The 71,745-nt window shown below is 43.4% G+C and overlaps 1 protein-coding gene and 1 long non-coding RNA gene across 4 annotated transcripts; both read left to right on the top strand.

The window, feature by feature from the left end:
* The first annotated feature begins 34,726 nt into the window (after nt 1-34,726).
* PITX2 (paired like homeodomain 2) lies at nt 34,727-40,079 on the top strand. Its single transcript, XM_027599244.2, has 3 exons — nt 34,727-35,221; nt 36,086-36,291; nt 38,825-40,079. The coding sequence occupies exons 1-3, from the start codon at nt 35,014-35,016 to the stop codon at nt 39,386-39,388; spliced, it is 978 nt and encodes a 325-aa protein (XP_027455045.1). The 5' UTR covers nt 34,727-35,013; the 3' UTR covers nt 39,389-40,079.
* A 1,134-nt stretch (nt 40,080-41,213) lies between these two features.
* On the top strand, nt 41,214-63,668 carry LOC113925149. Of its 3 annotated transcripts, none has more exons than XR_003520932.2 (4): nt 41,214-41,621; nt 42,063-42,205; nt 57,753-57,893; nt 63,420-63,668. It is a non-coding gene; the product is annotated as an uncharacterized LOC113925149 (long non-coding RNA). The 3 variants fall into 3 exon arrangements; XR_003520934.1 differs by lacking the exon at nt 41,214-41,621 and adding an exon at nt 41,714-41,857; XR_003520933.1 differs by lacking the exons at nt 41,214-41,621; nt 42,063-42,205 and adding an exon at nt 43,083-43,191.
* The last annotated feature ends 8,077 nt before the right edge of the window (nt 63,669-71,745 follow it).

Below are 71,745 nucleotides of genomic sequence, written 5' to 3'. Positions count from 1 at the left end.
TCTGAAGAGGATGAAACACTTCATTCATTTGCCCAGGAAAGGCAGTATCATTTTAAGCAAAATGTTGCTTTGATTTTCACTGATGAACATGAGGCAGTTGATAAATCTTCAAAGAGAAACTTATACCTACTTATAAGTATGGCTGATTTCTGATACGCTAATAGCGTAGGTCCTATGAAGAATCCCAGGGAGATAAACATACTCTGGGACCAGATGGCTTTTTTTCTAAATGATGGATTTATGGTTTTAATGACTTCTTCCAAGCCTTCCTTCCATAAATATGGTGCCCAAGAACAAATCACCAGGTGTGTGTTTAAATTGTCATTCTATGACTTAGATGAAGCTTCTATTTGTTCCTTTAAAAAAAAATGTGATCCTTCATATTAATTTCTTACGGCTGTCATAACAAATTCTACAAACTTGGTGGCTTACAGCAACAGGAATATATTTTCTCACAGTTCTGGAGGCCAAAGGCCAAAGTCGTTATGTTAGCGCACTTTGGAGGAAAATCCTTCCTTACCTCTTCTAGCTTCTGGTAGGTCCTGGCATTCCTTGACTTGTAGCAACATAACTCCAGTCTCTGTCTGTCTTTACATGGCCTTCTCTGCTGAGTCTTTCTGTGCCTCAAGTCTCCACCTTATAAGGACACATCACTGGATTTAGAACCCATCCAAAATCTAAAATGATCTCATCTCAAGATCCTTAATTGTATGTACAAAATCCTGTTTTCAAAAAAAAAAAAAAAGGGTCACATTCATAGGTACTGGGTGTAGGACTAGAATATATCTTTCTGGAGTGTACGGTTCAACCCACTCTACTCTTGTAAGCTCTGTATTTAATATTATGATTGGCTATAATTGAAAGAACTCTCAAAATAATAGCAGGTTGAACAAGAACAATTTATTTTTCTCTCAAGGTAAAGCTCAAGTAGGAGGACAATGTCGATATAGCTCATATATAGCCCATGCTGTCAGGGACTCAAACTGTTTCTGTCTTCTTTATAAGAGAATGGCCTCTATTCTTAAATTTGCCTCATGGACCAAGATAACTGCTCTATCTCTGCCCACTATTTCTGCATCCCAGATACACAGAAGGTAAAAAGGTAAAAAGAAGAATACTTTTTCTTTTAACAAAACTTACTGGACATTTTTCATAACACTAGTATTTACATCTCATTGGCCAGAATTTAGTCATATGGCAAACCTAGCTGCAAGGGAAGCTAGGAATTCTAGTTTTTATTCTGGGCTGGCATTTGCCCCACTAAAATTTAAGGATTCTATTACTGAAGAAGAAACAGAAAGTGCTATTGAAGAACACCTAAACACCTCTGCCCCAATGGTGAAATAACCCCCCAGGATTGTTCTTGAAGAACTAAACATCCTGAATCGCTATGTTCTGTAAAAAAAATCGATGCCTGCAGGGGCGCCTGGGTGGCTCAGTCATTAAGCGTCTGCCTTCGGCTTAGGTCCTGATCCCAGGGTCCTGGAACCAAGTCCCACATCGGGCTCCCTGCTCTGCAGGAAGCCTGCTTCTCCCTCTTCCACTCCCCCTGCTTGTGTTCCCTCTCTCACTGTATCTCTCTTTGTCAAATAAATAAATAAAATCTTTAAAAAAATAAAATAAAAAATAAAAAAGTCAATGCCTGAATAGAACCTGGATTTACTCTAATCTCTGAAATGATCACATTTTTATAATAGTTCCCCTTTATTTTGTATTTTTTTCCTTAATTACTATTTGCTTGTTTGATCTCCATAGAATACTGTGATGTCTCCACCAAATGTACCAGTTAAGAAGTTTCTACATTTATTGACCAGCACAACAGTCATTCCAATTCCCTTGATTGCTAATCCTTTATTGAGGTACTATCCCCTTATATCTTACCAGGGTAACTATCAAAAATGACATGAATGAAAGCAAAGGAGCATGATTCAAGTAACAGGGCATTGCATCCTAAAGAAGGAAACAAGTGGACTTAGGAAAAAAATAGAAGCAACAACGGCCTCCATACCAGCAGGAAATAAGCAGTTCATTCATTTCACCTCCAAAGGTGGCCAAAGAACAACTTTCCAACAATGGAAACTTAGGACCAGTATCGGGAATGGTAAGGGGGCATCTCATTTGAGCTGACAGAAAAAAAAAAATCCTTTAGGAGCTTCTAAAATGGTAACAATCAGAGTGAATCAGAGACCTTGGCACTAACTGGGGGAGTTAGCTTCATGTAATATAGAGGGGGTGGAGGAGGAAAATCTGCTCTACAAAATAGAATTTACTCGAATGAGATCAGGAAACAAGCCCCAATAAGCCAGCCAGGGTAGTGGGTTGCCCTAACTCCCTACTAAAGATCAAAAAGCTAAGACAAAGAAATCCAGAAATGAAAAAGAGCTGGGAAGTAGGGAGACAGACTGTCAAAAGGCTCTACCAAGGATAGATTCAGAAAACTCTTGTCCAGTATTGCCAACCACAACCACAGAATACAGTATCCTCTGGAACTTTGCCCTGAAGAACAAGCAAGCCGAGGATATTTGCTAAGTATAAGTGAGGAAAACATGTCTTAATACCTTGATAGGAGAAGTTCCAGCACAACCTGGTGGTGAAATCCATTTACCAATAGTGAGGACAAGTCCCAGCGAGATAAAAATTAAATACTACTTTCTCAAATACATGTACTTTTGTACTTAAAGTACCATGTTCCTTTCTTCATTGACCCATATCTGAGGGCTCTAGTGTTCATCCTAAAAATAGGATTGTTTTTGTAATAAAACTAAGAGTTAACTCATTTCAGGTCTTCAATTTTTCTGTTGCTAAGCATACAATTTCTCCACTTATCAATGAAACCATTTTTTTATTATTCCCTTAAGTCTAATTAGAGAGACAATCCTCTTATTCTGAATCACTATTAAAATGAGCAAATCCATATCTCCCATTTATAAACCTATGAAGGGAAATCCTCTGAATGCAGGCACTGATAGAAGAATTCATGTGTTTCCAAAATGGTAGAGAGTGAAAGATTTTTTTCAGTGTCATAATTTGGAAGGCAGATTTCATAGTCCCCAAGACATTAAAAGAGAAAAAGTAGCTCAAGTAACATTCCAACCATTACCCAAAGTGGTAAAAATGTTTGTGTGATTAAAGAGAAGCTCCATCTACTGTGGATCAGACACCCATCATCTGACCAGCTGTAGGTCAGATGATTTTTTCTTTCCTGAATGTCCTTTTTTTTTTTTTTTCACATCTATAATAAGGGGAGCAAATCCCTTCAAACACCACAGAGTTCACATAAAAATCATATAAGGAAACAGATGTGAGGGCATTTGGTGGAGTACAATGTAATATATAGATGCAAGATGTTCATATTTCTACAAGAATGAACACTTTCCTCTAGGAGTATTTTGCTCACTCTGACTCACCACAGGACCAGTGTAATTGCCAGAGTGTTGAGAGGATTTTGTTTTATGTTCATTGTTATATAGTTCATGTTCCCATTTCATCTTTTAGGTCTTTATCTTGATTCTTTGATTTGTTTGCTGAATTTTCATTTTGCTTGCTCAGGAATAAAAATCTTCTGTTTGTGATCCCTCCACTGCACAGTTTTCTCATTCCACAGCATGGAATTGTTGGTGTGTCTTTAAAGGCTTCTTTCAGGGGAGCACAATGACTTAAATAAGGAACGAGTTCAGTTGTTCTTTCGTTGCTGATTAACTTCGCAAGAGCACAAGTTAGTTCAGTGGATGCATTGGCAGAAGAGGGGAGCATGGATCCTCAGCCTTGCATGCTGCCTTCGAACACTGGGAAGCATTTGAAGCACATACTGAGACACGGAATTTTTTCCCTCAGACAAGACCCCATCCACCCTGGCCTAAGATTTTCCTGACACTGATAATCATGTTGTTTTTTCTGAGGGACCTCAACTTGAGCCCTAAACCAAGGAGTAAGACAAAAGAATCAGCTAATGAACAAAAATACCAACTTTATTACTGATACAGACTGAGTTAGAGGACTCAGCTTACTGTGAGAACAAAATGAGTTTGTTCGTTCCCAATGTTCAGCCTCGTTCTCAGAACAGCCCACCTGAAGGAAAGTGTGAGACCATGAGGCAGACACACTCACCCAGGTCACTGTCTCCACTTCTCCAAGTGGAAAGTGAAAAGAAAGACACCAACTCCCCTCACACTCAGAACTTTTGATAGAATAGTTCCCCACAATCAGGGAAATTTGAGTAATGGCTATCACTAGGCAAACACATCACCCGGAGGAGGAAGGAATCGGTCCAAAGGTTGGGAGTACATAGAGACCATAACTCCTCATAGAAACCAGGAATCAAAGGAGATATTTCTCTCTAAGAAATACTAATAGCTAACGTTTATTGAGTTATCACTATGTGCTAGGTACTACTCTAAAAGCTTTATGCGGATTAACTCATCTGATCCTCACAACAAGCTTTTCCAATAAGGAAAGTCCCATTGTTATCTCCATTCTACAGATGAGGAAACTGAGACACAGAAAGGTTAAGTAACTGAATGAGAGAAAAGAAAATCATGTCTAAGTTAGAAGGCTCGGAAGGCAAAGCAACATTATATCACCCATAGAAATTCATGGACAGTCCAGCCCAGATAGAAGAGTTTCTTTTCTTCTTCATTTAAGGTTTCTATTCCCAATACAGCCAGGGCTGTAAGGAAATCCAGACACACAGTGCTGCTCCTGAACTGGGCTGGCCTTGATGGGTATGACAGGAAGGACAAAGGGAAAGTTCTCTCTTCAAAATATCTCCCCCTTAGGCTGGTGTGGAACCTGCAGGAAGTCCCCACTGACTTCTCTGCTGGGGTTATGCATTCAAAATCGGTTGCAAAAAATAAGTGTGATTAAAACGACGTGAGGATGATTTATAATCAGCCTTTATCTCCTTACAACAAATTAATGTGAAGGTGGGGATTACCTCTAGAAAAAGAGCCCTGAGGAAATGAGACAGGTTGAAGAAGGGTAAGAAGAAGGAAAGAGAGTTCTCAGGCTGGGGAGCTCAGTGAGAAGGGTTCACAGGTGTCCAGGAGGCAATGGTGAGGGCACCAAGACTAAGAGCGTAAACACAAAACGGGGAATGGTCCGCCCCCCTCTCATGCCTTCATTTTATTCGACTTGATGTTCCCAAGCCTTTTGGAGGGGAGGTTTTCTTATAAAATCCCTATCATTTGCCAAAATCCCTATCATATTGCCTGTCTCTATTAGAACAAGAACACTCATCTGTCCCTGAAACTCTTCAACTGTCCACTGCCACCAACAGATACCCACTCACCCTGAGAGTCTGTGAAGTTAGAAATGATGGAAAAGACATCGGTTCCATGATGTGATATATATATTTTTTAAATATCTGTAAAATATATGTTATATATATATATGTATATATATAACATCAGTTCTTCCCTTCAATGTATTAGTTTCCTGTGGCTGCTATAACAAATTATCACAAACTGGGTGCCTTGAACAGAAATTTATTCTTTCACAGTTTTGGAAGCCAGAAGTCAGAAACCAAGGTGTTGGCAGGGCCATACTCCCTCCAGAGTCTCTAGGGGATAATCCTTCCTCGCCTCTTCCAGCTTCTGGTGGTTGTCTGCATTCCTTTGCTTCCTTGGCTTCTGGCCACATCACTTCCAATCTCTGTCTCCATGTTCACAGTGTCTTCACATCAAATTCTCAGCTATGTCTTCTCCTCTTCATTCAGTCTCAAATTTTTTCTGCCTTTCTGACAAAACCACTTTATTAGACTAGGGATCTACCCAGATAATCAAGGATGATTTCATGTTCTCAAGATTTTTTTTAACTTAATTACATCTGCAAAGACCATTTTTCCAAATAAATTGACATTCACAGGTTCCAGGGATTAAGATGTAGCCATATTTTTCGTGGCACTACCATTCGACCTACTATATTCCATCAGAAGAACAAGTGAAAAAAAGTGGGAAAATAAATGGAGGAGTACACTATTTTAGATCCTCACCCCACTCCACCTCATCAAGAAAAATACTAAAAAGAGAGATGGTATAGCGATGCCCCGAAGAGCATACCAGAAAAGAGCACTGGGAACCTGTCCCAACAATTTTGACAGCCAGGAGTGTGATCTTAGATGATTCATTTATGCTTTCAGGGCCTCAGTTTTCTAATCTGTAAAAGAGGGGTTGTTTGGATGTTCCTTGAGTATCATCCAATCTCAACATCTTATGATCCTACAGAAAATTCCGCACATATTGTAGAGCCCAGCATGCACACTGTTAGACCAGACAAAAGTAATGGGATCGTTCAGCAAACACTGCTGACCGCCTCCCCTTTGCCAGGAAAAGGAAGAGGCCTCGGTACATCCACATAAGCTATTGCCCTAACTAAAACCATCACCAGCGGCGCCTGGGTGGCTCATTCGTTGAGCATCTGCCTTCGGCTCAGGTCGTGATCCCAGGGTCCTGGGATCGAGCCCCGTATTGGGCTCCCTGCTTTACGGGAAGCCTGTTTCTCCCTCTCCCTCTGCCCCTGCTTGTGTTCCGTCTCTCTCTGTCAAATAAATAAATAAAATCTTAAAAAAGAAAAGAAAAGAAAAGAAAACAATCACCGGAATCTCCCCGGAATCTCTCAGTGATGCTAAAATCAACAAGGCCCCACAAAATTAAACTGTTTTATACAAAGTCTATCCTACCCAAAAGAGAAGAAGAAGGAGGAGGAGGAGGAAGAGGAAGGAGAAGAAGGGCAAGAAGAAAAACCTAGCATAACTAATCAGAAGCAAAGCAGCCTGGTTGCCACTGGGCATACCTGATTTTGTTCTGTGCTAGGGAGACACTGTGCTGGAAAAGAAAGTGTGTGCGTTCAGGAGATTTAGTTCAATCTGAAGTGGATCCCAATTTTATGAGATCTTGAAAAAGTCATTTAACCTTCCTGAATCTGTCTGCTGTTATGGAAAATGGGAAAACCACAAGAATGCCATGGGTAAATAGTGAGAAGGCCAAGTAAAGAAGGTATGGAAGTCATTCAGTGGTAGCTGCCTAGTATGTGCTGTTTGCTCCTGTTTGCCCTGCCCAGGAGAGAGTAAAGAGATCTGACCTTAAACAAAGCTGTAAAGTGGTTGAAGCTCACTTTCACCTGCTTTCCTGTACTTGTCTTTTCCTTCTTCGTGGTAACATTTCCAGGCAGGGAATTTGTCATTTTATCCACGTTTATTGGACAATCTGAAGTTACTCATACCAAAATGTTACCTGTAGCAGATTTCCAATTATTTTGTCTCTAACTGTGGAATATATGTCACAGAATATGTGGATGTGGGCAAGAAGGTGACCGAAGATCAGGATGTGGGAACAGAGAAGCGGATTCTAAAGTCCTCTGAAATGAAACTCGGCCCCTCCGCTGACCCAAAAGACCCAATGGAACACTCTATTCATAAGAAGAAAAAAAATTTTTCATAAATCCTGAATTTGTGGTATTTTCAATACAGTTTCAATAGAGTAGCATAATTAGCCAGCCCTTTTGACATTGAGTATTAAGATGAATGAAAAGAGATTATTTTTACCTTCCCAGGGCCAAAACAATCTAGTGATTAGAATTGGCACAGGATATGTCATCTAAAAATATTCCAATGCATCATTTTATGCTACTAAGACTATGTCACTTATTTTTTTTAATTGATCTGAGACAAGGAGGTTTTCATTAACTCTTACCAACATTATTCCAAGGAAGAGTCAGCTTCAGATAAAGCCATATACTTTTTTAATTATGTATAACGGTGCCAAGGTGTTCTTGCGGAGAAAAAATAAAAAGCTCCCTCATAACCCTTACTAAGAATCTTACCATGGGGACTTTGCTCTTATTTAAATTAAGAGTCAATCCTTTATTAAATATATTCTAACTAGCTATTACTATTATAGGAAAATCACCTCTATGAATGAGGAGATTAGGGGTAGGAGAGGCAGGGAGAGTCTTAACTGAATTGCTTGTTCTTTACAATTCATCAACACTTCAGAGGATGCTTTGTAAAAATATAAAGTGTTATTTTTACATTTGAAGTATTATCCTATAGCGAATGTAGTATGCTGTTAAACTTTGTGCCAGAGTTTAAGGACTTCCCAAACTCACTAGGGAATGAGAAAACATCTTTGGTAAATAAATTAGAAGTATTTAAAGGATTTATATTTCATTTGTCTAAATGAGTCGGAGAGTTTTTCCATTCTGGTTCTTATTTATCCTATTCTTTTTTTATTTTGGTTGTCAAAATTATAAGCAGATAGAACTTACAGGAAATGCTGATACATAGAATATGTAGATATGTGCATAAATATTTATTCACACATTTATACAGGGTTACCTATCTAAAATCGTAATGCTTTACATGCACCTCCTATTGGGAATATTTAAATATATATTAATTTCTCTATATCTGGAAAACAGAATACAGACAGAGAGAATATATTCATATTATGTGACTCTTTTAAATTGTCTTTCTTAATTAAAAAGTGTGAAAAATTAAATGAAACAAAACACTATCACAAAGTTTAATCATTTTACTTCTAAGTAGATAGTTCTGATATAGCTTATCATGAGTTACTTATTATAAGCTCTTTTTAGATAGGTATGAACTCAAACTTTTATTCTTTATAGAATAAAAATCTGGCCAGAATAAAAACCTCAAAAAAAAATCCATTGTTCGAAATAATAATGAAAACCACAACGACTTCCAAAACAATGAGATATTTTTCAGCTCAACGGTAATGTTTATCAACTAACACCTAATACTAAAAAAAAAAAAAAAAAGTGACTATTATAGCACAGTCCCCTTGGTTTTCAGTTAGTTGTTTTGAAGGTCTAGAGTCCCAACAATTTCATAGTTTTCAGATATCTGGTAGGAAATCAAACATAATAAATCAATTAAAATCAATTAATTTTATCCAGATTCATCGTATCTTAGAAATATTAAATTTTTTTCATTTCACCAAAAAAATGTTAATTTTTGTTGTTTCCTCCTTATTTCTCAACTCCACATATCATGTCTTTGTCTTTCACTACCTATAGGTCATAGCCAGGTTGGCAGAGGCCAATGACCCAGTAATAAACAGAATATAGAAGTAGGTTCCTAGGGGGCAGCCAGGACTCTTTCACATGGTAATAGAGGGATAATTTGAGGGTTCTGTTGCTTTTACCCCAGCGTTGTGGCTCAAGTCCCTCCGTCCCGGCAGACTTCTCATTCTATGTGGGCTGTATGACCACCAAACTTGGAACTTCTGGGATGTAGCCTCTTTTGAGGAACTCTCACAAATGTCCTTACCTGTGAGAGATTCCGGTTTGCTGGTTTGGTGGTAAAGCAAAGTGAGAGCCGCCTTAAATCCGATCTAAATTCTCATTCTTGCATTCCTTCAGATCCTGGGAGCCCTCTGTGGCCAGGACAAGCTCACGGATTGGCCGACAGCTTTTCAGTGAAATAATCCTTGGAAGGACCTGGAAATAATGTTCTTGCCCAGTTTTTCCAAACCTCCAAAAGATATATTTAAAGGAAAAAACTAAGATAGCAACATTTAAGGTAAATGACAGCATTTCTTACAATACAAATGATTATAACAAAATGATTGGGGAGGTGAGAAGTTAACTTCACCTGCAGTTAAAAGTAAATTTTCAATTTAAAAATATAATACTGTTTAAATTCAATATGGGAAACAAGAGCCTCAAAGAACAGTCTTCTAAAGTCAATCTGCAAACCATTCTACTCTCTACTCTCTCATCTCCCCCAACCCTGAATCCTACCACATCAGCGTAACCATCCCTCTTTTCTTTCCTTTTTCTGTGATCATTTGCATATAATTAAAAGATTTGGTTAGTCTTTTTTTTTTTAAACTCAGCTTATGCCCATTGAAGATCTAGAAATATCCAGAACTCAGCTTCACAAATTTCCACAAAGTGAATCTACTAAATTAACTGAATCATCGGGTTGAACCACAATTCTAGACCCTGAGTGTGCCTTTTTTTCTCATTTTAGTTCTGTCATTCCTTTTCCTTTCTTGATTTTTTTCCCCCTCTCTTCAGCACATTGTTGTTGCAAAGGTGGACAATGAGGGAAGCATAGACGATTTGTGTGTACCCTTTTAACACTTAAGAAGACAATAAATAAATATTGAAATAAATATTTCAAGATGAAAAGCATTACTTTCATTTTTATTGACTTTTGTAGATCCTACTTGATTTTTGTAAATCAGAAATCAGTAGAATGACATTAATGTTTTGGAAAAAGAGGGATGAGTTGTCAACTGTGGAATAAAGAATAAAGAACTACAAGGTTACACTTTTAACTCCTACATTTAGCAGCTGCTCTCCTATGGGAGAGGAAAAGAATACAAAATGTTGGGGCGCCTGGGCGGCTCAGTCCGTTAAGCATCTGCCTTCAGCTCAGGTCATGATCTCAGGGTCCTGGGATGGAACCTCAGGTCGGGCTCCCTGCTCCGCGGGGAATCTGCTTCTCCCTCTGCCTCTGCTGCTCCCCCTGCTTGTGCTCTCCCCACCTGTCATATAAATAAATTTTTTAAAAAAATTTTTAAAAAGAATACAAAACGTTCTCCGTAAATATATCCCTGAGAGAATAGAGTCAACACTTCAGGGGAGAATCCTATTGCTTCTGATTTGTACATTACATTCAGGAAAGAGAACTTTTTCACATAGCCCAGCAAAAAATGTTGGAATATGTTAATGTGAAAGAAGAAAGAACATTTACACGCAGATAAGGACAATGATGGAAAATCATATTTGTTCCAGGATTACTCCAACATTTTCTTTCAGGACATTTAAACATCTTTCAGTGAACCAGTGATTTCAGTCTCTTGAAGTCAGACTTGGGGAAACGTACTAAACACACCTGTGAGAAAACACACTTCTGAACAGAAAGGCAGTTTTTATAACCCCAAGAGTGATAGAGACAAAATGATCAGCATCCTCCCAAGAGACAGGGTAAATATCAAGAGTGCTAATAAGCGGAGGCGACGCCCTCGTGACAGAAGGTGTGGTATGTGTACAGGTTCCAAATTAGAATGAAATCATGGCACTTACACAGTAGCAGCCGTGTTAGTTACATGTAATGTTTGAAAAATATGACAACCATCTCAATCTCCTCAAGTAGCTCTCATGGTAAGGGTGAAATTTTATCAACATTGGCTAACTTATGGTGTATTAGAAAACTAGCAAGAAGACAAATTGATGGATTAAAAGAAAAACTACTCACAGGCAGACAAACAGAAGGACAGACAGAGTTACAATCAAACGTGTACTTTACTCAGACAGAAAGGTAATAACTAGCCCCAAGAAGTGACGGGTCTGCTAGGAAAGCCTTGAACATAGAATTCTCGGACTTTGTTTTTTAATTTAGTTCTCACAGTGTTATGCTGCATAACTGAGGATAAGTCTCTAAAAGTCTCTAGGATATTGTTTTCCATCTGTTAGATGAGGCTAATAATATTTTCATATAGTTTTTTAAGAGTAAAACACATATGAAATATTTGAAAGATTCTGGAAGAAATGCCCTCTATTAATTGGAGCTATTTGATATGACATCATTTCCTTCAGTAATTGGAGTTCAGTCAATAGACAGAGATGCAGTGTATATGTGAAATGATGAAGCATCCGAATGCATTATGAAGGGAACTTAGGGGGTTCTTTGCTAAAAAGGGTGACTGGCTATTTTTCTGGGAGTAATTTTAACATAAGCTGAGGGAGGAGGTCACCCTCTAGATCCTTTCCAATTCTTACTGTCTATGGATCCTAATTTCTCTTGCCCGTTTAGAAAAATGTTGAGTAAGAAACCCACAAGATAGAGAGGGAAAATAAGACTGTGCTTGCCCTCAAACTTTACTTTCAAAAATACCATAGAATTCGCAAGGGATAGTCTGGATTCCTGTAACAGCACAGGAGGAGATCCCCTTTAAAATAAAATCAACTACCAGTTTTCATTATATGAACCACTTCTCATGCTACCTTACTTTACACACAGCACAAAGGAATAAGAGAATTTTTGCCAGAAAACAGGAAACTGTATTCTTCTTCCATTTCTTTTTCTCCTGTGCTTCTTAAAATTGGGAAGCCCACACATACACTTACATTTTATCTATCCCTTCTGGAAAAGGTTAAAATGAGCCCATTTTAAATCATTTTTGATAATGGGACAAACTTGAATTGGGATCAACCTTTTGGACCAGTACGAGGTCTGCTGATGAAATGGACCTTTTAGATCGCTCACCAGCATTCTCTCCTGGCTCACGTTCTACCACACAACTAGAATATGGGCCTGCATTGGTACCCACAGGTGACTGTGTCCTTGAGATCATTATCTTTCCCCTTCATTTGTCTCCTGACACCCATCCCCCTAAGGTTTCTTCTTCAGCACAGGAAGTCAACTTCCTTAAAATTTCAAATAATTTTACTACAGTAATAAAGGCAGTAGGGTGCAAACTAGACAGGTGGGTAATGATAGGTAAAATCTCATTTCTCCTTTGAGTTTGGCATGGGTTAGCACCAATAACCAGATTCTTAACAGGTTTTTCTACATTTCCCTGCCCCATTCCATTTGCATGTTCTTGCAATGTGGATGTCCCCATTACTCAGTCCTTACTTGCATTTCTTTTTGGTTTTAGGATAAAACTACTCAAACCTCAATTTTGACATTTTTTTCTCCCTTGGAATATCCAGGAAAGAGTTCTTGTAAACTAGATTTCTGAGATCTTATACTAGGCTTAGGCCAACCTGACAATCTGAGCACTAATTTTCCTACTGTTCGGAAATATCCCTGAACTTATCTTTCTCTTTCCTAGAATGACCTGCCCAGGACAAATAGTAGAGATTGGTTTTTCTGTTCTCTTTAATTCAATCATTTCTCTTTTCCTCCTCTCTAGCACGTAAAACATTTCTGACTTTCTCCGTCCCCCATGTAATATATTTGCTTTTCTTATCTCTTCATTTTCCTTTTGTTTTTTCAAATGTTCCACATGGAAGTTCTATATTTCTTTCCCCCAGAGGATTCCAACCCTCCAGTTATGGTCACTATCAGTTCAGTGTACTAATTAACATTTGGGACTTTGGAGATAGACAAACCTAGATTCGAATTCCCACTGTGTCACTTAACACCTGTGTGATCCAAAGTAATTTCCCACTCACTCTGCACTCCAGTGGTTAAAATCTAGGTAACTGTGGGCCAGTGACATAATCACTCCAAACCTCACTGTCCCCCTTTGTAAAATGACAGTGCCTACCTTATAATGTTGGTGCAAGGAATAAATAGGATGATCAACACAAAACTGTTTAGAATGATGGCTAAACAAACTAAGCACCCTACAGATATTCGTTATTACCTTTATTACTAGTGTAGATCCATACGGTGTATACCAGGTTTCCTCTCTTCACTTTGTCCTCAATGCAAATGCTATTATTTCTTAAACCCAGACTTCATCATACCTCATTAGGTAGAGGCTTTCCCTCATGGTCCACATGAAGTTTAGAGTAGAAAGCTGGGGGCGCTCCAAGCACTGCCAGACTTTTTACACAGTCAGAGCCATTTAAACACATCTGAATCTGAGTTTTGATGAGTCCTCACTCGTCCCATCTCTTCTGTGTGCACGTTTCGCCTAAATACACCAAAACCTAAACACTGAGATTATGATAATAGTAAGAGAGCTGCAACTACAAAACATCATTGAACCAGAGACTTTCTATAAAACCACATGGTGAAGACCACAAGGGGGGGAGACTCGACATATACATCAAGTGCTTCAGGATCCCACAATGGGGGAGGCAGGCTCCAATTAAAGAGAGATGCAGGATGGGAGATCTGACCACTGCATCAGTCACTTCACTGACTCTGGCTTCTTTGAGCTGCAACTTCCAACGTCTCCTTTCTCCTTCCTTGCTCTAAAGTCCATTCCTCCACAAATGAGAGCCCGTCAAAGAGAATAGTTTCTGTGAGAGAAGCTGTTCCAGTTGCTGCAAACTCTTGCTAGAAATTCCAAGAAAGTTTACCAGGTACCTTTATAGGATGATGGGAAGTAAAGCATTTCAAGTACCAATTATGAGACGAGAAAGAACTTAGCTTTTCGACTTTGTTGTTTGAGGTAGTGGTGATGATGAAACCCAACTTGCTTCCCCCAAAAGTAAAGGGTATACATATAGCACTACAAATTATTACTTGAAACAATCAAAATGGAAGTTCTAAAGTGAAAACTGGGAGCTGTGTATATTAAACTAATTTTTTGGTTGTTATTTGAAAACCAAGATTATGGGGCAGAAAGACCATTTTGACATCAGCACAGAAAGTTGAACTTTCCTATAATGAATGTAGACAGTGATGTCAAGTCTGGTAAAGACTTGCAAACCCTCACGGCTTATCCAAAACAAAAACAGAACCAATACTACACTCCTGAACTTACAGAAACAGTCAACTTAAGGGGTTTACCCACCTCAAGGTGTCTCTGTGGCTTTACTTTCTGAAGTTGCCATCCGAAATTAAATTCTGTATAGCTACTTTGAATAGAAACTCAGATGAGTCAAAGTACATGAAATAGAGCAGTTTGTGTCTAATTCCCACTGTTATAAATGAAGTTAAACCACTGTAGACCTTGGGGGTCTTCTTTTCACTGATGATCCAAAGAATTTATCCTCCCTAATGCTGATAACCATGTTGACCTATCCTTTCCTGTCTAATTCTGTATGTACTAAAACTAGGTAGTTACAAACAAAACCCCGAGACATAATTTGCATTTGAATGAAATAATCCTGAAATTATTCTGCTTTTTACTGTGCCATTACCTGTGGGCCTCCCACTTGCAATGATTCAGTGCAGATGATGGCCAGAGCTGATTGAAGAATCCTGAAATTGGGGATTCTGATTCCTGATGCAGTCTATATTCCAGTCTTCTACATTAGTTTCTCTTTATTCACAGGTTGGTAAAGAATGCAGGTGGAGATGCTGTGGGCACATTTGCACACATGTTCAAACTGCTTTGAAAATGGAATGGGCAAGAGAGTGGGTATCCAAGTTAAAATCAGGCAGGCATTTCCGATTTCAAGAGACAACTGAAAAGGGAACATCTGTTAGATCCCCTGGGCTGGAGGGCAGTCTGTGTAAGTCTTCATATCTCTGAGTGTGTGCACATTGTGGAGAGGGTGGAGTCTTCCATCCTCAAATCTAAAAAGATTGAGAGATTTCGGAAGGCCCAGATGTGCCAAAGGTCAGAGGGATCAATACACAGACCTTACCACTGGAAGGGGTGGAGGGGGGGAGGGAAGATTCGACTAGAAAATCGCTACAAAAGGGAAGCCAATGAGAGGTAAGGAAGTTTCTGAATAATTAAAAAGTTAAGAATAAGCAAACTCAGCTGCCATGGGGGAAGGAGGTGGGGGATAAAAAAAGCAGTTGATGTGGTAATTAAGAATTTGGTGAGAGCCTGGGCAGGTCACCTCCTTTCTCAGATCAGAGCCCCATCAGAAATTCTTTCAAGTGTCCTTCTGCGTCGCCAAAGATGACAACAGCAAATCAATAAGTGCTTGAAATGAAAGGGTTGTTGGCGAGCCCCCAGGCTACAGATTTCCCGCCGCCTGCCTTTTCTGAACTCCTAGCGTGCCTTTGCACCGCCTCTCTTAAGAAGAGCTACCTTTTATTCCTATTCTCAGGACGAAGGTAAGTGCTCAGTTAGCATATCTATTAAATGTCCGCTCTAGTTCCAGCTCTGCGGGCGCGCCGAGAGAGCGCTAACGCAGTTCGCCAGCCGGACGGCGAGGCAGGAGGCAAGATTGGCCAGGCCGTCAGGGGGCCACACACCTCCGGGGCTGGCCCAGCTTCTCCCACGATTTAGCACTGCGGGGTTACAGCCGAACGGTCTCTGCCAGAGCAAAGGGCCTGAGCGCGACCGCGGCCACCAGAGCGCTCCTGCTACTTCATTTATTTACAAGCAAGCACAAAATCATTAACAACAGGAAAGAACCAATGCTCCAAAATTAACGCTCGGAATCACCGGAAACTCCGTTCTGAGTTCCAGACCGCTCTGCTACCCTTCCAATATTCTTCCCTCCCCTAGTATGTCTCGATTTAACAATCTTTCCAGAGCCCAACATCTCTGGGACGTTTTAATTAGGTAATTCATTAGTGAGTCAATACAGACATTTATATATTCTTTTAGCTCGAGTGGTTAAGTACTAATTTCGAAATGATTATAAAACACCGGAATAAGCAACGCATAATAATTTTAATTTATATGCAAATCAATTGGTTTACCTTAATGCCTCTAAAAAAAAATTATTGTATTGTAGCATCGGGGGTACGGATCAAAGCGACCGAATGGACAATTCGGAAACCGGACCTGGACTAGGGTGAAATTTTAGAACAGCCAACAAATCAATAATGTTTGAGGCAGTTAAACATCTCTAGCCATTGGTATTTACATACTCGCTTGTTGTCAGATAAGGAGCTGGGGAAATTGCTTGCCAGGGCTGAGATCATAATCCAGAGTGAAGAAAGTAAATGATAGCACGCACCCCGTCACAGCGGGCTCTAAAATAATACTGTACCTTTCCCGAATGCTGACTCTTGGGTGAGAGTGAGTTGGTGGAGGTCACCCCCCATTCTTCTTGGTTTTGCCCCAATTTGATCACAAAATTGTAGTCCTCCCCGAGCTTCACAATTTGATTCTTGTTCTAACAGTTGTCACCTGCTTCAAAATATTAGAGGGAGAAATATAACTCAGAATCTCACTAAAAATTCTCTGAACCCATTTAACCAGCACCGCTCTTCTCATGTTGATGGGGGTGGGAGGCTATGTTTAATTCCCTGTGTCCTCCCACACATTAAATTAGATAACCAAAAAGATGGGGGAGGAGGAAGGGACGGCTGTGGGAAATGATCCAGTGCACTGGCTTATTGGAAGGTTATTACCTTTAGACATAGCTTAAAATTTTGGAAAAGTAAAGAGAATGTATTCTTCCGGGGAAAACAAAAATTTGAGAGATTCTAGAACAGTGAGTCTCACTGGGGATTACCAGAAGATCCACCGGAGTTGTTTACGTAAAAGTGTAACATCCTTGAAATTCACAGATACATAAGGTCAGTGTCTCCCCACCCCCGGCTCCCAGCCCAGGCGATCTGGCCCTTAAGGAGCTGGTACCTTTGATGCTACAATCTTGTTTACATCTGCAGGGCAGGGAATTGCTTGCTTTGCTTGGACGCTCCCTCCACCCCCTTCTAATTTGAAGTAATAGGAATCTAAATACAATCGCCACGGCCCACTCTTCCATTTCTGCTCTGACGAGAGAAAAACCTGAAATCCATGTCTTAAATCAGCTCGGTGGTTTGTAGCCCCCCAGCACCCTGCCTCTCCGCTGCATGCCTAATGTATTCCCTAGTGGTTCTGGGCATTAATTAGTTGTTTAATAGGAGTATGACTAAAAATGTAAAAGAAGGATTAGGAGCGTGAAACGTATGTCCAGCTCCTTCCACACACTCGAGGAGGGAATGAGAATCATTCTGTATCTTCTATTTCTCCAGGAGCCATTAGCATTTCCCACCAGCTGCTCACTTCAGCTGCACTGGCGCTGGGCGAGGCGAAGACCCAAAAGCTCAGCGCGATGTCTGAGGCGGCCGGGACTGGGGTTAACCAGCCCCTGGCGGACGAGACTTCAGACAGAAGGTGGGGTGAGGGGAACGTGAGCTTCCAGGAGCCCCATCATCCCAGACCCGGTTTGCAAACCTCTGAATCTTGAAAGGGGGAGGGGGTTGCACACGCTTATCTGCGCGTCTCTCCAGCGCTGCCCCTTTCTCTTTCCCTTGTCTCTCCGCCAGTCTCTGAATCTTCCTGTCTCTGATTTTCTCACTCTTTTCCCACTTTTCCATGAGATTCCTCATCCTCGCCACCAGATGAAAGGAGGTCGTTCTGCTATGAGCGTCTCTTAATCTCTATAAAATGAAAAGAAAAAAAGGGGGGAGGACATTAACTCATTACTCAGGGGATGGGGAGACAGCAAAAATCGTTGATGGATAGAGATGAAAATATCTTTCTCTGACTACATTCTTTGGTTTGCTGTGACTTTAGATTTCAGTTGTGGGACTTGAAGAAATTTGATTTTCTTGATTCGGCAGGATTTCAAAACCCAGAAATAAAAATTATCGGGCACGGAGGGGAAATAAAAATAAAAACAGCACTTAGGCATTTCCCCTTCTTTTCTCTCCCCTTAAGTATGACTGTCTTGAATTTCCAATGGGTAAAGAGAGAAAGTTCTAGTTTTCATGGATGTTAGGTGGAGGTTAGAAATGGCTTTAAAACGTAGATCTCTCAGTCAGTTTTCTTCGTGGCTGAAGAGGCTAACCCTTTCCATAAAATGAGTCCATCTGTCGACTGTTAGCTATTTCAAAGTGAAGGGATTTAGCACTCAAAACAAATTGAGCAAGTTTGTTTGCCTGTTTTTACTGCTAACTCAAATGAATTCAAAACACGGAGTAATTCAAGAAAACACATAACATGTTCCAGACAGCCCCCCAATGTAGGGAAAGCCCAGCACCTTTGTGGTGACCTGGGTTATTTTAAACGCCATGCTTTTTGTAATGTATATATTTCACACATGTTGTCCCAACAAGTCATTATATTTTCCTAAAATTGAGAGAACTGGTATACTGATTCAGGAAGAACAATACAACTTTTAGAGGGAACTTTATTCTCTATTGAAGACCAAAGGAGAGGGCTCTTTAATGGCGGGCCTGGGAGAGTGTTGTTCCTATGCAGAAATTAATATTTTGATGGGAAAACCAAACCGGGGGCTATGATTGCTTTCCGCCGCTTTCCAAAAACATGCATTATTAACACGAGGCCCTTGAAATTGAAAGAACTTTGTCTAGTATGCCTGGCAGAAGCCTTCACACCTGGTCTTCCAGACGAATCATATTTATAGTCCTTACACCCAAAGGCAGGACAGGGCAAAAATATCCTGCTGGCTACCAAAATACACGCCCTTGCTCCAGTCAAGAAATCGGAAAATCAGCGTTTAGATGTTAAGGCACAATTTTCGAGTGAAAATGACTCCTCTAACTTCACGTGTTCTTCGATTTTTAGGAGCAAATGTGGATTTGAGGGTAGCTGCCCTTCCCACCCCCACCGCCATCCCTTGCAATTTAATACCATGCTCGCCAGGAACCTTAACCTCGTCATTTTAAAAAATGAGATATCCGTGACCCGGGGTGAACTTGTTGAGTGTAGGTACAGCAGAGGAAATTCTAGACTATGAACGCCCGAGCCTTGCCCAGCGCAATCCTTTTCCTGTACACTGGTCTGTGCCCGACCGTGCCCACCTGCGCACGGACACAGGGCGCAGCGTTCTTGGTCCACCCGCCTTGACCTCGGGCGCGGTGTCCCGGCCGGCAGCGCTGGGCCAAGCATCTCGCCCTTCCCCGGCTGACTAGTCTCGCTAGCTCCCGGCTGTCGCCCTCCCAACCCTCTTTCCCACCCTCCCCACCCCCGCTCGCCCCACTTTTCCTGATTTCTCTTCAGCCATCCTCTCTCACCCCCACTCCGCCTACTTTCACTCCAGCCTCCTGTGCGCCCCTCACTTCACTACCACCCCCACTCCTCAATCCCTCGTTTCCGTGACCTCTTCTCTCAACCCTGCAGGCCTGCAAAAAGGTCACATACAGGCACTCTCCTACTCACACCCCACATGCCTCGCCCCAGACAAACCCATGCGCTCTGTCCTTTGTTCCATTTCTTGGGCCACTTTCCCTGTCCCTTCCTCCGTCCTGGTTTGCTCCCCAGGAGTACGTTTCTGTCTCTCGGACGCCCTGGTCCTCCCCCTCTGATTTATGAGCGCTCCGGGTTCGGCGCAGATTCCTTTTTCTTCTCCTCCATCCCACCCTCCCCTCCTGTCCTCCTTTCCACAGTAGGCTTGCTTGCGCCAGCTGCTCGTCTGCTCCTGTCTCAGAACCCTGCCCGGCTCCCTGCCCCTCTTTCGCTCTCGGGGCTCTTCCTCCGGCTCCCAACTCTCTGGCCGGCCGGCCTCACCGCCCTGCCCTGCCTGGCTCCTCGTCGCCCCTGCCCGCTCCCCCCCGCGCTCGCCCGAACGCTTTGCTCGCTCCTTGAACGCCCGCCGCGCAGCCGGGCTCGGCTGCCCGCCCGCCCGCCACTGTGCAGTGGAGTTTGGTGGAATCTCTGCTGACGTCACGTCACTCCCCACACGGAGACCGAGCTGAGGGAAGAGAGAGGGATGAGAGCGAGGGAGGGGAGAGAGAGTGCGAGACAGAGCGAGAAAGCTGGAGAGGAGCAGAAAGAAACTGCCAGTGACGGCTAGATTCCCGCGGCCACCGCGCACCCGTGGACTCCCTCGGAACTTGGCACCCTCGGGAGCCCCGCAGTCCTCTCGGGCTCAGCTTTCAGGCGCTTGCGGTGCTGCCTGCGCCTCGGCTTGCTGGAAATCTCCCCGGGAAGCGGTGGGACGCGGAGACAGCAGCTCTCTCCCGGTAGCCGGTAAGTGGAGGCCGTCTCTTTCGCAGGGATGTGAGATAATGCGAGTTTGGAAATTTGTTCCACTTTGGAGAATCTTCACCGTAGGTGATTTGTGGTTCTTGGGGCTGCCTTTACCCCCCGAGGTAACTCAGTTGGCAAACAGACCTTGCAAAACCCTGTTCCTCTTGTCCGCAGTCGCTGACACTAGAGTCTATGGGGTTGCTGAAGTCGAGTGGGAAGCGAGACCATGGCTGGCATTTAAAACGAGGTATCTTCCCTTAAATCTCGGTGCCAACACTGCAGGGACAAATCCTCAGGCTGAGGATTAGCATTCTCAAGATAAAGGGCCGGGTACAAAGTTTCAGCTACTGGAAGATTAGCCCCCTTCCCATTGTTACCAATTGGAAAGAAGATTCCATCTTAACTGGCAGTTAGTGACCTCTCAGGCCCAAGCGAATTACCTGGGAGCCAGGCCTGGATGCCAAGCTCAGACAATTACTTTGGATTATAAATCCTTTAAATTGATCACCAGTCAACTCCAGTCTTGCACTTGAGGAGATACGTTTTTAAACGGTAAAGAGGAGAGGACTATTTTCCAAGTGTGGAGTAAGAAAAAAATTATGTTTCTAAATCTGGGACCTACGGTTCTCTTTTAATGCCAATTCAATGACTTTACTTTCCTAGGTAATTTAGAAATCATAAGGTCGTATGTTATTTACTCTTTTTGTGTGTGTATTATGTCTTACTAAACTAAATGAAAAAACTTTTACTATTATGAATTAAAATAATACAGGCAGTCAAACATTCTAAAGTATTTGTATGAAAAAATAATCTGATTTAAAGAGATTCCTTTGCATTTTTTGGCCATTAATAAGAATTAAACATGGTTTTAATATAATTTTGGAGGAAATTTATCTAAAATTCAGATATCAGTTAAGTCAAGGAAACAAAGCACGTAAGTAAAACAGATTGAGGATTTTTATTGGTGTGACATAAAATAAGCATACAAGGTTTCAATAATCAAACATTCCCTAAAAATTAAATAGCTACTTCATTTATGGCATGTTTTACTTTACCTCAGCAAAACTACACGTAAATTATTCAGGTGCTTTGTTCCTCAAGTTGAGCATGTTTGTCTTCAAGTGCTCCTAAAGCATCAGTATTAATTGGTTTAAAAGAAGGCTTAAACTGGTAAAATACAGAACTGTGTTAGGCAGTATTTTAATTTCCTTAAATGATTACCCACTGCAAATTAATTTACTGGCTAATCTCACCAATTTAGTTCATTTAAAACATATGTTCTTGTGCTGTTTATTTTTAAACTTTCCATTAAAGATTTTGTTATGGGTTAACAAAATAAATGGAAAGGGGAGAAATGTGAAAGGATTTGGAATTATTAGAACTATGTTTTGTCCTGCAATTTCCTCTTATCGCAATCATTAAAAATTATTTTTTTTTAAGAAAATTGTTTTATTTCTTACGGCTTTACTGCCTGCCTTGGCCAGTGTGGTTCAGTGTGCTTCATTAACTAAATGGTGCTTTTTAGCATACTCACAATAGAAAACGCAAGTTGGCCAGAACAAGATTGCCTGGCATATACATTCAAACCAGGACAGGAACTTTTGGGGGTGAGAACAACTTCCCATCAAAAAAAGTTGTGCATCTTAATTTGTGAGATTAGCGGTGGAAGCTAGTCCCTAAATCCTACAGCCAAATTTGTCCATTAAGACTTGTCTTCCTTGACAGGGCAAGTTTAAGGATCAGCAGGCAGGAATCGGAGGTTATTTTTAAAAAATTATCTTCCCTAGTTACTTAGATTCAATTCATCTAGTAGGCCTGGTAATTATATGAAGTAAAAAAAAAATAAATAAATAATGCAGGTCTCAGGTCTCATTTTGACTGCAAAATAAATCCCCAAGTCACAAGGACACTTAGGAGTGAGCTAAGAAACACGCCTTGACCTTCTTTTCATTCCTTAGAACAGAGTTCTTGAAGATTTGTTTTGTATTGCTTTGTTTGGTCTTCAGCACTGAAGCTTGGGAGTGGGGGGAGAATGTGTAATAATTGACTGACTTTACACTGAGCGACCCCATCTTTTTCTTTTGTATATTTCATTCCTTAAAAAAATAAAAACGATTTGCAGTTACCATCTGCAATGCTTCGGCTACCCGCTAATAATGCAGCCCCTTCAGATGTTAAAAAAAAAAAAAAAAAAAAAGATTATCGAATTGATGATGACATGCAAATTTCCCCTGAAATTATCATAAGTAAACATTTGAAGTCTGGACTAATAAAATCCCATCTGTGTTACTTCATATCGAGTTAGTAGAAAGCTGTGATAATGAATTTTGTAATATCTCACGAACAGACATCTCAATCAGGGACTAATCCTGTGATTTTACTGCAGAATCACTAAATCTGGAGCCGCCAAACTGCTACTTCTGGGCCCCCGGGCCTGCAAGGATCTGCAGAGCCCCCGCCCACGTCCCAGCTAACGGGTGGGGGGAACCCCTGGATCCCCACGCCGCCGCGCTGGGCAGCCCCTCCTCTAAGCAGCGACCTTGGCCAGAGGCCCCCGAGGCCCGACTAGTTCCAGGAGAGGCCGAGGAGCCGGGAAATACGACCCAGAGTCGAGCCAGACCCGCAGCTCCCTGCCCCGCCTCTGTTCTTGGGCCAAAGGGGCAACGCCCGCTCCTACCCTTAGCCCTGGGCCGGAGCGAAGTGGGCCCTCCCGCCGCCGGCGTACCCTGGTTAGCGTGAAGAGAGGCAGGCGCGGAGATCCGAAGGGCCTGGGGAGCCCGAGACCTTCTTTCTTTTCTTCTGTCTTTAAAGCAGCCGCGGCTCTTCTACCCACCCCGACAGCGTCTCTCGCCACCCACCTCCCCCGGTTTGCCTGTGGCGGAAAAGGGGGCGCGCGTTAAACGCTTGGCTCGCTGCGCTGTGGTTGGAAATTTGAAAAAGACTTGGTTTGCCAGGGACAATCGGGGGAGCCGTTCTCTACGAGTTATTTCTATGAGTCCTTGGTGGGAAGAAAACCCTCCGGACGTTTGCCCCGTTCCCCTCCGTCTCACTCAGTCCACCCCGTTTCGCTCCTCTGCGATCTTAAATCTTACTTTAGGGTAAATAAATGGCCGGGTGAGTATCTCCAGGGGAAAGTGTGGCTAAATATGGAAAAGTGGCTCCTGATGGATGAGAGGCCCGAAGCCAGCTCGCTCCTGGAGCACCCTAGGCCAAGAACCTTAGAGTCCCGTTCATTCCAGAATTACAGAAAATCGAGGACAACTACTGTATAGGACAGTTACGAGTTGACTCTGATTTTCTACAAAGGTTCACTGAGCTCCTACTCACGGAAAGCACTGTGCTTAAATGGGGGCCTTCCACACAACTTCCTCAAGAGACAGGTCCTCTTCACTCACCCCAAAATTTTGTATCTGCTAAGTTTGGCCCCGTGTTCAGACGGGCTCTTCAGCCCTGACACAAACATCTTGTGAGTAGCTCCACAGCCTAAGTCCCCCAGAACACGATGGATTTATCCGTCCAGAGCGCCTGGGCCCATTCACAGCAACTCCGCAGGGAGAGATCCCCTCAGGTCCATTCAGAAGTCCAGGACCAGGGGCTAGGGCGGGGCTGAGGCTGGGCGGCCAGAGGCTGTCAAGTCAGAGAAACACGCCGGAAACCCAGCACAGAGTGGGCGCTTAACAGCGAATCTGAAGTAGTCCGTCCGCCCCAACGGTAGCCTCCTCTGAGCCCCGCACTCTCGGGGACCGCCGATTCTCACAGCCCTCTTTCTCTTTTCTTTTGCAGATAACGGGGAATGGAGACCAACTGCCGCAAACTGGTGTCGGCGTGTGTGCAATTAGGTAAGGGTCGCTTCTCCCGCCCGGGTCACCCGACGGGGAGACCGCACCGCGGGAGGGCGGCAAGAGGGCACCGGCCCCCTGGCGAGGCAGCGGCGAGGGGCTCTTCCAGGAGGGGCCGGCCGGGACCGAAAGGGACGCAGAACCAGGACGCCGGTGGCCTCCCCCAGGGGCTCGGGGGTGGGGGCGGCCGTGGATAGGGAGGGAGCCGCTCGCCGCAGCCCGACGCCCGGGGCCTACTCCTCCCGGAGAGAGCCGCTGGCAGCCAGGGAGGCGCGGAGAAGAGTACGCCGCCCTGCGCCGGGTTGCCAGAGGGTCCGGGAGACGGGAGTGCCCTCCGTCCTTTCCTCTAACTGGGTCTTTGCTCTTTGTCCCTTTTTCTCTTCTTCGTCCTGCTCCTCCCCCGCCTCCCCAACACCCCCGCTTCTTTCCGCGGCGGTCCCGGGCGTCTCTCTACCCGCTTGTGGGGCGGGCGCGCGTGGCCCAGGCGTGCAGCCGGCGGCCGTTGAATGCCTCTTCTCCAAAGACTCCGAAATCAAAAAGGTCGAGTTCACAGACTCTCCCGAGAGCCGGAAAGAGGCGGCCAGCAGCAAGCTCTTCCCGCGGCAGCATCCCGGCGCCACTGGTAAGGCCGGGAGCGAAGCGCAGGCCGCGCGCAGGGCACCCGCCTCCGGGCCTCTCTGGGCTTTGGGTTAAGGCGCACGCCGGCGAGGCCGCCAGAGTCGGCGTGCCTGCTCCGTGACTGAGACACTTGGCCTCTGGGTGGGACGGGAAGCAGCCGTCCCAGGGACGTTAATTCCTTTCCCCAAATTATACTGCACTCCTGAGACCCAACACCTCTCCCTCTTGCTCTTTCTCGCTCTCTCCCTGTGGCCTATCTTCTACCCATACCCCAACCTATCTCTGTGCCTCTGGCTGGCGCGGAAAAGTAGTCCAACAGCGACCTCTGTTGCCCGCCATGTCCCACTGCGTGCAGCACCACCAAGGGGTCCACCCCGCCCCTGCAGCTCTCAGCGGTGCCCCGCCCAAGGCTGGTGGGTGCGGGGTTTACCACGGGAGGCTTGTGTTGGCAAAGATTCGCCTGGCCGGGAGGTAAAAGAGCTCACTGGAGCCCCGCGGAACCTCAGGGCAGCGACCGTGCGCAGCAGCCAGGGGTGTACTGAAGTGTGTGCCCCTGGCGACGCGAACCTACCTGTTGTGCAGGTTGCAAGGCCTCGGGTCTTGGTCGTGTCGTTGCTTAATTAGCTGGTTTCATTGTGGACGAGTCAAGGGACACTGCTGCTCAAAGTCTGCAGGCTTGTGTAAAAGTTAAAACGCCTCCAACCCACTTCACAGGCTTTTGCTGAACTGAAACTTACCCTTTAATTGTGTGTGTGCGCCTGTGTGTGTCTAGGGATGAGGGGACAATGTTCCCCTTAGAATACATGCGAAACTCAAACTTAACCGTTCTTCTATTCTCCGGGTTTTCCAGGTTACTATAATAATAAGTGCCTAGCCTTAGGAAGTTGTTGACCTTTGATAGTGTGAGGAGATAAAGCCCCCCACCGCTCTCAGCCCCTAACCCCCTCTTTCCGGATTAAAGTGTAAGGATACAAATGTAATGTGGGCCGGAGGGGGGCGAATTGGGACCCCCGCCAAGTAAACAAACCATATTACTAAGAAGAAAACAAAGGCCCTGCATTCGGGCTTCCCAGTAAATCTGAGAAAATTATCATTTGTCTAAATAAAACTTCTAAAGTGGTCTGGAGCAGAGCAGTCTCGACACCACAATATCGCGAGTCCTCCTGCTGGGCCAGTTAAACGCTCACTTGTCCGGGATTAACCCCATGGGGTTAAATGAGGCCATGCAGAGATAACGTCGGGTGATTTCTGTCATTAAGGTTGTGTTAAATTCTTCCTCTGTTTGATAATCGGTCGTAAAAATAAATTATTAGACCGGAGTATGTTTAGGATAGGGTTAAAAATCAAGAACAGCGATGACTCCCGGGGAAATATTTTGTGCTGGTTCAGCCCTGGCCCTGGCGAGACTTGGGGGAGCTCCCCAATCTTGCTTCACCCCGGGGTGGGTTGGCAGCCGCGGAGCTGAAGCTGAGGTTTCCCGCTGCGCTGGGAGCAGGAGTGCTACAGAGTGTCTTCTATCCCGGCCCCAACCCAGGACTCCCAGACCTCAGGAATGGTTTCTGAAGACAGGTGGTCTCCATCTGAGCTAGGGAGGCAGGGCCCTTTGGAGGGGAGGCTGGAGATGGGTTGGGGGCCTCCTAGGTGGGCAAGAAGCGGCAGAGAGTGGGTCCTTTCTGCTGCAGTCACAGTCCCCACTTGGGCCACTGAGCATCCATTTTTGATCATTAGAAAATAAATAAAGAACTAGAAATAAACGGATGATTGTTTTCTTAACCATTACTTTCAGGACAGGATTATTTTAGTGCATGTGAAAGGCTCTACACTGGCAACAATCTACCTTTTGGACCGGAGAGGAAAATTGCTGCCTAAACATGTTTAACGCCATTAATTAAGAAGAGGCATGTGATAGGGAGAAATGCCGAAAATCTTGATTTTTATTGGCTTTTAGGGATGTGGTAGGAAAAAAATGTCACACGTGTAGGCAAAACTACAGTGCCTCAGAAGGAAGTTTGCCAGAGTCCCCTCTACTGAATATAAGTTAATTTAACTCATGTGATAGGCAAACTCCTGGCCACAGCCTACTTTTAAAAGAAAGATTTTTCTCCTTTATTTTTTATAACTTTTTTTTTTTGCTTTCAAAAAGAAAAAAATGTTTACAATGACGTGTTTTCAAAAGGAATCATGATGCTTTATTTTGGCGCAACCCTCTCAACCCCCCAAAAACAGTGTGCTCTCATTGAAGACTGAAAACGGTCTCTAAGTAGACAAGGTTAACCTCTGGAAGGCTCCAACTCTGCGTTCCTTCCCAAGAGAACCCTGTCCCCTTGATAGCCATTGGGCTGACCCACGGTTTGGCTGGAACCCTGGAACTGGAGGGGGCATGAGGTCGGCTGCAGGTTTGAGAGAGGGTTGAAGGAGGAATGGCTAGGCATCCAAGTGGAGGGAGGAAGAGTTGGCAAGTTAAACTGTACCCCCAGAAAGAAGGGACAGGGGTCTGCTGAGAACGTCCCCCTAGAACAGAGATCCTTGACTTCCTTGCTTTGGGTGTCCCAAAAGAAGCCTCTTTGCTGAAATCAAACAGTGCTCCTGACTTTCAGGAGCGGGAGGGAGTGATCCTCCCCTGTCAGTAACCCTTAAAGTTTCGGGGCGGTGGCTCTGGTTTGCGGGCTGAAATCGGACAGAGCTGCCACCCCATGGTCCCGGTGCCCAGCTTCCGGGACCATACTTGGGCGGGTACCTTCGCCGGGCCTTTCTCGGAGACGCCATTAATTTTTAAATAGCTTTGGCTCAGTGGATGAGCAGCAAGAGTCTCACCCAAGTCTCTGGGATGTTCGGACTGCCTTCCCTTGGGAGGGAGACTCCAAGGCCCCTTGTGGAGCCCCCAGCCGCGACACACACACTCTCAGCAAGCAGCTAGATCCCAGTCTTCTTCAGAGGACCCGGGGTAACCCCCGCCGCCTGGGCGGCGGCAAAGCCTTCATTCATTCAATCAGCAAATGTTTGCCGAGCACATACTACGTGGATTCCTAATGTACCCCCTGAAAGCAAATAAGCCGGTTTCCTTTCGCCGTCGTGAAGCCGCTTTCATGCTAATAAGGGTACCAGCGAGAGCAGTCCAGACCGTCTCTAGCGAAACGCGAAATGGTGGTACGTGCAGCAGTGCTTGGGGCCTGAGTCGTTGTCTGAAAGAAGGGGGATGTTTAGAGGGTATAAGGCTCTTAGTGATGAGGCCCGGGGCAAGGGACAGGGGGCAAGCAGAAGGGGCGTGAAGTCTGAGGCAGAAGCAAGCAGAGTGGGGAACAGGCTTAAGGAGAGGAGATTTCCATTTTTCCTTTGCTACCGCTCCACCCCACCCCACCCCACCCCACCCCGCGCCAACTCTGTAGCTTATTGGCAGAAGGTGCCTCTGCGTTTTGTGGGTTTTTTTTCCCCCGTCGGGGGAAATTGTACCAGTTGTGCAATAGGTAGTCAGTCCCTGCGGATCTCCGCCCGCAGAGGTAGTCTTTACCGGTCGTCGTGTTCCTTGCTACGGACACCAAGCGCGCTCAAAGTTTTTCGTAAAGCTGGTTGGGCTGTTATTCCGCACCGCCCGCTGTTAATATATGCAGCAGTTGTTAGAACGACTCGGGAGGGAAAGGGAAATGTATAACGAAAGCTTATTCGTGAGCAGGAATATACTAATGGAACAATCTGATGTCTTCTTAATCCTATGTAAAAAGCTTTGTCGTCTTTCTAATATTGACTGAATGGGTAATTAATGGCTCTTCATCTAGGCGAATACCCTGTAATCCAAAGATAGGCAAAAGACAACAAGCCCAAGGTAGAAGACAAAAGGCCCAACTGTGGCCGTCACCCCCCTCCCCCACCAGGGTCTCCAAATAGGAAAGTTTCCTCTCAGGAGAAAAAAAGCAGGAGTGAGAGAATACAGGTACCTTTCCTAGGCTAGACTTAACCACAGAAACTGGTCACCCAGGTCAGTTGACTACTCTGCCCCCCTACCCCCAGTCCTCTCTGCATTTCTTTCTTCTCAGTTCCTCTAGGGAGTCACCCCCCTTTGGATCCTGAGGAGAACCTTTTCTTTCCCCCAAACCCCATCTTTCGTTTGGGGAAGTGATTGATAAGAGAGGACCAACACACAAGGTCCTCAAAAGGCTCAGACAGAGGATTGAACCCATCTCTGATCCAGGTGGAGACTCCTTTCTTTTACCACCGAAGGCAGAGTCTGGACAGACTAAGATAGGTGGGAGGGAAGGAAAGAAATTAATAGGAGAATAAGCAGCAAAATTGTGTATATGTGTTAAAGAGTGATCAGGAGTGGTGGAGTCAACTCCATTGTAAGGCTCTGACATGAAGAGTGCCCCAAATTCTCCCAGCATGTTTTTAACAGGCTGACATTTTAATTTAAACCTTTAGAAGTAATATATTACTTGGGTTACTACGATGAGGTGGGTTCCTTTTTTTTTTTTTTTTGTCAGCTGACAGCTTTTAAAATATTATTTCGCTAGGGAAATAAAAGCTTCATCTCAGATTATAGGTGGGTATTTTTGGATTTATGTGATTTATGGTCACCATGACAACTAATGCTGAATGTTAGCTACCAGCATGTCTGGGAGAGGGAAGACAGAAAGAAGGGAGAGCAAGAGAAATAGAAAAGGGAGAGGGACAAGAGCTAGAGGGGAGAAATACAGAAAAGAGAAAAAGAGGCGCGTTTTAATCCAATTTTTTTAAAAGTGACTTTAGTCAGTCCCTTGTTATTTCTCCTCTCTGGACCTGGATATTAATGTCTATCTCATTCTCTTTTCTCTCTCTCTCTCTCTGCCCCCCATCTATCCCCATCTCTCCCCCATGGCTGACACAAATTTATCCCATTCTCTTTATTTGACTTTTCCTCAGCTAGTTGTTTTCTGAGATTAAATGATGGCCTAATAAACCTGCAGTGTTAACAAACTAATGTAAAAAGGCATATAGCACGTGGGTTTCATGGTTTCAGAGGCATCCCCTCCCCCAACCCGTCCTGCCCCCTCTAATCCCTGCTCTTCTCTTCATGCGCCAGTGTGGGGGTACCTCCCCTACCACCCCGAGCACCCCCAACCAGTTACTCCAAACCTCAAGTGGTTGAGTGTGGGGGACTAAAATATGAATGCCGTCTGCAGGGACCCAGAGAATGTGGGTGCTGCTCAGTACATGCACAGATTTATGATTCAGAAAATAATCGGCCCCTTTTTACAAACCAGCACCTTTTTAATCCGTTTAGAGAATGGGATGGGGATGGGGATCAGCCACAGTAAAGTTTTTCATTTCTGGGTGCTTCTGCTTCGTAGCTGGAGCCGGGGCGGGGCGGGGGGGGGGGGGAGCGGTACAATGAAGGGGGCCTTTCCAGCTCTATTTGTGTGCAAAGAGAGAGCCAGCAGAAGAAGGAGGGGAGAAAAGGCCACTTCTTGGGCAGGGTGCAAGGTCTCCATCTGACCTCTGTGCCTTACACCACACACGCACGCACACACAATCACGCCTTGTCACGCGGCTCTGAACTGAGTCTGGGCGGGCCACGGCCTTGAGCTGGCCTGGACCAGAGCAAGACTCCCACCCCTCTACAATCTGACAACGCAGGGAGACATCTAATTGAGCCATCTTCCAGGTGAGCTTTGAGGACAGATTTTTTTTTTTTTTTCCCACAAGTTGTGTATCGCTCGGTTGAATATCAGCCCATACTTGGGCCACCGCACCCGAGAGTTTGGCCGCGCAGTCCAACCAATCTCACCAGGAGGGCCAGAGGGGCTTTGCGCAACTACCTCTACAGAGTGTGAAATTAAGTAAGACCTTAAGACTGGTAATCGGTGGCAAATACCAGCAGCTCAAAACACTCCTGACCCCGTGTCACACATTTCCCTCCTCAAGGGTGTTGCTTTGAAAGAATAAGCAAGAAAACCGAACTGAGAATTCTTGAATGTCTTCAGACTCGAAAACCCAAACCCGCACTGGGCTTCCTTACGTGGAGACCTTACAGCACCTCCAGTTTCCCTGAACTGGCCACTCTGATGCTTTCCTGGATTGGAAATTTCTGTGACGGAGGTTAGGAAGTTCTAGAAATTTCTAGAACCAGTCAAAGAAGAGTGTGTGTTGGGGGGAACACAAGGGTAGTGCTCAACCTGCAAAATACATAGGATTACTTTCAACCCCTTCCTTATCGATACTACCAGTATCTGTGCACCCACAAGTTTTTTTGTAGATTAAGTCTCCGAAGTTGCCCACCACCATCACCACCACTGTTTCCGTTGAAAAGTGTTTCTTGGTTTCCCACTACTCGCTTTTCACCATCTAGACCTTTCATGTTGGTGTACTCGTACCATCCATGGAGTGAATTCTGTGGGCCTGAGAAGGGGGTCGGCCAAGCTCACCATGTGTGAAGTGATTAGGAGATCAACTCTGGAAAGATGCAAAGAAATGCCTTACTGGCTCAGCTGATGGTTGGGGGAGGCATTATATATTATGTATGTGCTTATCTAGATAGATGAATGACTGATTGTTAGATATGGTTATGTTCTTACTTTAACTAGAGATCTCCAGATGATTGTCTTTATTTTCCACTTGACTTTGCAATGGGTAGATACAATATAAGATTCTTTATCTTTTTAGGATTTTAGGCTGCCTGGAGATCACCAGTACTTCCAATATCTCCCACAATTTGGCACTATGAGGAGCTGTCACTTGCTCTTGGGTGTTTCAACCACTTTGGAAGCTGATTTGGAGACTAGGTCTTTCATATGTGTATTTGCCATGATGTGAGTTCTGTCAGTCAGCAGAGCCATGGAGTTTAAATCAAAATTCTGTGGGTTTAATGAGAGATGGGCTTCGATATCTATATGGTTCTGTGGAGCTTCTCAGCTCTCCTGAGTAAGGAGTTTTAAGAAACACCCAGAGCCTCCACCAAAAATTGCAGCTCCGGGGTTTGACTCTCAAAGAAACTAATACTAAGAAAGAAATTGTGTTCACTATGGTAGGGAGTTTTTTGTTCTTTCATGTGATGGAGTTTCTTCATGAAATGAAGCTTTATGGGTTTGGTATTTTGGGGATCGCAGCTATGCTGAGGTTTAAAAAGAAGAAACTGGAATATGATTAGTAAACACATTGGGCAGAAAAGAGCTGTATTCATATTGATTTAGTTATAGGTCATCGGCTGGCAGTGCAATGGGAGGAAATATTTACTTTACACATATACTTTATGATCTTGGGGGAATTAGAGGAAATTCAATAAGAAAACGGCTAGAAACATTTAAAATCCTTATTTAAAAGACTTAAGCAAATTAGAGTCTTATCAGATTAAAAACCACTACAAATGTAAGAGCATTGTCTTCGGTGAAACGCTGTGGGGTCTGAGGAGATTCTCCGCCAAATCTCAGGGATAAAATGCGTCATTTAAGCACCAGGTAATGAGCAGAATGTAAATTAATTTAACCTTCTTTACCAACAGGCTGCTGGTGTAATATGTATAACTTAGTGATAAGATTGCAGGACCTAATATAGCTGGATGTATGAGCCTTAGCTAATGCAGACCTGTCACATGGGGATGTGTTCTGCACTGAGCAGGTGTGTGTATGCTTGAAATGGGGTGAACTGGAATAAAAGGTGAAAACCAGAAATGCTGATTTTAAACCTCACTATAAAGAAAATTCCTCCTTGCAGCTATATTTTTCTTAAAGTAGGATGATACTTCTGGGGAGAGACTGAGGAACAATTCTCATTTGGTTCTTTGGATGGCTCTCAAGCATGTTTAAAATGGGGGAGGAGTTGCAGATAGGGTTTGGCAGGGAGAGCCAGGCAAAGGAGAGACACATAGGTTACAAACGTATTTGTAGTCTGCTTCATCCACTCTGCCCCAGACTGCATACGGTTTCCCAATCTTGTGAACAAGGACAAGGAGGGAGTTTTCTGGAGATACCTCCTACTGGTGTTACAAATCATTGACTGTAATGTCAAACAAATACACATTCAGGGATGATAACACTAACTCCACAATAAAGCAATCACCAATGCAGAAACCCAAAGGAGATTAGTTTGTGCTCTCCTGATGACCTAAGAAGAGGACAAAAGGACTTTCCAAAAATTATTTTGAATGATATGTTTGTATTTCTTTGGAAATTAAAGATTTTTGGAAATAGTGTTGTAAAGAGTTGGATGTCCCCAAAGATGGCTTTTTTCTTTTTAAAAAAATAATTGAGTAAGGCTTTGCTTTTCCTAGCTGAGTGTTCTGCTAGGTTTTTACCCTTCGCCCCCACCCTACCGCCTCTGCCTGCTTGGACTTTAAAGATTCAACAGCCTTGAGCTCCCTAGGAAAAGAAAATGACTTAAAAATTATCCTTGAAATTGGTTATTTGGCAACATTCTTAATTGTATGGAAATTCATTAAAGCATATTTTATATATAATTAGCTCAAGGTTGTTGATTCTGCGGGCTTTATGGATTTGAATCTGATTGATAATAAAGTAAACAAGAGAGTCGAATTTAAAGCGGGCTCTCTCTAGGGCTAGGACAAGCTTAATACAGTGTACAAGGAATTTGAAAGATCTAGGATATGTGTCTTAATCAACGCTAAGTAGAATGGATAAGCTTTCAGCATTTTGAAAATGCTGGGTTAGGGTTTCTATTCTATAGTGTATTTTCTGTCTGGGGACTAATAAGCATTACAGAGAACGTGATCTGAGGCAACTTTTTATTCTTGTATAAATCCAGAGTGAACCACCAAACAGTTGTTCGTTTAAAGTCAAGGTAATTTTCTTTTGACGGGTCCATTTGCTTCTCGATTTCTAATTTATTAGCCTGCCTTCTCAGGGCTTTGTCTTCTTTGCAATTAAAGTAAAGCTTCTTCAGATTAGCGCAGCATTCACTTGACAGGCTGTTTGGAAAATTTAAGCTCGGAGAGGTGATTTGTTGCTGTTTTTTAAATTTTCTGGTTTTAAGTAGCATGTCTCCTTTCCATCCAGGAAGAGAAAAACATCTCTCAATTGGAATTGGATGTAGTGAGATACAAAAGGAAGGGGTGGGAAGGCTTGTTGATCCTTGTACCTTTCAGCCCTCGACCTTTCCGCTCCTTTCTTCCGAGCCTTTTGCTCCCGGCCTCACCTCTCTACCTCCCCGCCTGAACTAAAAGCCGGACGGTCTTCGGCCGGGGCAGAGCAGAATTCCCGGGAGCCGGCGGGTGTAGACTTTGTGGGCACAGTGAGCTATTAGCCCGGCCCCACACAGCTGATAGGTGCAGACAGAGCTGTCCCTCCGCCGCGGCTCGGGGTCTCCTGATTGGTGCGGAGCCACGTCACTCCCGCTGGGCGAAGGGTCTGGGAGGAGGCGGAGGCGGGGAAGGTTGGGAGGGCCGCTGCAAAGTGACGTCTGGGCACCAGGAAGCCCGCCTCTGGTTTTAAGATGTTAGGCCAACAGGGAAGCTCGGAGCCGCAGAGCTGGTCCGTCGCTCGCCCAGGTGCCGGGAGTTGAGCTGCTGCGAGTCCGTGCTCGGGCTCGACGGCCCGAGGGGGTGTGCGTGTGCGCGCCGCGGAGGGTGCGCCCAGAGGCCCGCGCCGCTGCCGCTGCCGCAGCCGTCGCTGCGGGGGATCTAATATCAGCTACCTGTCCCTGTCACTCTTGACACTTCGCTGTCAGGGCTGCCGCGCGAGGGGCGGGCAGATCGCGAACGCCGTTAGCTTTCCTTATTGGAGGGGTACTTGGGGGAGGGAGGGAGGGAAGAAAGGGGTCTTTGCCCACTCTGGTTTCGCTTTGGAGCTTGGAAGCCTGCTGCCCAAAGACGCTCCGAGCTGTGCCCTCCTACCCACATCCCCATGTCTCCGTTTGCCCGCTGACTTGCCGCCGCCGGACCCTTTCGCTAGAACCTTCCTAAGGAGACGGGGACAGGGACGGCTCGGTTCAAAGACTCAGCAGGGGTTGTGCTCCCTGGCTTTGCCCGCGGCGGCCGCAGCGGGGAAACTCCGCGCCTATAGCGCAAAGCCGAGCAGGCGGCGGCGGCCACGGGGTTTCGGCCGGGCGGTAGCCCAGGACTTGTAGGGCGGCGCGCTCCTTCGTCCATGAACTGCATGAAAGGCCCGCTGCACTTGGAGCACCGAGCAGTAGGGACCAAGCTGTTGGCCACCTCCTCGTCTTCCTCCTGTCACCATCCCCAGCCACTGGCCATGGCTTCAGTCCTGGCTCCCGGTCAGACCCGCTCCCTGGACTCTTCCAAGCACAGGCTGGAGGTGCACACCATCTCTGACACCTCCAGCCCCGAGGCCGCAGGTAAGGCGCCGCGCGGCCCCGCAGGTACCCGGGTCTAGCCGCCCCTTGCGGCTCGGCCTTTCTCGCCCGCAAGGAAGTCGGCCCCTCCTGGGGGAGGCGTGGTGGGAGTGGTCGTTTAGTTTGCTTCCCGCAGAACTTCCGGAGCCAGGATTCTTTTTGGCCCCGTGTTCCTTTCTCCCAACCTCGACCGCCTGAGGTGCCGCGAACGCCGCGAGCCATTCTCCTACTCTTCCCTGTTCCTATCCTGGCCTGCCGAGGTTTCCTGGGTCACAAAAATCCCAGCATCTCCGTTCGAAGACGTTCAGAGGCCAGACCCCAGCCCCCCAACCCGGTCCCTGTTCTCTCGGCTTTTAGCTCCCGAGAAGCTGCTCCTGTTAGAAAAGTATTACCGAAACTACGCCGCAGAAGAAGCGGTATTTCTAAAGGGCAGAAGAACTTGGGTGGGTGGGTGACCGAATCCCAAAATCTACCTTTACTAGCCTTCCGAAATCGCATCGAGATCTGAGGGGGCTCTGTAAAAGGCGCGCGTGCGGGTGTCCGAGGAGATTTGGTGTGTCTGCGCATAGGCGTGTAAATATACTTGAAAGCAGAGGCTATAAAAATGAATGTGCCTTTGCCCTGAGATAAACATGTAAATAAAACGTGCGGCTCTGGGGGAGGGGAGGAGATGGGGCGCTCACACCCACACTCGCATCTGCACACCCTACAGTCGCAGCGCTCCCCGCGGCCCGGAGAGGCCGCTCACACACTCCTCCCCTGCCTGGCAGCCCATCGCATCCCCGGCCTCCGCCGCCGGGTCCAGCTGGAGTTCGCGGGTAGCAGGTGGACGTGCTGACGGGAACCTTTTGTGTGTTTCGTTTTCAGAGAAAGATAAGAGCCAGCAGGGAAAGAATGAGGACGTGGGCACCGAAGACCCGTCCAAGAAGAAGCGGCAACGGCGGCAGCGCACTCACTTCACCAGCCAGCAGCTGCAGGAACTGGAGGCCACTTTCCAGAGGAACCGCTACCCGGACATGTCCACGCGCGAGGAAATCGCCGTGTGGACCAACCTCACGGAAGCCCGAGTTCGGGTAGGACCCCTCGCGGAGCCTGGGAGTGCTAGGAAAGAAGCCATTGTAGAGATGCAGGCCACGTAGACCGGGCGGAGGGAGTGCGGAAGGCGGCGTCTCCCGGAGGGCCCGGGTGGTGTGTCTTTGCAAAAGCAGAAGGCCTCTCGGCGACCCCGGTTGCGAGGTTACAGCTCCCCCTTAGGAGACAGGCGGTAGGCCTGGCGCGGGCGCCCGGAGCGGCACCGGCTCACTGCCCCGCCACACCCCGAGCCTTTCCGAACCGGGCCGCGTGGCATTCCCCTGCACAGGGCATTGTGTTCCCGGCCTGCAGTCGCCAGATGAGCGCTAATAAAATCCCTCCCAGGCCAGGAAGCGAGAACAGGCTCCAACCTGTGCGCTTTTAACAAGAAATGCCGCGGGAGACATGCAAGATTTGGTCCTCCTTGGGAAACTTTCGCGCCCAGCCTAGCCTGGCCTTTTCTCTCTCTACTGGCTCATCCTCCTTATGTAGTCTTTGGGGTTTTTTGGCCATTCAGGTCTCTCCCACACCCTATCCCTAGTTTTGTGATCTACGGAAGCAGTTTTGATACACACCTACTATCCTGTTAGTCCTCTTAGAAAGAAAAGAAAAAAGAAAGACTTTTCCGTTTGGTTTATTTATCTTTTCTCAGGAGATTGTTACTAATACCCTTCTTCCCAATAATAATAGTTTTTTTTTTTTTTAAAGGGGGGGGTGGCTTACCTTTGTAGCAAATCTGTACTTTATGGATTGGCAAAAGTGAACTTAAGTTACCCAGTAGCAACATCCTGGTTTATTCCAGTCAGTGGAAAACTCCAAATGTGTTAGGATTCTGGAAGCAGAAACACAAATAGCAGGATCCAGAGGTTTGCTGTTAAGAAAAGGAAAAAGGAAAAAAGAAAAAAAAGCTCTGGATGGAGAAATAGAGCCCCCAGTTAGAGCAGAGAAGAAAGAAGAAAACACTATACAACAATAATGACAAAAAAATAAAGACCACAATGCTTTCCCAAAGCAGAGAGAACGAAGGCACTCTCTGGGTGGCATTTGTGTAGGATATGTGGCTATGCTGGTGGGTAACAGCCGGGATGAAGTTGAAAATGGTTTTAGTTTAACTGCTCAGAGCTAGACCTCTGGCTCTCCGGCCGCGTGGTTTTGTGCAAGGTCAGTCTTTCATTAGCTCTCCTGCGCATCAGGGAAGGGGACTTGCACGTACTCTTCTTGCCTGGGCAAAGTTTAGATGGCCTAGGGTAGAAATTGCAAGTGATTAAAATAAAAACACAATCAGTGGGTTCTCTGGAATCCTTCGGAAAAGATCTCTTCCCCCACCCCACTCCCTTCGGTTTTTCTGCAATCCCTCTCAGGTTCCCTGCCCCTACCATGCCGGGCTTTCGCTTCCTCTGGCTGCCTCCATCCAGGCCCGCTGCGTGTCCAGCCAAGTGGGAGTGAAGCGTGCTTTTTTTATAGCAGTCGGGTGCAAAGAGGAAGGGGGATAAAAAGGAAATCGAGAATGAAAGGGAAAAGGAAAAAAAAAAACGGATTAGGCGGCTGGGCCCGGCTGAGATGTGTAATGTGAAACATCACCGGTGTCAGCTCTGAAATCTGGGGCCAGGCCTCGCTCCAATACACAAAAGCCACAGTCTGCGGCGACGGGCGGTCCCGATGTGGATTGAGAGAAGGGTTGCGTCGGGGCCACCGGACGCGGGTGGGGGCTGACCGGGTTAGGCGACTGCTCCCAAAGCCAAGCAAATGGTCTGGGCCCGGCGGGAAAGGCGCTGGGTGCGGGGGTGGCGGGGGGGGGGGGGGGGGGGGGGGGGAGGCCTGGCCTGGAGTGGGCGGAGGGTGAGAACAAGCCGAGTGAAGGGAGGGGGAGGCTGCAGAGCGACCCATTCTGGGTTCCCAGAGAGTTACAAGCCAAGCTCGAGGAGTTTAGGAGGCGAAAGGGAAGGTGGTCTTTTGCTTTTTGATTCCTTATTTTGCTAAGGGAGGATGGGGGTCGAGGCCTGGCGCCAGTTGTGAGAGCACGTTCTGTGGAGTGGGGGGCAGCAGGGGAGGTCTGAGACAGGAGGGAGGAGCTGTGTGAAAGAGAGCCCGGTCCTCTGGTGCCCTAAAAGCCCCTTGTCCTCATCACTGTGTCTGTGGCTTTGGAAGGGAAGCAAGTTTGCAAGGCGGTCGGGTAAGGGTTGGGCGGAAAACCCGCTGCCCCGCGTTTATTTTACAGTAAGTGTTTTTGGATCCTGAGGAGGGCCGGGGTTAGTGAACAAGCCACCCACAGGCCACCAGGTGTTGGACTGGGGTTTGTGGCGCAGGGAGCCTGGGCCTCCCTCGCTTGGATGGGGCTCAGGCAGCTGGGGTCCCAGGCGCGGTGGGCCGTTGGGGAGAATTTTGGGGACCGGGATGTGTGTGTGCGCGCACACGTACGTGTGTGTGTGTGTGTGTGTCTGTCTCTCGGAGGTGGTGGCCTCTGTGCTTTCTGGCATCAAGGTTTTACTAATCCGATCTGTGGCATCTGTTTGCTCCCTTGCCTTCCACCCCCAGGTTTGGTTCAAGAATCGCCGGGCCAAATGGAGAAAGCGGGAGCGCAACCAGCAGGCCGAGCTGTGCAAGAATGGCTTTGGGCCGCAGTTCAACGGCCTTATGCAGCCCTACGACGACATGTACCCGGGCTATTCCTACAACAACTGGGCCGCCAAGGGTCTCACGTCAGCCTCTCTGTCCACCAAGAGCTTCCCTTTCTTCAACTCTATGAACGTCAACCCCCTGTCATCGCAGAGCATGTTCTCCCCACCCAATTCCATCTCCTCCATGAGCATGTCGTCCAGCATGGTGCCCTCAGCTGTGACCGGTGTCCCGGGCTCCAGCCTCAATAGCCTGAATAACTTGAACAACCTGAGCAGCCCATCGCTGAATTCCGCGGTGCCGACGCCCGCCTGTCCTTATGCGCCGCCGACTCCTCCGTACGTTTACAGGGACACGTGTAACTCGAGCCTGGCCAGCCTGAGACTGAAAGCAAAGCAGCACTCCAGCTTCGGCTACGCCAGCGTGCAGAACCCGGCGTCCAACCTGAGTGCTTGCCAGTATGCCGTGGACCGGCCGGTGTGAGCCTCGCCCACAGCACCCGGATCCTAGGACTGTGCCAGATGGGGCAACTCTGCCCTTGAAAGACTGGGAATTACGCGAGAAGGTCGTGGGCACTAAAGAAAGGGAGAGAAAGAGAAGATATAAAGAGAAAAGGAAACCACTGAATTAAAGAGAGCTCCTTTGATTTCAAAGGAATTTCCTCAATGTCTGACATCTTTCACTAAAAGTATTTCCGACAGTTGCAAGGACACACACAAATGTTTGACTGGATATGACATTTTAACATTACTATAAGCTTGTTATTTTTTAAGTTTAGCATTGTTAACATTAAAATGACTGAAAGGATGTATATATATCGAAATGTCAAATTAATTTTATAAAAAGCAGTTGTTAGTACTATCACAACAGTGTTTTTAAAGGTTAGGCTTTAAAATAAAGCATGTTATACAGAAGCGATTAGGGTTTTTCGCTTGTGAGCAAAGGAATGTACATACTAAATGCCACACTGTATGTTTCTAACATATTATTATTATAAAATAATGTGTGAATATCAGTTTTAGAATAGTTTCTCTGGTGGATGCAATGATGTTTCTGAAACTGCTATGTACAACCTACCCTGTGTATAACATTTCGTACAATATTATTGTTTTACTTTTCAGCAAATATGAAAAACGTGTTTTATTTCATGGGAGTAAAATATACTACATACAAATTCGTCTGGATTCTTTCTGCCCTCCTCTGTCACCTGGCCAGGGTTTCTCACTCACTGCTTCCTAAACAAACCAGTTCCCTCTGCCCGCCTAGTTAAACACACAAGGCAGCAGGACTTATTTAAATTTGGTAGAAATAAATTATAGTCATTCCTCAGAAACTAAAAAGAAAAAAAAAGAAAAGCCACTCCCAGGGGTAAAAAAAAAAAAAAAAAAAAGGCTGCAAAGTCTGGTCTTGTCTCCCAGATTTTTCTTTGGCTTAAACCCAGAGGATTCCATTATTGCTAGCAAATAATATAAGAGAGAAAGAAGAAAGGAGAGAGAAATTTAGGAAGTATGTCAGCTTGGAATGACTTCTTTAGGGGGGAGGTCTTCACATCCAGTAAATTGTTCTGGAGAATTATGTGTGTATGTATACATGTACAGTTTATATACATTCCTCTCAAGAGGAATACATCTGTAATAAGTTTACAAGGAAACACCTCCAGTTCAAAATATTTAGGCCTCCACGTTTATCTTTCAGGCTTAAGTAGAGAGATTCTTCATGTTATATTGCATTCTATTTCCAAATCCTTTCGAGACATTAAAAGAAACAAAGACCATTTCTAATAACTACAGCCCTTTAGTTTCCCAAAGAGCCCAGGGGTTGAGAGGTTAGAGTGGAGTTTCCTGAGTCTTGTAGAGCAATATGTAGTTGAGGCAAAGGTCACGCTCCCCATGTTTTGTTTTAAATAATATTGACCCATTAATTCTAAACCTGCTTGTTCCTGAAATTATACAGGATTATGGTTTGCAAACTGCGGGACAATGAAGCAAATCAAGATGAATTACAGCCCTGGCCCTCCCTCCCATCCTCTGACATCTAAACGGGGAATGAGGTCGGTGTGAGTGTTTAAAAGAACCTTAAGCACCCGCTCTTCCTTTGTTGGTGGTTTTCAGCCTTTTTTTTTTTTTTTAATGTGAAATTTGATTTCGTAACAAATCGTAGCAAATAGACTTAGTCCGAAGGAATTCATTACCGAGGCGCTGAGGGGGGGGCGGTGAAGGGTAAAATCTGAGGTCCTTTGCTATTCTGGTCACCCTCCTCCCCCCAGTGGGCGAGGACAAACATAACCCTGGGGAATAGGGAGCGGAAAAGTAGCCAGCAGTTTTCTGGGGGCGAGAAAACCTGTGTTTTTGCGCTTAGGTTATTTTTATCTGGCTGAAACTTTACCTATTAGCTTTTGAGGCTCAGACCCTGAGTCTTTGTTCTGCATGGGACTGCTGCTGCCACTTAAAGAGATCGCCGATAATGTCCCCGATTTAAGATCGGTGCTCAATGCACATTAACTTTCTTTCTTTCTTTCTTTCTTTTTTAAGCTCTGCCTCTAACCTACGGAGGGATCACGCGGCAGTGGGGGGCAGATAAAAGCCCTTTGGCCGAGGGTCACCTCCGTCCTTGTTGTTCACTTGAGAGCAGTGGAGAGGAAAACGGTCCCCACGGGCGGACTTTGGCTTCTGGAGCCGCGGAGCCCAGCGGTCCGGGCCTCCCCGAGCTCCGCCTGGTATGGGGGGAGGGGCGGCGGGGGGAGGGGAGGGAGGGGACTGGGAGAGGGGATTTGGGGATGGGGGCTGGAAACGCTAACGAGACCTGCTGGGAGGATTTGCGTCTCCTGCAGGTCCAAGAGTGACTTAGGAGAGCTGGCTACGGGAGGCGGACCTCGGCCTAGTTTGCTGGCTGAAATAGAACTCTATTTCGAGGCAATTGATCAATCTGCAGAAAACAAAAATGGAAGTCGAGGTTTGGGAAGAGTTGTCTCATCCCCAACTTGAGTGGTGCGGGCTGGGGGCGGAGACTCGGGACTGGTGAGAAGCCCTTTCTCCCACCTCAGCTCCTTTCCCTGGACTTCCAGAAGGAAGAATTACCCTCTTCACCACCACCTTGTTCCCTACACCCATCTCCGCTCGCCCGCCGACCCTTTTCCGCTCCTCTTTTTCCCTTCAAGTGAGAAAAGCCTGGTTCCCGAGCCAGTGGAGCCGGTCCTCTCGCCCCTCCCGTTCCCACGCGAGTCCCCCCTTCAGCCATCGCCACTGCCACCACCTCGGTTCCACTCAATCGATTTTTGCTGCATGTCAACACTTATTACCGGTGAGTGTGAGGGTATTTTTTCTCCTTCTCTAGGTCTCTTAATGATTTCTGAGCTAGTTGTGTATTAAAGTGCTTAAAGGAACCTTTAAGGTAATCTATAGCATGAACACCAACCTCCTCCGCTTGGGATCAAAGATGGCGAGCGGGAGGTCGGGGCCCCCAGGAGTCCAGGCCTCGTAGGCCTCAGCCCTCTGCCGCCCACCTCTGCGCGCCCAGAGGCTGGGGCGGGGGGTGCTGGGCCAGGAACCCCGCACCGACGATTTGCGGTCTAAGGGCTTTCTCCTCCCCCCACCCCCCACCCCCGCCTTCCCCAGTCACCCCCTCACCTGTTACTCTAACCCTTTCTCTCGCCTGTCCTCGGTTTTTAAACTTTTAAATTTCCTAAGGCCTCAAACTCTTCAAACCCCTAATAGCGAATTCAAAGTGGTGGAGACCTGGGAAAAGGTGTGTGCGGCCCACGTTTGTCTCACTTTCCTCTCAGTTCCTAAATCTGAGTTTTACTGCCCATAACTTGGTTAGAAATTTAATTTAAAAAACTATGTTGGGCAACCTGAGCCGTGTAGGCGGTTTGATTAGGAGGCAAATCCTCCCCTTCGCCTCCCGGCCCTGCTCGTTCTTCCACCCCCACCCTGGTCCTGTGAGGTGCTGAAACCCGGGAGTGCCTTTAGGAGTGTAACAACAACGAAAATAATGGGGGAAAAATGAAGAGCATCTTAAAAGTCCCGTTATTCCTAGAAAGCCCCATAAATGAACCCTGTGAAGAGCAGCGAACTCTTTTTAAGGCGAGTCTATAAAAACCTGGCGCGTTGGCGAAGGAGGATAACCGCCCCCTGCCCCCCGCGTCGCGAATGTGACCAAACAAAGGTCTGTCCTGCAATCCACATCCTAATCCACGGGCGCCTTCGCCGCCGTCGCCGGGGCTCCCAGCCTCCCGCCCGCAGTTCTCCGTCGACGCGGGCTACGCTGGGAGTCCCTGGCTCGCCGAGGTAAATTTTTTAGAGAGGGACAAAAAAAAGGGGGGCGGGTGTAATAAGATCAGAGGCCTTTATGAATATAGAGTCCCTATTGATTGATTTATTAACACCCCCCCTCCCCCCGCAAGCAGCAGTTAATCTAAACACATGGAGAAACGAGAAACGTGACTGATTTGAGGGAGGAGAAGTAAACGGGAGAAGTTTCTTATAGCAGATTTTCAGAAGGAATTTTTTAGAACTACCCTTCCTCCCCCAGCATCCCTAATCTGACAATTGCATTTTAACTGAACTTGAGAAAGTGGTAATTGAAGAAGAGATTAAAAAAAAATAATAATATGTTACGTAGAAACCTGATTTTAGACAAATAACTAATTTTCCTTTTCAGGTTTTAGCAAGAGAAACCAGAGAAATCTTACTCGAATCTTAAAAGTTTATTTATCACCCTGCTTCCCAACTCCCCTTTCCCCGCCCCCCACGAAGAGAGTCCTTCTCATTGTTGACATTCTATCTGAAAAGATAAAATCCAGAATTTATTGTGCTTGGGATGTATAACTTCATTCACTTCTTGCTGAGTATTTTATGCATTTTATGTGAATGTTGATTTTAGATTTTGTTTGAAGAATAGAGAAGGCCTGGAAAACATAAAATGTACCATTGAAGATGTATTTAATTCTACTTAATTGCCTTTAAAAAATCATTGCTACTTCTTTTGTAACAATGTATTAACAGTTCAGTGGCAACTGTGGAAAACGGGAGATAGTTAATTACTCAGTCAAAAAATGACTAAAAGAACTATATAAATTTCTTTCTAAAAATATTTTTAAAACATTTAATAAATGTATGGTAAAGGTGTTTATTTTTGGAGAGCTGTGTGAGGGATTGCATTTTTTTTTCCTTCTCTCTGAAGGGCTAAGAGAAGCTGAGACTCACTGGTTCCTCAATGAGCAGGGTGTGTGTCTGCACCCTCTGACTTTGATTGATCTTTCCAGGCCTAGTTCTCCTGTTCTTCCTGCAAAAATGTTTAAGGTGCTCCTCTCCCTCCACTTTGCCCTGTCTCTTCCCTCCCCCCCATCTTCTCCCTCTCCTGTTTCCTTTATCCATACCAAAGTTTTTTGTTTGTTTGTTGGTTTCCTGTTCTATCAACTTAGAAAATGGTAGGCTTATGCCGGGACCTCATATACCAGGGCGAAGGCTTGGTTAAGGTGGTTTCCTTAGAACCCCCAGGACTCTCTCTACCAAAGCTTCCTCTGTCCAGAAGTAGCAAAGCCTTTCTGTCTTTGATGACAGTTTGCAGCAGCGCTGGACCCCCTCGCTCGCAGTCCTGGGCAGGAACCTTCATCTTCGTCGCTCTGGCGAGATGAGACCTAGAATCGTCTCAGCTGTCCTTGAGAAGGCAGTGGGGCAGCATATCGAATGGGACTTGGATCCCAGACTAGTGGCAACCCAGTTCTTGGGCTCCTTCCCCATTCTGCTTGCGTCAACAGCCCCCTCAACTCTGCTCCTCTGGGTATCTGGGGAGGGTTACTGCACCCAGTTGAAGCTTGATGGTATCTTCCTCTGTCCTCCGGGATGGACTAGCGTGGCCTTCTGTGGCGTCACTTAACGCGGCTGCTTGCGTTTGGTTGACGACGGCGTGTCTGATTTCACGTGGCAATGTGCGGGCACGGGGTGGGGTCGCTGATGTGGACAGAGGTAGAGACCCTGCAGGCCATCCCCACTGCCAAGGAAGGGGCTTTGCCCGCCAGAGCCCAAGGCTACAGACGACAGGTCACTTTGTTAAAAAAAATAATATAATATCAAACAAAAGAAAGTAAAATAAAAACCCTTCTTCTGCGGGGCTCAGGCAATGTTCATTCACAGTATTCTACTAACCTCAGCGCCTCCAGCCCTCGCTTAAAAATCCGTGAAATCGTAGGAGCCACTCTTACCTGATGAGGCGGGGTCTTGTTGGTTTCTTTGACAGGAAAAAAAAAAAAAAAAAGAAGAAGAAGAAAGAAAGAAAGAAAAGAAAAAGAAAAAGTCCCGCCTGCGAATTCTAGGCTGCTGCTCCGTGGCGTGAAGCTCCCCCTCCCCAGCCCGGAACCTCCTTTTCCCCCGTGCAGCACCCCCCAGACCCCCGCCTTGTCAGCCGCCCAGCTCCAGGGGATGGCATTCTGGACATCTGACCAGGACCACCTGGACCCATCAATTCCGCGGGAGCCACGCGGCCCAACTCTTAGAAGGACCCGAGGTGCCGCCGTTCCACCTGAACTTGCCCCCAAGGGTAGCCTGGCCTCGGGCCTCACTGAACTGTGGCTCGGGCACAATCGTGTCCTACCGCCTTCTACTGACCAGAACAGCTGCTTTATCTTAAAGTTTTTTTGTTTTTTTTTTTTTTGGCCCGGCAACAAGGGAGAAGGGAAGTGGCAAGACGTGCTGCTTCGCATTACCCTGACGATATTTTCAGACGCACCCGGAGAAGTGGCAGCCCGGAAGGCAACCCACGCACCTCCGAGGACCCCTTTCGTGTCCCCGCACTAGTATTTGCACGTCCCTTGGGACAACACCGGAATCTAATCCTCAGCTGCCGCCGCGCGCCCACCTCCCTCCCGCGTCCCCACCCCGAAGCGCCAGGCTAGCATCGCAGCGGGGTCGCTGGGGCAGCACAGAGCCGCCCCGAGGTCGTTCTGGGGCGAAGTGCCCGCCTTCGCGTCCGCGCTCTCGTCGCACGCTGCGGCGTCGTGGGCGGCCGGGGCCCAGGCTGAGCACTGCCTCTTGGCTGCGCCTCAGGGACGCCTGCCGGGCCCGGGCCGCTCACCCGTCGGCTTCTCCGCAGTCTCAGAGAGGGCCTTGGGAGGCCCAGGCCGGAGGAGCGCCCCTCCTTACCCCCACTCCCCGCCACATCCCTCCTCACCCTCTCTCGGGCTTCTGTGCCTTCATTCCCCAGCGGCCATATACCTTCAATGGGTCATCCCTGCCTGCCTCCCTAGAGCTGCCTCTCGAAGCCCTGGGGTTGAACATTAACCAGCCGGAGCTATAGAGTGGGGTAAAACGTTACATATAAAAATGAATCATCTATCCGATCCTGGGAGAGAGGACCTATAGCGAGCTCTGCGCCTAGAGCTGCCCTGGCAATGTCCCCGGCCCAATGCACAGACCGTTCTGGCATCCACTTCCTAGGGACCGTTCGGCTGCGGGCGGTTGAGGTTAGGTGGAGGCGGGGGGAGATGGGGGTTATCGAAACAGCCGTTCTCCTTGAGTAACCTGATGTTTAAGCTTTAAAAACCAAGCGAATTTCCCTTCCTTTCACACTTGAGGTACACAGAAAGGTCTGGAACAGCCTTTCGTATCTTAACAAAGTTAGTGAGAATAGCTGAAGTTCTAGGAGGAGAGGCGGCCCACATGGTCAAGAACCCAAGCTGATCGGTCGACTCCGGGGATCGGCCGCCAGCCCTGGCGCTCTGGATGGACCCTGGGAGGCAGGGCTGGGTGGGTAGTGAGTGGAGCGGGAGCTCTGCAAGCCAGGCTGGAGCCTGAGTGGAGGCGCAAGGGGCGGGGGCGGGGGGTGCGGTGGGAGAGGGGGTGCCTGGCCCCTGGGCTGGGCCCATATGCACAGTCCTGCCGATATCGGAATCCGAAGCTCAGGTCTCACCTCGACTCCCCTCTCCTGGGCCCTGCCTGTTTCCCACTCTGACTTATTTCTTTCTTTAAACATAGTACTGACTAGACCCACTTCCCCAGTCAAATATACAGAACTTATGAAAAGATAACAGCTGGGAAAGAATTCAAGATAGTGCACCTCCTGAGTTCTTATGCCCTCACCTGGAAACGTTAGCAAGTCGTGGTGCTCGGCAAATCCCTGAATAGAAAGATGATTGTTTCCAAATCTCTCACTCCGTCTAACCTCTCCCTTCCCCTCTCCCCCATTCAAGAAAGGGGGTAAAGAAGGTGCTAGCAAGAGAAAAATGTTACATGAAGCTTTCAGGAGTTGTCAGCCAGTCTGCAGAATAATTCTTGTACTTCTTAAGCAAATTGGCTTATTTCTATCCAAAATAGCTGCTTTACTCAAAACAGTGCCTAGCCCATAATAACCTCTTAGTAAAGATTTCTTGAACAGATAACACCCCTGCTCCCCACCCTCACCTGGGACTCTATCTCTGACCTGCTCATTGAAGCAGCATAATTTTTACCAAGAACGTTCACCCAGATCTTTGTACTCAGGGGTGTGAGAAAGTGGCTGTGGTGGCATATGCATCTGGTGTGAGCTGTGCATCATTCCATTACTCTCCAGGTCATGTTGTAGCTTCTTCAAAAGCCACTTCTTCTCTAGTGTGTTTGCAGCCTACACAGTGACTGTGAGAATTTCTGGCAGGAGGTAGAGGATGGCAACAGGGACATTCGGGGAACAAGGTTTCAGAGCCTCAGCAGGCATCAAGCATGTGGTGAATACCATGTATTTGTATTAGCTGAATATTAATCAGTTTGAGGAGAAAGGACTTTGAGTGTGAGCTGTGGTTACAGGATACTCATCACTTCAAGCAGTGTCAGTGCTCTAACTTCAGAGCACACAGTATTTTATGTGATTACCATAGAGCAATATAACCCACGTTTGTCATCACCCAACTTTGTGCTACACCAACTTCCCTTAGAAAAATAGAATTGACTCGATGTTCTACCAGTTAGCTCCCCAGAGGGAATGAACACATCAAACCAAATAAATAAAAGAGATGAGTCACACTCAGTTGTCCTACAGTGGCTTAGAGATACAGAGAAACTTATAGGTGGGGAAAGGGCATTTACTATTAAAGGTGCAGGTAGCTGGGGAAAGGGATAAGATAAAGGGTATGCAGTGCTCACTCAAACTCTCTTCCCCCCCCCACAAAATTACCATGTTATCTGACACTCTCAATCTATTTGTGTCCTGGGTAACAGACAGTTTGACAAGAGGTCATAGACTAGAGGGCTTGGGTGATTGGAAACACGTTTGACAAGAAAGGAATCTGGGTGAGGTGCCACCATGGAGGTGGAGAGAAGATGACGCCCCAGTGGCTGGAGCAGCTGACAACCCCAAGTCTCTGCCGGACTCTCTCTTCACATGCAACGCCTTGTCAGAGAACAGAGGGTTAGGAAGAACTGGCAACACAACTTCATGATGAGAGAAAGTTATGTCTCTCTCTTCACATCCCCTTTCTTTAGTTTCCCTTTATTTCCCCGCCATCTTCATTTCCTCTTTTTCCTTTGGCCCTTCTCCACCTCAGTAGGCTCTCCCCAGAATTTTGGCTGCTCCTGGATGATCCTCTATTTGTCCCCTCTTTTGAACTAAGGTTTCAGATGGTTTCTAGTGTTTACTCTCCCAGATATGAAAAGTTGTTTTATCCAGTCTACTTGTAAGCCATTTGTCTTCATAAATATGGAGTGCTTGTATGAACAATAAAGGTGTCAGGGCCGATAAGTGAAGCATGCAGCAACGGAACATGTCTTTTCACAGCAACAGAGGGACTGTGAACATTCTTTTAACAAAGCTCCATTGCAAGCAGGATATCCCGGAAGGGTCAGTGAACACACTCCTTTCATCCCAGACAGCGTTACCCTTGGCATTATGACCACCAAAGTGGTAAATCTCAGTTCAGTTTACTATTCTCAGCTTGGAAGCTCCTCTTGCCTGAAACTACCACTTGTACACATTGTCAAAATTATGTGTTCTAAAAGAACACAGATACAGTCCTGTGTAGAGTTTATGTGCTAATATGAGTTCCTTTCTGCATCTCTCCAAACAAAGGTACTTATTTTTCTTGTGCTGTATCCTATTGTTATTGGCTCAGCAGTATTTTATAGAGAGGTCTGTTCCTTTCATGGCTGGAAAACACCTTCATTGTCATCCTGCATTTTCAGATTAGAATTTAGTAGAAAGATGTCTTCCTCCACAGAAGAGTTTCCATTTCCACCCTTCTTTGATTCCTTTTCCTAACTTCTTCCAACATTTCTTTTAGAAATAATTCCACTCTCACACTTCTCTCTCTTTTTACTTTTAAAATTTCATTCTCCGGGCATTCAAGTGTTCCCATACCTGAAAACTATTTTTTGTCTATCTTACTCCTTTGTCAATTACCATGTGGGATGTATTACTGTGAGTTAACATTTTGGGATCATTTTCTTTTAAGCTTTTTGTTGGAGCCTGGAATCATACTTGCTAAATAGTAGGTGTTCAATAAATGCCTATTGATCAAATGGTATAATTAAAAGCTTTGTTCACAAAAATCAAAGGCCCAAGATATGAAAATCTATTGAATTGGCATGAATTCAATCACAGATTAATTCTATCTAATTCATTTCTAATTTTCTCTCAACAAATCAGATATGTAAAAGAATTCCATAGCAGAAATTTCATCTTAATCTTTTTCTAATCATCACTACCAACATTTTTTATTATATCAGAGTGCTTTTAGGATAATGGATCCTATCATATGATTTTTAGGGTGATGATCGGGGTTCATAAGTTGCTAGACACATTTTAATGTTTCTTAATAAATAGCTTGGAGAATGTGTGTGGTGAGGGAGACAGAAAGGAGACGTGTACATGGTGGTTGGAGGAGGGGGAGCACATAGATGACAAAAGTGTCCAGCTTATAATGTCAGAACCTAGGATCATTCTACTAGTTAAGAGATTATGATCTCCAATCTTCACAATAATTTTACACTCTTAACAATTTAACTATTCATAATAAACAGTAAAATATAGTGCTTCACAATAAATGATGAACAAAATTCTTTTGTCATTTTTATGGTTAGCAATAAGGAATTTGAGAAGTTAAAAATGTTCGTCAATCCCAGAACAACAAAAAAATATTAACCCAGACTTTGACTAAAGTCATAGACCAAACGAAGCATTGTTATTTTTATTTCTGCTAATTGTTGCCCCATAAACCTCAAATAGTTTTGATTAATTTATTGGTGGCAAAATATTCCTTAGATCATTTACCCTATCCACTCCCACTCCCACTTTATGATACATTGCTCTCATAAACAGTACACATATTTCGCCAGAACAATGGGAAGATTGACATTACTTTTGGTGAGACAAGTATGAAACATTTAATATGTCTTGTTATATGCCAGAAAAGATGTTTTACCTTATTATGCTAAATAAACAAAGGAAAACATATGTGAACAAGTATATGTATATAGAAGCTGGAATGGTAGAGAGTTACAATGAGGTGAGTTTTGCAATGCTTACATGGTTTTCAACATCCCATCTCTACTGGAGAAGCACTAGTCCTGGCCTTGCTGTTTTTTAGAAGCCATTCTAGATTAGGCTGGGGATTCAAAAATCAAAGGGGAGGATGACTGGGAAATTGCAAGATGAGATAGAATAGACAAATTATCTTTGATTGGTTCAGGCACTGTAATCATCAATTAAAAAATCATCTGCACACTCAAGAAACAATATTATTTTCACAGCACTCTAAATATATTTTTGCCATTATATTTGACCTGATTTTATGCATAATCTTTTCTAAACATAGCTATAGGGTGATGCAAAAGATCTGATTTATTGAATCTTTCTATGAGACAAGCACTGTGCTAAATGCTATTCACGTATTATTTCAATCAGTTCTCACAACAATCCTATAAAATAGTTTGTTTGTTTTTTTTTAATTTGACAGATGAGAAAACTGATGTTCAGAGGTGACTTGTTTCAGGAGACCTGGCCAATGGGTGGCAGAGTCAGGTCTAGAATAGGACTCAAATCAGGCACAATCTGACATGGGGTTTATTCTCCCAACCACTAAACAAATGGCCAGTGTGAAAGAATTTAGTCTTCTGTATCACTTTTGTTGACATGATTAGAAAATGCCATTCATAAAAGACATATAAAGGAAATGTATTAAAACTTCTATGAAAATAATGTTGCCTAGTTGGTTTATGAGATGATTCGTGTTTGAAAAAAATGAGGATTATAGTAACTGAGACAATCAAGGGCAAATTTGTTCTACTCTTTCACATGTGTCTCAAGGCACATTTCTTAGACTAAAGTAATAGGCATAACCTCTTAAGCTAATTTGAAATGTGACATTTTATTTTTTATTTTATTTTTTTAAAGTAATCTCTACCCCCAGCTTGAGGCTTGAACTCACACCCTGAGATCAAGAGTTGCATACTCTTCCAACTGAGGTGCCCCTGAAATGTAACATTTTAAATATGATAGGAAAAGGAGCAAACTCTGGCTAATATTAAAGAAAGAGTTTACACACACACACACGTACGCACACACACCATTTGGTATATGATCAAATGATTTTTCCTTGGTCTGGTACATTATGACCCGCTTCCTCCTTTCTTGCCTCTCCTTACTCTCCATTATCGCTTTCTGTGCTAACTCTAGGTATCAGCTTAGAGATCCCTACAGTGGAAGGCTTCCCTGACACCTTGGCATCGATTAGGTCGAGGTGCCCCTCCTGTGTGCTCCCATAGCTGCATCAAAGCACATAACACACTTCCATGAACTTAACACATTTGAAGAGTATAGGTCATTTTATAGAATGTTTTTCAGTTTGGGTTATGTGTGTGGGTGTGGGTGTGATATTTTCATGTGATTAGATTCCAATTACATATCTTCTATGATATTGATATTCAGGAATATCACAGAAGCGATGCTGTGTTCTTAGGCACACAATGTCCATTTAAACCATATTTCCTGATGTTACATTGCTTACTTGATCTAGGTGGCGTCAGCTAGCTTCTCTGCTATTACACTTTCTTTCTCTTATTGTAGTTAGTATTTCACAAGCATAAAGTATTTCTTTAGAGTGAGAAACTGAAGCCTCCTGCCAACAGCCGTGTGTGTGAGCTTGGAAGTGGATTCTCCAGCTCTCTGAATGGCCGTAGCCCTGGCCGACAACTTGACCGCAGCCTAAGCTGCTCCCAGATTCCTCACCCTCAAAACTGGGTGACACAATAAATATTTATATTTGTTTTAAGAAGCTAAGTTTTGAGCAATTTGTTACATTGCAATAGGTAACTAATCCTCTACATATCTACTTCCTGTCTTCCATAAGTTTTTGTCACTTTTCATCTGTTACAGTCTTTCCCCTTCTTCTTTGCACTTAGGGGTTCTCTTTCTCTCTATCTCTTTCTCTCTCTTTCCTTGCCCCCCCCATTTTAATAGCATTTGGGGGAAAATAGAGATAGATTTATTCGATTAGCCGCATTTTACTGAGAGTCCAAGGAAGTGAATTTTAAGCACAGATTTGAAGGAGGGAAAGGATAGGACCTAGTGGTGCTGTTTAAGAAAAACATTTGAGATAGAAGAAGTATGAGACAAACACTAAGAGACAGAAAAATAAATTTATAGAAAATAATAAGCAACTGAAAAAGATATTTTATTTCATATTTAATAAATAAAATTCTGAATTTTTAGAAGAATAATTTTGAGACTATTTCTTTTGTCTACCCAGCACTGCCCACCTTCTTCTGGAAACAGAAGTGTCTTCTTTTTGGAGGAAATGCTCTTCTCTTTACTTAAACTGTATTGTTCTAGTGGAGGCTGCCAATTATAGAACTGGTCTCTTTGTTCACAAAAGGAGGTATATGACCTAGGCCGACCTTTCAGTACCTCTCTGAGAATTTCAAATGGGATTTAGAGAGAAGTAGTCCTTTCATGAAGAGATTTCTAAAGCGAGGTTCTCCAGGGTAGAAGTTTGCAGTCTCTAGTAAGATGGAAAGCAGACTCAGAGAGAAGCACAGATTAGAGTTGGATGGAGAAAGACTCTAGCCACGTCCTTGTTTCTGTGATCCTTGAGGTCCATGCCCTTCCTGAGATTTTGCTACTCAGGTCAGTATTTATTTCCTGGTTTGCCCAAAGTGGTTAAAATCGGGTTTCTGTTCTTTGCAACCAAATGAGTTCTTGCTTCAGTAGAGTGTCCCTTTTCCCACCCCCATAGTCTTCTCCCCTGAGAAGAGCAGAAGAAAGTGCTTTTGGACCTATGATTTGAGATCATCTTTTGGGATCCTCAGAGGCACTGGTATAAGAAGAAAAATCCCATCTTCTAGTGCCCTCCGCTAACACTACCTGGGAAGTATTGAGGGGGTGAAGGAGAGTTGTGCACACAAACATACACACACCTGTTAAGCTTTTTTGCCAACACAATAATATTTATTGAAGGTCTATTATATTTCAGGCACTTTTACAAACATCTGTTCCGCATTAGTCCAAGAAAGTAGATTTTCAGACTGTTGCTGATTATAAATGAGATAATATGTTTCAGATAAAAGATGTCAAATATTAGTTTTTCCAAAATGGAAAAGTTATGAGCAAAAACTCTAATTTTGTGCACCTTTCCTTTTTCTTTAATGTTTTATTTAGATTCAATTTAGTTAACATATAGTGTGTTATTAGTTTCAGGGGTAGAATTCAGTGAATCATCAACACCCAGTGCTCATTACATAAAGTGCCCTCCCTAATGCCCATCACCCAATTATCCCTTCCCTCCACCCTGTGCACCCTTCTGTACCTTATCCAGGTTTAACCACCATTTGGATATTTTTGTTTTTTTTTTTTTTTGCCTTCATATTACCCCAAGAAACTTAAAACAAGATTTCGAGTGCAAATGCTATTACAGGATTACTATTTGAATGACTTGTTTCTAAAGACATTTTGAGAAAGATGATAAAAAACGAACAAAAATCCAAATCAAGTATAACTAAGTAGCGTGACTTGCCTTGAAATTCTAGCTTTATTCATATAAGTTTGTGTCCTCCAAAGAAACGAACTGGAACAAGTCAGCCCAAATCCATATAAACAGACTTAAGTTCAGGAGAGTTGTGGTGCTAAAAGCATTAATTCCACTTTTGATTATTACTTTGAAACCTGGGCAATTAGTGTTTGTCCAGTAATTTCTCATGTGTTTTTCCCCCTCGTCTTCCTGGGGAAAGTGGTTACAACAGTTTAGAGCTCTCTTCTGAAGAAATTTCCACACTGGCAAAGATACCAGCTTTTCACTTTCATTGTGGGTGGTCTGGCACACAAATTCCCCAGTGGCTGAGAATCTGGAGCCTGGCTGGGCCTCCCATAAGCTGCAGTATTAAACATTTTTATATGTAACTTAAGATGTGAACTGTTATAATTAAAAATAGGTAATTAGGTTTCTCCCATTAGAAAATTGTAAGGAATTCCAGCATATTCTGTTAAGACTATAAGTCTGTGTCATAAATTAAATTTCTTCTTGCTCACTTAAAAAAAATGTAGTATCTTGATTCCTGACTTCCTCTTTCCTTTTTTATTCTTTCTTCTATGCCCTTCTAATGTTTTTTTCTTAATTATTAAATACATGCATATTTAAATTACAGTTCATAATATGTTTTTGTTTTCTAAATAATTCATTTATTTAATAAAAAAGTTATCAAACACTATGTTAGGAACAATACAGGATAGGAAGGTAATAATTATTTATTAAGATAAGTGTTTTATACCCAACACCTCATTAATGATGACAACACATCTGTGAAATAGGCATTCATTCCCATTTTCCAGATGAAGAAACTGAAATGCCAAGAGATTAGTTAATTTGCCACAAATCACATAATTAGAAACTGGTAAAGTCAAATTTAAATCTGGAATTGTTTGACCTCCAAAAGTTTTTCTCTTGACCACACTATACTGTGTCCCTATTCACCACCGCAAACCAATGTAGAATACTTACCCAACTCATTCCATGATGGTTCCAACTCAGGAACAACCACCTCTAAGTAAAGTAGATGTGCTAACTACTATACATGGGATGATATAATCTATGTTCTCAGGAAGTTTAAAATATATAAGAAGAGATAAATCACGTAAGCATACAACTGAAACCTAAGTCAGAATTCAGTAAGTACCTTAGGAGTGGTACAAAGTACCCTGGACTTTCAGAAAAGAGTGAGAACACTTCTGGCTGGGAGGATTAAAGCATGTTTGAGATTCTTTTTGATTTTGGTTTTGAAAGTTGGGCAGGGTTTTAATGGAAGCGAAGGGAGAACATTCAGGCAGAGGGAAAATGCAATACAGATTTAATGGTAGATGGGGGATGAGTTTGGCAGACAGAATAATCCAGCATGTCAAAGTAGTAGAAGGTAAGGCTGGAAAGCTAAATTGTGGCTAGAATGTGGCAGACAGTGGAACTAGACTAAGAAGTTTCGAGTTAATTGTGTAGGCACTGAGTAGATGGAAGTGAGGTTTTTGAGCAGAATAATGGATGGATAGATGCTATACTTTAGTAAGTTAATGTGGCAAGGATGTGTAACCAAACTACAAAGAGAGGTAAACTAAAAGGTTTAAACTGGGGTATGGTAGAGATAAAGGAAAAGGTAGAGCTGAGAAAGATAGCCTAAAGACTACATTGGATGAGAGGGTTTCGGGAAAGGACAAATTCAACAAACAAAGTTTTTGAGGTTTTTTCTTTTTTAAAGATTTTATTTATTTATTTGAGAGAGAGCACAGCAGGGTGAAGGGAAGAGGGAGAAGCAGACTCCCTGCTGAGCAGGGAGCCCGACGTGGGGCTTGGTCCTGGGACTCTAGGATCATGACCTGAGCCAAAGGCAGATGCTTAGCCAACTAAGCCACCCAATTGTCCCTAAAGTTTTTGAGTTTATGTGATTGACTGAATGATGAGCCCATTAGCAGAAATAGAGAAATGCTATTCATCTAAAGAACTGTTTGCCTAAGTTAGGTGAACAAGAAAAGTAATCATGGCAAAGCACACGTAGTGAGGAATATAGTTTTGGAATTCCAATGTTGGGAAGACCAGATTTTCCTGGTAGAGAGGTCACCAACTGACATGTTCAACCAAGACTGATCTTACTGAGAAGGTAAACTGATGGCAACCTATTATGGTTGTAAGGCAGCCAAAAGCTTGCCCATAACTTTTCACTTATTTGTCAACTGTATCAGAAAATCCACATCATTAGATGCCCTAATATGGATTCAGGCATTGACAACATTCCCTAAATGTTATTAGACTGTCTTATTTAAAAATAGTCAACTTTTGTTTGAATAGCAGGAGATTGAAAAAGATCCCCATCTTGGAACACTAAGGGAAGACTTCTGTAGGGTAAATGGGTACCAAGAAACAAGTAATTGGATACCAAGAAACTTGGGAGAGGGGAATTCATGATCTGTCAATAATTTATTAGCCAATTCACCAGTTAAAAATATTTGTTAAGGATCTATGAGCATAGAGTATTTTGCTAAGTCCAATGGACTTATAAGGACAAAACCATTGTTTCTACTCTTAAGGAGTGAGCAAAGGATAAGGAATTTTTCCCACCATAACTTTGCCAAAGGCTGATATTTTGTATACAGCCCTAGCTAATAAGTTATGTTTCAAGTTTTCACACTAGATAATTTAAAACATTGTAGTCTTCAGTACTCATTTTTGAGGATTTTGCCTAATTAGCCAATCTTTCAAAATATATTAGAATTCCTGATGAAGTTGGAGCTGCCCACTGTTTAGCATACTATATTTTTATGTGCATGGGAAAATGGATCCTTATTTATATTTGACAGAAAATGAATTAATGTGTCATTTCTAGAATGGTCCAGGTGAAGATATATGTACTTATTTTATCAACTAAATGGTCTAAATAGGTCTAGAGACACAAATGTTTAGCAACATTTTTATCAATAAATTGCATTTTTTTAAAAATTCCATCACCTATCATACCTACCAATAATTCAAAGCTGTGGAGTGTTGTTCATATGACAGAATTAAAATTCAAAAAGATCGGGTGCCTAGGTGGCTCAGTCAGTTAAGCAACTGAGTCTTGGTTTTGGCTCAGATAATAATCTCAGAGTAGAGGGATTGAGCCCAAGTCAGGCTCCACACTCAGTGGGGAGTCTGCTGAGATTCTCTCCCTCTGCCCCTCCCCCTGCTCGCTCGCTCTCTAAAATAATAAATAAATCTTTAAAAAAAATTCAAAAAGATCCAAAAAGGTTGGAATACAGAATTGAAACTACAATTGCAATTTAATGACAAATATGGGTAATTTTTAGATTTAAAAAATCAGTAAGTACCAAAATGGATGAAGCTGGCTTAACAGGATTTCCTAAAAATTAAATTATCCAAGATTTTAGTGGACGCAGTAGCCAGCCTTCATGAACCCAATGATTCCAGGCTCCTATAATTGACATCTTCTTGCAGTCCCCTCCCACAATGAATAAAATTAACCTACATAGCTAATAGGATATTGTGGAAATGATGATGCATGGCTTCCAAGGCTAGAAAAGGAAACAATGCTAAAACAAAGAAATGGTTTCCAAACAAAGATCAAATCCAGGCTCCGCCAGGCAATTACGGTATGAAAATGAATCTGAGGGTAGAGCAGTAAAATCCTTTGCTAAGACCTTAGAAAGATATGGGGCACTTGGGTGGCTCAGTCGTTAAGCGTCTGCCTTCCGCTCAGGTCATGATCCCAGGGTCCTGGGATCGAGCCCTGCATCCCTCTCCCTGCTCCACAAAGAGCCTGCTTCTCCCTCTCTCACTCCCCCTGCTTGTGTTCCCTCTCTCGCTGTGTCTCTCTCTGTCAAATAAATAAATAAAATCTTTTCTTTTTTTTTAAAGAAGACCTTAGAAAGATCTAAGGTTATGACTCAAGAGAGCCATCCAGTGGCTTCATCCCCATCCGGACCTGGTTAAGATGACAAGATTGTAGACTTTGAGATGGTGCTATAAGGGGATGAGATGTTTGGTGGCCTTGAGAAGGTGAGAGTTTAATTTCCCTGTGGGAGGGAGTTTAGTCATTGGGGGATAGAGGATGGACTCTAGTATCAGCCTGTGACATGGCCCCCAAATAATTCTTGCTCCCTGACATTCATGCCTCTGTGTAGTCCCCTCCCACCGGATAGGGATAACCTGTGTAACCAATAGTATATTATAAAAATGACAATGTGTAGCTTTCAAGACTAGGACATAAAAGATATTGTAGCTTCTGCCTTGCTCTCTCTTGGATCATTCACTCTGGAGCAGTCAGATATCATGTCATGTCATGAGGACCCTCAAGCAGCCCGAAGGACAGGTCCATGTGGTAAGGAACTGAGCCATAATGAACTTCACTGCCATATAAGTGAGCCATGTTAGAAGCAGATCCTCCAGCCCCAGCCAGATTTTCAGAGGACTGTAGCCCTAGCTGAGATTTAGCTGTAATCTCATGAGAGACATTGAACCAAGGACTACCCAGCTAAGATATTCTCAAATTCCTGAGCCACAGAAATTGTGTAAGATAATAAATGTTTGTTGTTATCTTCAGCCACTAAGGGTTTTTAAAAAAAATATTTATTTATTTTTAATTTTTTTAAGAGACAGAAAGAGAGAGAGAGAGCACACGCACACAGCAGGGGTTCGGGCAGAGGGAGAGAATCTTAAGCAGACTCTGTGCTGAGTGTGGAGCCCAACATGGGGCTCAATCTCACAAACCTGAGATCATGACCTCAGCTGAAACCAAGAGTTGAACGCTCAACTGACTGAGCCACCCAAGTGCCCCTTTTAAGATTTTATTTTTAAGTAATCTCTAAACCCAAAGTGGGGCTCAAATTTGCAACCCCAAGATCAAGACTCACATGCTCCACTGATGGGGCCAGCCAGGAGCCCCATTCGGCTGCTAAGTTTTGAGGTAATTTTTATGCAGCAACAGATAACTAATACAGTGAACTACAATCTCATCATGAGGCAGTAATATGAACTGGCTGCTTAAAAATATTATGTGTTTTTCAACTGTGTCAATTAAATAAGGTTTCCACATCAACTATGGTAACTGTCCATTTCTAGACTTACATCAATTTAAGATACTGTATATGGTCTGAGTCACATACTTGGAAAGACATTGGAAAAGTCACTGAGAGTACCAAAGGCCAATCAGGATAGTGAAAACAACACAATATAACATAAAGAGGTTATGAGAACAACTGGTGATACCCTGAGTAGACTTAGGGGTGACATAGCATCTGTACATGTGTTTAAAGCAATAGCACAGGAAACATGTAATAAGTATATCCTGCATATACTGTGTTTCTTCAAAGGGGAGGAGAAGAACGGAAGGCTAAAAGTTATAGAAGGTAGATTTTAAATAGCCTATGAAAGCATCTTTTGATGCCTCCAATTCTCTCTCTCTTTTTTTTAAGATTTTATTTATTCATGTGAGACACAGATACAGAGAGAAAGAGCGCGCATGAGCAGGGGGAGGGGGAGTGGCAGGCTCCCCGCTGAGTCAGGAGCCCAATGCAGCTCTCGATCCCAGGACCCTGGGACCATGACCTGAGCCGAAGGCAGACGCTTAACCCTCTGAGCCACGCAGGCGCCCCAATGCTTCCAATTCTCTAAAAAAATAATGATTTCCTCATTGGAAGAGTTGAAACACAGGCTAGATTATCACCTATAAAAAAATGCAGTACCGAAAAATCCTAGACTAAAATGTTGGATAAACTTTGCAAAATGGCTTAAGGCTGCTTTCCCATCTGATCTAAAATACATTTGTTCAGTTCCCTGAAATAAATAGCAGATTTTTAGGAATTCCCTTACACAAACTCCAGAGTCTTATAGAAGTTTCGTCATAGGTAGCACAGTGGACAAGTTGCAGATCCATGGAATGTTATTAGTGTTTTCCCACTTGCATGACTATCTAGAAACAAAGCAGAAAGACAACTACAGAGGAAAGATACCTCTTGTTCTCTCTGTTTTGTGTGAGGATTAAAAAAAAATATTTCTCTGGGATAGGTGTAGTCTCTGAAGTGAAGATTCAGACTCAGCTTTGGCCTCATTTTAAAGAAGAACATTGTAGATTAGAATGATTTATAAGATTTAAAGTCAACTTGCCTATCATAAAATACAAAGAAGGTAAGCATAAATCATTTTCTCTACTGGGAGTCGTTTCATTATCTATTGTTTGAGGTTCATCTAGAGGGTCCATTACATGCCATGCATGTAAGGGTTAAGCTTTTAATCAGCTAATCAAAGTCATGTAATTGCTGATGACAGAGTTGGGGAAAGAATGGAGGATTCTTAACTCTTAATTCTTAATTCACAGTTTTGGGGTCTCTTAAGAGCTTTATTATTTTTTCTTGAATAATAAAAATAAAATACACAGAAGATGAGTAAATGTCCTCATCAAAAATATCTTAGGAAGGGGGTGCCTGGGTGGCTCAGTCGGTTAAGCATCTGCCTTCAGATCAGGTCATGATCCCAGAGTCCTGGGATCGAGGCCCTGCCAGGCTCTCTGCTCAGCAGGAGCCTGCTTCTCCCTCTCCCTGCAGCTCCCCCCCTGCTTGTACTCTCTCTCTCTCTGTCAAATAAATAAATAAAATCTTCTAAAAAAATCTTAGGAATTATTGCTATGATAATATTTACAATTATAAAAACAACATGTCTGTAATACTTTACTTATTACATAGTTGTGTCTAATGTAATAATATTTTTAAAGTAGAAATGTGGAAAACAAAACCACAGTATTTTACCAATTGTCTCTGAAGTTATTAAATAAGCTTTTCTCAGTTTTACCATCTATAAATTGGGATTAATATTTATGTACAACATATAAGAATGTTATGCAAAAATTGACTTATCTATTGTGCTTTGAAGATGAAGATCCTGATAATTGTGAAATATTTTTAAAGAACAGTTTCATCCTCAAATTTATTAAGACAGTAATCATATTTCCACTAGAATAATGTATATTAAAATGCCAAACTTAAGTCTGAAGTAAACATTTTTTTTTTGATGTTGCACAGGCTCAGTGTTCTGAGCTCTTCCCCAAGAATGTAAAAACCCATTTGTAAGTTGCTGTCTTAGAAAAATTTTATGTTCAAGGTCTTTTCTTATCATTGCTCCTCCAGGCTAAGCCTCCTAAGTTATTTTTCTATCATCATTATTTTTATTTTATATTACCAGCTAGATTAAATAGAAAATCATATATAAGGCAAAGTATTCATAAATACATCAACATTCAAACATGGATACTTGCCTTTCAAAACATTAATTAGCATGCCAAGATTTTTAGATTGTAGTTTAAAGTTCTTAAGTTCTTTGCTTTATAGTTATAAAGGCGGAGGGGGAATGGCTGCTTTTTTCACTTCTTACAAAATATGTCCCTAGTCTATGAGCCTTCACCAGTCCCTGGGATCCTCTGGGATTAACATTTATAAGCTGAAGATACACAAAAAGTGAAGGGCCAAAGCTTTCCAAATAGGTATAAATTTGTTATCCTTGCATTGTAAAATGAGGTAATCTTAGTTATTATTGAGGAGAAGGGAGAACACTCATTTTCAACATATTTTGCAATTAAATTCAGTTTCTTGAAAAACTGAATTGGTCTGGGTTTAGAATTTGGAAAATTTATAAGAAAGTGTATTTCTGATAATGATAGGAGAATCCACTTTTAATATTGGATGGCTATTTATGTGCATCAATATTAAACATTTAAAATACTGAAAAATTAATATATTTAGTTCCCTTCTTAGAAAGGCTGATGGCTTTTTAATTCTAAAGCCACTGTTAAACTATGTTTGAAGATTTATTCTAAGGACATCATAGCATGAACTAAGTAAAACATGGTCAGAATGTCTTGGAATATACATTTTTTATTGCTATGTATTTATTTTCTATAAGAGCTAACCTCATATAACTTTAAAAGAAAAATTTTAAAATGCAGAATGAATGGATTCCTATTTTCTCAACTATCTCTACAAATTATATGCCCATAACAAAATATCTCATTGGTATTGAGATATAGGATACTTATGAAAATTCAATATTCCTTTTCTTTAAGTCATAGTTTAAAGTGAGTTTTTAGTGTTTGACTTCAAAGAAAATTAGTCCATTCTCAACTTGTGTAATCCTTACCCCAATCTATTTCAATTGTGGTTCTTCCTTCGTGGCTCTGATATTTACACTTTATAGCATGATAATATTTGAAATGATGCTATCAGTACAACAAAAAATATACATGTTCATATTTTAGAATATAATTTCATAGACACTTTGATACATTATTATACTTCATAAAAGCCTATGGTTAACCCAGTACATTATAACACTGTAGAAATATATACTATTTTAGATGGTGCAATGGGAAAGGGGAGATTTGGTGTGGAAAACACTGACCATTACCAGGTATTCATCGGTCACCTTTTTTCTTCATTCTTGAGCAGAAACAAGATTAAATCCATCAATTCAATAGCACAAGTATTCAGATTGCATTTTTTGCAGAAGTGTTTTAAGGAAAAGAGTTCGGGGAATGTAGTTTGGAGAACATCTGGCCCATCCACATACAAATAAATAGTAGTAAATACTTGACTTGGAGCTGCCAGAATCGACAATTTATATTCTAAACATGTCTTATATATTGGAAGACTCTAAAACTTTTCTTTAAACTTTGAGCTTTTGTGATGGTTTTCCAGAAATAAAAAAAAAGGAAGACATGCCATTCCTTTCAGTAAAAGACTTTAGCTTTTTAAATATATAGTTTTCTTTTTAAACATAAATTGAATTAAATTATTGTGGAACATTTTATTTTAAAAGGATCACTAGATTGTGAGCTAACTTGGATCTTATTTATCTTTGTATCCCCAGATCCTAACAGTATTCAGTACCAGGCAGAAATTCACTAAATATGTATTGAATGAAATATTTCACAAATAAAATAAAACTATCATTTAAAAAAATTTAACATCTTTGGTATTATTAAAATATGACATTAATTCAATGATAACAGCTAAAGTTTATCTTCAGTGGCCAAATCTATATCATTAAAATTAACATTTAACAGGCAATAAAAACTTAATACAGTTAGGCACAATTGTATAAATACTATTTATTAATTCCATATTACTTTTTCTTAAAAATGTTTTTTTGGCTAAAATCCTGAGTATTAGATATATCAAATAGGATGCAAATCTAAATGAATTGAGGTTAAGTCACAAACAACCAAGATATAAAAATGTATAAGAAGTGTGAATTGGTCTGAACATCTGTCACTTATGTTGCTAACTAGAATAAGTTATCTTTATTTCACTGAATCTGGAGTTTATTTGAATTTATACCAGACACTTGGAAACTGGTTCTTGTTACTACGATGGCTGTTAATGGATAAGATGCTGTGACACTTTTAGTAGGCAGTAATTTCTTGTCTAAAAGTACAAATGTGTGAAAATTAAAACAAAATGGGGATGCTGATCGATGTTCAGCTTGAGTATTACTACCTTGGACTTAGTCTGTTTTCAAATTCTCTTTTCTTTTCAGATGTTTTAAGAAAACCTCCCAATAACCCTTGAAATGACAGTACATCTTTACTGGGATCTCTCTCCTGAATTATGCATATTTTTATTCTCGAATTATGTTAAGGATCCAGATCTACTCTAGGACTACTGACTACATAGAGCTAAGTAATACTAGTTTACTGAAAAGAATTGCTCCCTCTAGTGAATTCACACTATTACTTCACTTTTTGGCACTGCTGCATTGCATAATTTAATAAATGATATAAATGATGATGACTACAGGTTGATGATAGTGGTCTGGCCTACTTTTGTGATATTACAGTTTAATGTTTTCCGTGCTTGCATATAGGGAAGTTTTATAATGATTGATTAGAGCTGCTTGCTGGATATTTTAGAACACTACATTGAAAAACCCTGCGTTGAAAAACGATTGACTTCTAAAACTCTTCAGATTACTTTTGAAACACCCATGTTATTTTGATGGCTATGGCCCTGTTGACATTAGCAAAGTAAAGAGGGGGAATTAAAGCAATTGTCCTAATAATTAAAAGTGTGTCCTGGTGGAAATAAGTTTAACTGGAAATGTAATTCTAGATACAATGCTTGTCTTTGCTTTGGTTACCATACACCTCAGAAAAATTATACATCATTAACCTTATTCCTCTCTACTGGTCAGAAAGGCTATGCAACTAGTGATACAGATATAAAGATATTGGAAACTTTTTGGAGTTTTATTTAAATTTCTATTACAGTACCTGAATATAAAGTAACTTAGTGGGGCTGCTGCGAAAAGAAGAGCATTGTTTAATTCCCAATCTGTTAATGCAGACCTTGCCTTAAAATACTTCATTTTAAATCACAGGAAGGAGACATTAAAATCGAGTTACAGCTGATACCTTTAAATGTGACAATAATAATTGGACAAAACAAACGAAATTGGGCAGGGCTCACTTTTTCTTCAAAAGCAGGATTCCATTTTCTGGGTAAGTTGAGTTACCTGGATAATTATTTCTGCACTGGACCACTCTGTCTAGCTAGGCAAACCCTTTTTACAATGTAATTTCAGTGAAGATAGCAATGTAATTTCAGTGAAGATATTTCTGCTATCTTCACGGGTTACCAATCCTGCCGAGTTATTGTTTTTCTGTATCAATAAGAGTAACTCCATCAAGTTTTATGTAGTTTTCACCTTCCAAGTGCTTAGCAAATATTAATTCATTATTGCAGCACTCCTATGAGGAGGTAGGAATTTTTAATACATAAAATATAATAAAATATACTCTAGATTAATTTACTTGAAAGCACCTGTGAAAGACAAGCAGAGTAACTCTAAAAAATTAAATGATTATATTAATTATATGAAAGAAGGTAATACTGTTTTACGATTCACTCTCCCTTGAAGTAATTTCAGGAGGAACTCATGGGAGTTAGGGGTTTGCCGTGGTTTAAAACATTTTGTCTCCACTCCCCTCTTTCAAGTGAAGGAACTATTAACAGTCTTGCACTGGGACGTGACTAAATCCAGGCAAGATGCAACCCTCGTCTCACGCCGCACCGGGCCGCCCCTGCCCGTCCCCTTTCCCTTCCGGGGGGTCATCAGCCCCCCAAGAGCAGAAGCCCCGCCCCGAACGCGGGGCAAGCGCCTGTGGCCCCACTTGGCCGCTGGCCTGGTGGGTGAGGCGGAGATTCCGGTCCGGGAAGCCCGGTTAGGTCCCGGCCCCCGGGTTTCGGTTACCTCTACGCCTTTCCCGAAGCTTCCTTCTTCCTCTCCACGACCAAGCGCGCCATTTATTTTTGAGAAGCCTGAAGCTTCGTCCTCGTGCCCTGGGCCTCTGCGTCCTTGTTGCGAGGTGGAGCGGCGCTCTGACCTGGGGAAGGATGGGCCCGACTCGGGAGGCTCGCAGTCTTGCGACAGAGGCCCGCCTGGAGGGCTGGGCATGGTGGAGGCGGCTGCAGCCTCTGGCTCCCGGCAGGCGGAGGCGCGGGGCCCGCGGGGGGCCGGACGTCAGGACCCGAGGAGGGAGCGGAGAAGGCCGTCATCTGAGGCCCCTGCGAACCAGGAGGCGTAGTCACACACCAGGAAGCCGTGCGAGGTTTGCGGCCTTTACTGTTTCCAACGTTCCCAAATGGTGGGGCCTGAGGACTCGTCGAGGGGGGCGCTGAGAGGTCAAACTGTGTGCTTGGCCTCTCTCGTGGAGCAGCTTGTGTCTTATCCGCAGCCCCCAGCTCGTGTCACAGCTCTCAGAGATTTTCCCAACTCCCTGGCGCTGTCCTCCGTGGGAACTTAAAAAATGCCTGCCCTGGATGTTCATAGGCTTTCTGGCGGTAGGTTCCTGTAGACAGTGGGTCGCGTTGAGCGTTGCCAACCCCATAGCAGTGGAGCTGTCCTTACAGCTGCCCTTACATCCCAGCACCACTGAGTGAGTTTCATCCAAAGGCAGTATCAATACGTGTCTTTGTAGCAATAATTGATGAGGAAAAACAGTCTACTGATTCATTCATTTTTAATTTCATGAGTGGTGAGAAATCAAGGCTTTGAAATGAGTAGATTCGAGTTCCGAGGAAACAGAAGTACAGGGAAGAAAACATTTGGTACATTCCCAGCCTTTCTGTTGCACTGTCGGAGAGAGGGGCCCACTTTGAAAAGATGACGTGAGATTCAGGGAAGTTCATTGTTTCTTGGGCGGAAGAGATATTTCTATTTTCTTCTCAGAGTATTTCTACTTTGGGTCACTCCTGGTTTAGAGAGACATTTAAAGGGACATTTGGCGCCCAAATAAAAAGGGGCGCCTGGGTGGCTCAGTGGGTGAAGCTTCTGCCTTCTGTTCAGGTCATGGTCTCAGGGTCCTGGGATCAAGCCCTGCTTGCAGCTCCCTGCTTAGTAGGGAGTCTGCTTCTTCCTCTTCCTTTATCCCTCCGTTCATGCTCTCTCTTTCTCTCAAATAAATAAATAAAGTCTTTAAAAAATAGAGAGAGAAAAGATTAAGTGAGCTCATCAAACCCATCTGTCTTCATTCAGGTTTTTGTCAGTGGTTTCATTCCTTACAATAAAATTCTCACCCCACCCACCATCTCAGAGTTCAGATAATAGCTCAATCAGTTAATAGCCCATCTCTATCTACAAAGAATTTGAGGTGGTTTTTAAAATTAGGCATAAAGAGAAGAAAACAGATATAGCTATTAAGAGTACTCAAGGTGGTGCCCCCAGCTTTGTTTTTCTTTTTCAACATTGCCTCGGCGATGTGGGGTCTTTTCTGATTCCATACAAATTTTAGGATTGTTTGTTCCAGCACTTTGAAAAATGTCGTTGGAATTTTGATCGGGATGGCGTTGAAGGTATAGATTGCTCTGGGCAGCATAGACATTTTAACAATGTTTATTCTTCCAATCCATGAGCATGGAATGTTTTTCCATCTTTTTGTGTCTTCTTCAATTTCTTTCATGAGTGTTCTGTAGTTCCTAGAGTATAGATCCTTTACCTCTTTGGTTAGGTTTATTCCGAGGTATCTTATGGTTTTTGGTGCTATTGTAAATGGAATCAATTCTCTAATTTCTCTTTCTACAGTTGCATTGTTAGTGTATAAGAAAGCAACCGATTTCTGTGCATTGATTTTGTATCCTGCCACATTACTGAATTGCTGTATGGGTTCCAGTAATTTGGGGGTGGAGTCTTTTTGATTTTCCACATAAAGTATCATGTCATCTGCAAAGAGAGACAGTGTGAATTCTTCTTTGCCAATTTGAATACCTTTTATTTCTTCCTGTTGTCTGATTGCTGTTGCTAGGACTTCTAGTACTCTGTTGAACAATAGTGGTGAGAGTGGGCATCCTTGTCGTGTTCCTGATCTTAAGGGAAAGGCTCTCAGCTTTTCCCCATTGAGGATGATATTCGCTGTGGGTTTTTCATGAATTGATTTTAGCAACTTGAGGAATGTTCCCTCTATCCCTATACTCTGAAGAGTTTTAATCAGGAAGGGATACTGTATTTTGTCAAATGCTTTTTCTGCATCAATTGAGAGGACCATATGGTTCTTCTCTCTCCTCTTATTAATGTGTTCTATCACATTGATTGATTTGCGAATGTTGAACCACCCTTGCATCCCGGGGATAAATCCCACTTGGTCGTGATGGATGATCCTTCTAATGTATTGTTGGATCCTATTAGCTAGGATCTTGTTGAGAATTTTGGAATCCATATTCATCAGGGATATCGGTCTGAAATTCTCCTTTTTGGTGGGCTCTTTGCCTGGTTTGGGGATTAAGGTAATGCTGGCCTCATAGAATGAGTCTGGAAGTTTTCCTTCTTCTGTTTTTTGAAACAGCTTCAGGAGAATAGGTATTATTTCTTTGAGTGTTTGGTAGAATTCTGCAGGGAATCCATCAGGCCCTGGACTCTTGTTTTTTGGGAGGTTTTTGATCACTGCTTCAATCTCGTTACTGGTTATTGGCCTGTTCAGGTTGTCAATTTCTTCCTGTTTCAGTCTTGGTAGTTTATAGGTTTCCAGGAAGGCATCCATTTCTTCCAGGTTGCTTAATTTATTGGCATATAGTTGTTTTGCCTGATTTCAAGCTATATTACAAAGCCATGATCACGAAGACAGCATGGTACTGCCACAAAAGTAGACATATAGACCAATGGAACAGAATAGAATGCCCAGACATGGACCCTCAACTCTATGGTCAAATAATCTTCAACAAAGCAGGAAAAAATATGCAATGGAAAAGACAGTCTCTTCAATAAATGGTGCTGGGAAAATTGGGCAGCTATATACAGAAGAATGAAACTCGACCGTTCTCTAACACCATACACAAAGATAAACTCAAAATGGATGAAAGACCTCAGTGTGAGACAGGAATCCATCAAAATCCTTGAGGAGAACATAGGCAGTAACCTCTTCGACATCGGCCACAGCAACTTCTTTCAAGATACCGCTCCAAAACAAGTGAAACAAACGTGAAAATGAACTTTTGGGACTTCTTCAAGATAAAAAGCTTCTGCACAGCAAAGGAAACAATCAACAAAACAAAGAGTCAACCCACAGAATGGGAGAAGATATTTGCAAATGACACTACAGATAAAGGGCTGCTATCCAAGATCTATAAAGAACTTCTCAAACTCAACACCCAAAAAACAAATAATCAAGTCAAAAAATGAACAGACACTTCTCCAAAGAAGACATACAAATGGCTAACAGACACATGAAAAAACGTTCATCATCAGTAGCCATCAGGGAAATTCAAATCAAAACCACATTGAGATACCACTTTACGCCAGTTAGAATGGCCAAAATTGACAAGGCAAGAAACAACAAATGTTGTAGAGGTTGTGGAGAAAGGGGAACCCTCTTACTCTGTTGGTGAGAATGCAAGTTGGTACAGCCACTTTGGAAAACAGTGTGGATCTGCCTCAAAAAATTAAAAATAGAGCTACCCTATGATCCAGCAATTACACTACTGGGTATGTACCCCAAAGACACAGATGTAGTGAAAAGAAGGGCCATATGCACCCCAATGTTCATAGCGGCAATGTCCACAATAGCCAAACTGTGGAAAGAGCTGAGATGCCCTTCAACAGACGAATGGATAAAGAAGATGGATATACAATGTAATATTACTCAGCCATCAGAAAGGATGAATCCCCAACTTTTACATCAACATAGATGGGACTGGAGGAAATTATGCTAAGTGAAATAAGTCAAGCAGAGAAAGTCAATTATCATTGGTTTCACTTATTTGTGGAACATAAGGACATTAGGAGAAGGAAGGGAAAACTGAAGGGGGGGAATTGGAGGGAGAGATGAACCATGAGAGACTATGGACTCTGAGAAAAAAACCGAGGGTTCTGGGGGGTGGGGGGATGGGTTAGCCCGGTGATGGGTATTAAGGAGGACATGTGCTGCACACTGGGTGTTATACAAAAACAATGAATCATGGAACACTACATTAAAAACTAATGATGTACTGTATGGTGACTAACATAACAATAAAATTAAATTAAATTTAAAAAAGACTACTCAAGGTGGGGTAAAATTATTTATGATTGCTAAAGTTTACTCACAAACTTGGCTCTGAGCTTCCTCGGCTTCCTTGAATGAAGTGTCTTTTCTGCTCAGAGCAAATAGTAAAAGAAATAAAGACAGTTTGGTTTCTGCAAGGTCACTTTGTAAAATCCTTAACCTGCCACTAGAGGCTGCTCTTAATTCTTATTATGTGACGACTAATCTAGTGAAAAGAGCTTTTTTCCCACAGCCAGTAAGGAACTGGAAATTACTTTTGAAATTGCATTGTTTTGCTATTTACATTTTCATGTCTTTTCCCCCACTGACAGTTCTTTTCTTTTTAAAAATTTATTACTGTTGTTATTAGTTTTGGTTCCTATCAGTTAGTTCTGTTTAATGGTTTGGTTTTGATATCCAAATAGAAGATGAAGGTACTCTTACTTTTGGTTTATGCTTTTGTAATTCAGCACAATATGTAGTCCTTGGATGCTTTTAGTCACTGTTATGAATTTCCTTTTTGCAATCAGAAAACTCACTTTTATTAAGGCACAACTCATGACCAAAATGCATTGTGTCTACTGCTTTTCTTATTAACCGTTATAGTGAATTAAATGGTTGCTCTCTTTTACCCACTCTCTTTTTAATAAAATAAGGGATATTCAGAAAGGACTTTTCAAATAGGCAAGATATAATTAGATCTCAAGCAAATACCGAATGCGTACAAGATGAAGATTTATGAAAAGTTCTAACAGCTGATACAGGGTTTATCCCTCATCAAAGGCATATTGCATTCAAAATATTTTAATTTCTGACAAGTGATACCAACCCCTTAAGTGTCAGATGGCAAAGTATTAATCTGCAACATGAGATTTAAAGTAAACATTCAGCCTTCTACATAATATACAAGATCGGCCCTTTTTGACTTTCAGGTCTCATTGTAATTTGCAAAAGGGACAAATTTTAGTATTTATCTAGCCCCTGCTATGTGCCAATTACGGTGCTGGGTGTTTTATGTATAGTTATCACATTTTTATCCTTACAGCAGTCTTATGAAGACACCTTTTTAAAATGAGGAAATAGGCTTTGTGAAAAGTAACTTGTTCAAGATCCAACAGCTATCACGGGGTGAAGCTGAGATCAGATCTGGTCTGGCTGATGACAAAGCCCATCCTCTTTCAACTTATCACAATCGAAGAAGTGTAGCAAGAACAAGGGTAGTATTAAGCAATCACTCATACATTTGATAAATATAGAATTTTATTTTCACTAGCTAAATTCCATGCTTTGTTCAGATTTCCTTAGTTCTTATCTAATGTCCTTTTTCTGTTCCAGGATCCTATCCAGGATATGACATTACATTTAATTGTTACATGTCCTTAGGCTCCTCTTGGTTATAACAATTTCTCGGACTTTCATTATTTTTGAATTTTTAAATTCATGTTTATATCATTATTTTTGACAGTTTTGAGTCCTGGTCAAGTATTTTGTAGAATGTTCTGTTACAGTTTGATGTTTTTCTCGTGGTTAGACTAGGATTATGGGCTTTGGGAGATGACCACAGAGGTGAAGTGCCATCTCACCATATCATATCAAGAGTACATACTGTCAGTATGACTTACCACTGATGTTGACTTGGAACACCTGGCTGAGATAGTGTTTGTCAAGTTCTCCACTTTAAAGTTGCCTTTTCTCTCCCTTTTCCTACTCTTTAGAAGGAAGTCATTGTGCATAGCCTGCACTTAAGGAGGTAGGGAGCTATGCACCATTCCTTGAGGGCTGAGTATCAACATCAATTATGTGGACTTTTTTTTTTACAGTGATAGCAAATTAGTACTTTTTTCCATTCCATATCATCAGGAGGATTGATTTCAACTTTCCTTTTACCTACATCAGACCAGTTGGTACTCAAAACTGTACCACCAGATTCCATAAATGATTTGTTCATAGCACGTTTCACTTCATCAGAACCATCTGAATAGATCTGCTGAAATAATTTGTTTAAAGCTGCATCTCCCTCCACTTCTCATTTTTTTTCTTCTTCTTTGATCTCACCTACCAATTTATCCCAATTTCTTGTATAATGAAAAAGACAGAGGTTGTGAGATGGGAAAAGCTAGAGGGGCAAGGAGATGTGCCTAAACCAAAACAGTTCATAGCAGATGTAAAGAACTTATATCCATCATCATCTCATTATACAATTATGTGGACTTATGCACAAGAGCTTTTGTTTACTCTTCCCCTTTGTCAGTTTATTTAATCATTTATTCATATCGGTATAGACTCATGGATATTTCTTTTATACTTAAGGGTATAATCCATTATGGCTTCATTTACCAAACTAGTCCATCT

This window comes from Zalophus californianus, chromosome 2 (genome assembly GCF_009762305.2).
Source record: "Zalophus californianus isolate mZalCal1 chromosome 2, mZalCal1.pri.v2, whole genome shotgun sequence".
Classification (NCBI taxonomy): domain Eukaryota; kingdom Metazoa; phylum Chordata; class Mammalia; order Carnivora; family Otariidae; genus Zalophus; species Zalophus californianus.
This window is presented reverse-complemented; position numbering and strand designations above follow the sequence as displayed.

Bases quoted from the DNA above. Each gene is read 5' to 3' on its own strand.
- PITX2 (XM_027599244.2), top strand. From the start codon at position 35,014: ATGAACTGCATGAAAGGCCCGCTGCACTTGGAGCACCGAGCAGTAGGG. The intron at 35,222-36,085 runs GTAAGGCGCCGC...TTTCGTTTTCAG, and splicing joins CTCCAGCCCCGAGGCCGCAG to AGAAAGATAAGAGCCAGCAG. The intron at 36,292-38,824 runs GTAGGACCCCTC...TTCCACCCCCAG, and splicing joins TCACGGAAGCCCGAGTTCGG to GTTTGGTTCAAGAATCGCCG.